Source organism: Cyanistes caeruleus, chromosome 2, assembly GCF_971803275.1.
Source record: "Cyanistes caeruleus chromosome 2, bCyaCae1.hap1.1, whole genome shotgun sequence".
Lineage (NCBI taxonomy): Eukaryota > Metazoa > Chordata > Aves > Passeriformes > Paridae > Cyanistes > Cyanistes caeruleus.
The window spans coordinates 108,622,489-108,693,997 of NC_141702.1; the positions used below are offsets into that span (position 1 = coordinate 108,622,489).

General features: G+C 43.9%; 1 protein-coding gene and 2 long non-coding RNA genes across 6 annotated transcripts; 1 reads left to right on the plus strand and 2 right to left on the minus strand.

Moving 5' to 3' along the window:
* Nucleotides 1-20,721: 20,721 nt before the first annotated feature.
* Nucleotides 20,722-22,219, minus strand: LOC147655106 (uncharacterized). Its single transcript, XR_015283804.1, has 2 exons — nt 22,087-22,219; nt 20,722-21,122 (listed from the first exon to the last, which is right to left on the minus strand). It is a non-coding gene; the product is annotated as an uncharacterized LOC147655106 (long non-coding RNA).
* Nucleotides 22,220-24,056: 1,837 nt separating this feature from the next.
* On the minus strand, nt 24,057-33,492 carry LOC111926602 (uncharacterized). Its single transcript, XR_015283803.1, has 4 exons — nt 33,274-33,492; nt 26,493-26,686; nt 25,713-25,802; nt 24,057-24,346 (listed from the first exon to the last, which is right to left on the minus strand). It is a non-coding gene; the product is annotated as an uncharacterized LOC111926602 (long non-coding RNA).
* Nucleotides 33,123-58,620, plus strand: KCNK12 (potassium two pore domain channel subfamily K member 12). 4 transcript variants are annotated; one of them, XM_086879024.1, is made up of 5 exons: nt 33,133-33,517; nt 50,701-51,592; nt 51,908-51,984; nt 55,417-55,534; nt 55,779-58,620. In XM_086879024.1, the coding sequence occupies exons 1-5, from the start codon at nt 33,166-33,168 to the stop codon at nt 55,792-55,794; spliced, it is 1,455 nt and encodes a 484-aa protein (XP_086735150.1). In that variant the 5' UTR covers nt 33,133-33,165; the 3' UTR covers nt 55,795-58,620. The 4 variants fall into 4 exon arrangements, with proteins under 4 accessions (XP_086735151.1, XP_086735152.1, XP_086735150.1 ...); XM_086879026.1 differs by lacking the exon at nt 51,908-51,984 and having other exon boundaries at nt 33,130-33,517; nt 55,779-58,569; XM_086879025.1 differs by lacking the exons at nt 51,908-51,984; nt 55,779-58,620 and having other exon boundaries at nt 33,123-33,517; nt 55,417-55,569.
* Nucleotides 58,621-71,509: the final 12,889 nt, after the last annotated feature.

Genomic DNA, 71,509 nt, shown 5'->3' on the forward strand with positions numbered 1-71,509 from the left:
AAGTAGATGCTTCTGGCAAATGCCAATGGCACACTAGGAAAGCAGACAATATGTACATCCGGTCCTGACAGATGAACAGCTTTTATTTGTTGCACCTATTTTGCTTCATTTGTGTTGGAAGTGCCTGTCACCACTGGACACGTTTTTTTAAGTGGCATAGTTTTTCCTTTTCCTGCTTCTTGAGCTATGGAGCAGCTCTTCCATCAGTTATCTACAGCTGCATGAGGTCCCTTCAGCTTCAGAATGGCTCAGGACATTGCATACCTGCAATTCAGAAGTGGCACACTGATGGCTAGCCCTTGGCACACAAGCTCATGGAAAACACCTTCATTCCAGGCTGGCTAACAGTGTGCCCCTGGGAGCTGGTCCCACAGCTCTGTAAGCATTAACCTCCAATGAGGCTTGTCATTTCCAAGATTATTTCCTGGTTTGGCTGATATCATTTTCTGCAGGGCTCACAATGCAATCTGAAAATGCTCCTGTCTTTTCTGTGTCATTTTCACAAGGATCCCAGGGGAAATGCCTTGTCACCTCCTCTCTGGATTTTGTGCTGCATCGTTTCCTGGTCACTGCACACCTGCTGAAGGCTTTGATGTCTGTTTCCCCAAAGGCTGACTGCAGCTATAAATCCTGCTGAGGTGAAGAGAAACAGACTCTTCTCTACAGCACTAAGAATTGGCAAACAATAATTATCAAAAATAGAAGCTCTTCTCACCCTTCACCTCATCTCACACATTGAACGAGAGCTTTTAGGCAAGATCATATTAGGTGATCAAAGAATCAATTAATTTATTTTAATAAAGAATACTTCTGTGCCTCACATTTAACTACTTTCTTTTATAAATAACCACCTGTTGTTTACCTTTCCTTGACTGTTTCTCTTATTTTTTGACACCTCACAGGAAGAGCCTCAAAGTATGTGAAAAAATAGCTTACTTCCACCCTTACTTTTTAAATAGACAACACTGCTGAAGCTCAGGCTCAGGAAACCAATATGTTATCCTTGTATGATCAGAGGCAGAGAAGCAGAGGGAACCTTCCTAGGACTGTGTCCCTGCTTTTCCACCCTTGCTTGAGGAGCACCCTGTGGGGTTCTGGCTGCAGCCGGGGCCATCCTCCAAGCCAGGCTCTCCCTGAGAAAGGATTACTGATGCAGACAAAGCCTGTAATTCTGCATGTCCTGCACCAAAGCAGCACAGGAGATTGGCGATTCATTTGAAGGACAGTCTGCTGAAGGCAGGTGGCTGAGCACAGGGTGTTTATCACCCTGGCAGGTGTGCTCTCCTGCCTGGCTCAGCACCGCAGCACCACAGGGACACTGAATTACAAGCAGAGGCTTCTGTGCCTCTTTCTGCACAGCTCCATGGTACTGAAAAGCAGCTCTGTGCCACACCCCCAGCCCTGTGAGCCCTCTCAGCCACCATGAACTAGTCTCACCTCTGACACAAATCCCACTCTCTCTCTTTTTAACAGGGTGTGGAACTAACAACCACCTGCCTTCTGTCCTTCTCATTCCCTTTGTGGCCCCTCCACTCCAGGCAGACATGCTCCCTGAGCTCATATCATGGCTGGCAGCTTCAAATTAGGAACTGCTTCAGCTGAATGGAACTTAGATGAGGGATTTTCTGCTGCTTCCACAGCCAGAGTGATGCACAGGCACATGGCCCAGCCCATCTCCTGGGAAAGCCCACTGCTAGTGGCACCATGATACCTCTGCAGCAAACACCAAGTGGTGCTGCAGTTTGTCCCCCAGCTTGAGATCAGACTGGCTTAACCCACAGCTCAGTTCTGCACTTATCTAGAAACAGAATTTAAAAGGCAGAAGTCAGACTTGGCCTCAATTAGACACTGGTTTGTGATTCAAAGCCAAATGAATGGAAAATTGAGAGAGACGGGTAACTGGTGTTACCAGTGTCTTGACACCTGGGTTTAGGCTTTGGCAGGAGACCTATCTGGAGCTGCACCATCTCCAGAATTTCCTCTGACAGCTCAGCTCACAGCTGGGCTGCCTGGCCCAGCAGCTCTGCTGCCTGTCTCAAGGGCTGGCTGTTCCAGCTTAAAATGTATGAACAGAAATATGAGTCACGGGGACAGCTAAAACAGGGCTCCTGGCTGTTGCTAAAGTATCAAATTAACTTTGCACACTACAACTGATCTGGGTAAAATGATCCCACAGCAGCCAGAAGACACAAAGCTGATGGGTACTGTCTGTAAGGGAATGGTAAATTTGTGTGTGAAGCCACAGAGGAGCTTAATTATAACCCCTTCATGCAAATATGGATTCTAAATCGTCGGTGGGTATGTGGGGGTTCAAAAGCATCACTCAGTGTGAGGCAGTACTTGGGAGAGGGAAATGGAAAGAATGGTAAATCTGACATGCTCTGACTTTGCACCAGGGATCTCTTTTCCCTGTTCTTCTGTCCCCTCAGTAATTAAAACAATTCTTAGTGCTAGAATGATGACTGGCTGACTGTCTTCCCTGGTGCCTTCCTCTGCCTCTCTTGCTTGTTGAGAAGGTTCAAAACACCTCAGGCTGCTCCTCTGTTTATCATAGACTCAAATGTTGGTTTTCATTAATCTGGGTGGGAGCCAGAGTGATTGCTCCTCTTCCAAGCTGCCTTCCTGCTCCACTGTTTGCTAGAAAAACTCTGGTCCCCTGAGTATGGTTTCACCACCCAGCTGCTCCTAAAAGTTTTTGTGCTCCAAACGATTTTGTAAATCGCACTGATTAGTTCAAATCCCACCATGGCCCCTTAATGGTGACTCTAATGGATGTTGGCAGATTCAGTGGGAAATCCAAACATATTCAGATTAAGAGCAGAGGGTGCTCAGGTTTGGTGAGAAATGTTTGTTCCCTTGCAGTTTCAGAAGGTTTGTGTGGTGAAGAAGAGCAAGCTTATGGCACACCAGAGCTAATGCAGTCCATAAGTGACAGCTCATCACATTGATTTTAATATCTTAATTGTTATGACTCTTTGAAAAATAAATAAATGAATCATCCTGCTGCCTTGAGCCTTATTCCAACCTTCAGAGGCTTCCCATCCTTATTTGGAGGTGCTGGCATTTCCCAGGAGTTAACCACACCCTGGGGTACAGAGCTGGGGAGAATCAGTGTGAATCTCCATTTGGTTTGGAATCTCAAAGCATTTTGCAGTCCACACAGCTCAGAGCAGAAATCCATAGTTAACAATAGAGCCTGTGCACATCACTGCAGAAAACAAGCCATGCAGGAGTGCAGAAAATATTTTGAGAGGATGTAAAGATCCACAGAGGACCAGGCATGTCTCTGCAGGCCCAAGGGATAACTGGCAACACTTCAAGGAGCCACACGTGCCAGAATTCTCCCTTCCACTGTGAGCCACAGCTCCGACTGCTTTGGGTTGCACTGCACTTCATTTTAGTGATCTGAATGTGGAACAGGTTTGAGGAAATAAGTAGCACTAATCGAAAGACAAGAGTGACCTTTTAAAATGAGCAACTAATTTTAACTGTTTGCATCTCAGTTGGTGGGATTAATAACATTTATTTCCACTGGAGCTGCACACAACAGAAACACCGAAAATAGGTGCACTATGTGAGTAAATGTATGAGAAATTCTGACCAGGGAAGAGCAATTTCACATCCCCCAAAAATACAACATCAATAAACTGCATATGAAACACTTACCCTGCTATGTTAAAATAAAAAACTGTAAAAAGCTATTCTGATGATTATTTTTAACACTGTAAAATTATAAATGATCATTATACATGACACATGAGGGACTGTGTTTTATCAAATACATAGTAAAATAATCCTTTAACCAACAGGCAGAACAATTACAGCCCTTTTTCCTCTCTCCTCATCACAGAGGACTAGTTAAAAGGTGCAGTATCAGAGATTATTACCATGTCCCCAAAAGGCATAATAATACATTGCAAATTTTCACATCAGTGATTTTTAGGTCTCCTCCTAGAATATGCAGGAGCATAAAGCCAAGGAGTTGGGCTGTTTTCACAGAGCATTTTTTGCACACCATTCTGTTAATGATGCAAAGCTAACAGCTGGCCCCATAGGGCTGTCCTATCTTTAAATGAACACAAGACTGTACCAGTCTCAGACACTTCAAACAGATAAATCTTAGCTGAAACAGCATAATCAATGCAGCCCAAATCCTATGCCATTCCTATGTGCTGAGGCTCTTTTTTTATATTGCTGGAACTGTTTTCCTGCTGAAGTAGGGAATATTTATGGTTCTTCCTCCAACTGCAAATCAAAAGCTATAAATAGCTGCTTGTCCCAATATATGTGGAAGGAGGGTTCATAGTTGCTGCTCCACATCATCTCTAAACCCCCAAGCAGTAAATGTAAATTAGAAATATTAACACAGAGAAACAAAAGGGTTGTGTTGACACAAGCAGAAATCCTCCTTCAACTTCTGTGTTTCAGATTCATTGATTTTTGAGGCCAGGAGGAAGGATGAGGCCAACTGGTTGAAAAATGCTGGTATTTTTCCTGAAAAAAGTGTGTAAAAATCAGATGCTGGGTCAGCAAGAGTTGGGCATCATTAGAAAACTTTTAACTTTTTCTGCAGAGGTAAAGAGCAGCTGCAGGTCATCCTGACTATGTCTAGTGCTGGTCTAGCTGCCAACTACACCCAGGACATGGAAAAAAACCACTGTACTTCAGCATCCCAGGATTTGCAAATCATATATAAATCATATAGCCAGGAGTCTGACACCTAAAAAAATGCAGTGGGGGCACCAAATTTATTTATTTATTATTTTTTTTTTAAACCCAAAGACTGCAGTATTCTCAAGGCAGCCCAAACACAAACCTCAAAACCTCAAAGCTACACAGACTCTCCAGCTGGTATTCTCCCTAGAGCATTATAAATGGGGTTTGCTTTTCCTGCACACAGGAGAGGTTTCAACAACAGGAAAGAAGTGCACCTTAACAGCAAGCTGAGGAGCCAGCTGTATCCCGATTCCCCAGCTCCCAGGCAGGAGCTCTCACCACTGCTCTGGTACCTGGGGGCACACACTGATGGTAGGTAATATACACCTAGGTAAGACTGCAGAAATGTTACCTTCTGGCATGATTTCTACCACCTAAAATACTGTGGAAAATCTAAGTAGTCTGGAAACAAATGGGCTGTGCAAAGCTGAAAAGGCTGAATTCACTGTCCTGAATTATGGATGGATAATCAGCCACAAAAGAGCATTGTCTGCAGCTGCACTGGAATTACACTGAGCACTCCCTTTCTTCCAAAATATAAAACTCAGATCCTGTTCAGATTAGAGGGGTCATTTATAAGTACTGAATTTATTTCTATTATCCTGCGTTAAAAGATAGTTGATTTTTTTTTCCCTCTGTGATTTGTAATTATTATAAAATCAATTTTCCTGTTCTAGCATCATACAGCTTACTTTGCACCAACTCTCTGAGGCACAACACCACTGCAAGACTGAGACCAGGGAAGCCCTTAGTCCCACTTTATGCTGATACATAGTCTTGGGAGGACTCATATGTAGCTCTCTTTTTATCCCACTATGTTCCCACATCCTTGCAACACCCAGCTCTACCCTGCACATGTAATGTAGAGCAGTTATTTGCACAGGGACTCGTAGTGCTTCATATCACCTTCCTGATTTGGGCTGAGGAATCCTTGCACTGTAATAGCAGCACTGGATCAGACCAGAGTTCCCCTGTTGGTGGCTGGTGGGATGTTTCAGGGGATGGAAGAAGAAGCAGGCGCATGTACAGCAGTACCTCCATGAAAGCCCCAGCTCTTTGGCTCCAGAACAGGGCTGTGCATGGACATCTCTGCTGTTAACAGGTCCTGGCAGACCTCTCTTCCCTGAATGAGATGATTTCTCCTGGGAGCCATTTGAATGACAGGCCTCCAGTGGCTGGTGGCAATGAGTTCTGCAATGAATTACGAACCACTTGGAGGAATAATTCATTATTTTAATTTTAAACCTGCCGCCCAGCAGCTTTGTGAGGTGCCTCATGATCTACAAGGATCAGCAAATGAACCTTCCCCATGAACTGACTTTACTGATGCTGAGAAGCCATGGACTGTTTAATTACTCCTGGCTGGGATGCCATTCATTAGGCTACCCTTCTCCAAGCCTTTCTAGTCTTATTTTACTTGTAGTAGAAGTTGGAAAACCACACTGCCCTTGGGAAGCAGCCTTTTCCCTTGAAAGGACATTTAAAGCCAAGTAACACCATCTGGAGTTAAACACCTTCTGCTTCTAATAACCTGTGCTAAATAAAAAAAAAATGCTTGAAAATGAATGGGTTGTGACAATCGAGGCCCAGGATCAGTGTCAGCTGTGTCTGATGTTTTGTACTTGGCTTCCCATATCCCCTTCACACTGGCAGAAGCCATGAGCTGCAATTCCTGCAGGCTCTCTCTCCACTCGAAATCCTGGTTAGCCATGTGCTCACCAAATCTCGCTCAATTTAGTCTAGCAGTGGCCTACAGATGGGCTTTACTAGTCTGGAAAACAAACTCACTAACTGGGACTGCAGCTACCATCTGGACAGAAATCTACTCAGAATGGGATTGCTTTCTTCCCCCTTCCCTCAGTGACACTGCTCCACCCAGCACAGCCTGAGGTACAACCAAGCTGGTTTGAGGTCCCACACCTCACTCCTGCTTTTATTCCTTTGCAGCAATGAGACAGGGGATGCAATAAACAGGAATCAGTTGCAATACCTATGAAGACTGGTACCAGATAAAACTCTTGATCTCTTATTCTCAAAGTCTTCATCAGAATCACAAGACTTTAGAGGCTTTTGAGGTGTTCAGTGCTTGAAGGACAATGAGGTTGTTGTTCCTGCTGCGGCACCAGGGCACTGCCACAGCTGAAAATGCTCCTGGCACAACATCAGGGCAAGACCATGCTGTGGTGTGGCTGCAGAGCAGATTTTTTTCTACCTAAAATGACATGTCAATTTTACTTATCAGTGCAAAGAAAATTGATGCTGCCACTTAAAAGTATATCCCTCTTTTCATTTCAGATCTCTGGGAACAGCAAAGAGAAAAGTTGGAGATGGAAGATAGCTACTGGTGGTCAAAGTGAAAATAAACAGTTGTGATGCATGACAGTATGAGAAGGACAGTCTATGTTCTACCAAGTATTTTGAAACCTGTGAGGCTTGGTGATTTACCCATTATAGAGAAGAACTGGCCACGGGGTTTTTTGGGTTAAGCAGCTGCTGTTGTGACCTGGTTCTCAACAATTCACACACCAAGGCGAGGTATTTCTAATATTTTTTTCTAATTTGTACAAAGCAGGGAGTTGGGTGGTAACCCATAAAAGACTGGCAACCTGACCATCCAGACTTCACACTAATTAAACATTTTAACAAAGGCATCAGCATCCACGGGTTACAGATTACATAACTTTTTTATTTATCAGAACTCAATGCCCTATTTGCCAGTTCCAGTCTCTCATTTCTCGTGCCAATTAGTCTGCATGCACAGTTCTTCCCTCCATTTGAGCCTGGGGTCTGTTTTGAGCAGGTGGGCAATGGCTTGGTGGTTGTGGTCTCTCACTGCCAGAGCTACCTTCCCTGCAGTTACTGCTCAGTTCTGCTGACTTCATTCCTGGTGGCTCTGGTCCAGACAACCCATTCATTTTGGGATTGTCTTCCCTTTCCCTTAACACATAAGATTAGCCAAGTGCACAAGGTTCACAATGCAGTTGCTTAATCATAACTGTCCAGCTACTGCTACTGATTAATAACTAAAAAAGAAAATAGTCAAGTTCGGTTCAGATCTTGAGGGGCTCAAATTTTGAGGGGCTCCATATCAGTGAGGCATGACAGATTTGACTGTAGGCAAAGGAAATAGTTATTTAATTATTTTTATTCACTCCTGGTAACTGGAACTGTGTTTAACTCTTCTATAGGCCAACCTCATGGTCACCACCACAGGGACTGGCTTGGTGAAGTGTGAAGACTGCAGAGACAGCAACACTCCTCTGCTTGTCAGCAGTACTTAGACCTCAGATGGGTCCTCCAGACTCCTCTGTGGATATGCAGTAATGGACAGAGCCACAGGGAGCTTTAATTAAAAAGGAAACAAAAACCAAACCCAAGCAAAACCAGCAACGTGAACTGCCCTGGCCCACTGCCAGCACCTCGACTTCTCCTTCCCAACCCTTCCACCCAAGGACCAGGAGTGAATATGATGTTTTACCCCTGTTTAATGCCAAATTAGACAAGAACAAATGCACCTCCATTAAGAAGTGCTAACTGCTGTTTGATTAAGCAGAGTACATTAGCACACACCAAATTAAAATGGGTCACTAAATTAAAATGGGTCCATTTCTCCACCAGAAAAAGCTTTGCTATTACTTTGCTCAAACTTTGGCCAGAAGAACAAAAGCTTAAGAACCCTACTAGAAGAGATCCACAGGTTGTGCAATACCATGGTTAAATAATGTTTGTAAAGCACTTTCTGGAGGAAAGAATTGCCAACTACAATCAATATTATCAACTGACTTTTCTTTCATCAAGTCCTTGCCAATAATCCTCTCAGTTTTGTTTTCAGAGTTAAATTAAGCACTTTTGTAGTTCTGTTGGAGACAGCCAAGCAATTATTGCTTTTCAGCTCAGTCCTTCCAGGTTTGGTCTGATTTTATCTGGGCTTTGTTTTATAGCTGGCTCCATTCTGTATTAAAAGAGTAGTTGAAGCTGATGACCTTTCCCAGGCTTATCCATATTTAAGATAGTGGGAAGAAGTGACTGAGAAAGGCATTTAATTAATAGGACTTTATGGAGGATTGAGAACAAAGCTGGAATGCAAGAGTAAGTGCAAACCCAGACACAAAGAAAGAAGGATGAAGTATAGAATAAAATTACTAAAGATAATCATGATCTCTTTTCTAGATAAGAGATTGATGTTTTTTTTTCCCAAACCACGATTCACAACACCTCATTTTTGTGTGCTTGATGAAGAGCTTCACGAAGAAATATTAGTTGAGGCAGAGAAAAAGAGGCTCAACATGAGAGAGGGGACCCACTTAAAGAGTAAATGTTAAAACACTGAGGTAAAGAGAGCCTTTTGGAATGAAGAAAGGATCTGCTGAAGTTTATTTTGTGGCTCAAGCTTAGAAATATTTATTTCATATCTTGTTTTTATGCAATACCTTCTCTCCAAAAAGAAGAAGAAAAACAAAGGAGCTGGTGAGGAAAGCTTGCTTCAGTTGCCGACAGGACTTGCTGACGAGAATATGCTACAGGAAGAAACAGATAAATTTGAGAAATACAGTCTAAGATATTAGTTTAATTGTAAAGCACAACACAAAGAGGAAGATAATACACTTAGGAACTGCTAACAGAATGTTCTCATTTAATTAAAGTTATCATCAGTGGGAACTCATGAGAAAGGGAAAGACATGAACATTATGAAAGAACCAACAAGCAAGCGTACGAAAACTTTGTGAAGTTTCTTTCAAGTACATTTCAAGCCTTCAAATTACTTAGAGGGTATGAAAATGCAGCTCTCCAGTGCTTATAAATCAGAATAACTTCTTTTTAATATCTCATTGTCTTTCTGGTGCTTCATTCACATGTCACAGCCTTTATATGTTGATTGTGTAGCTAATATATCCTTCTCTTTGTTAACTTCCGTTTGGAAATTGAGATAAATTTACTGTTAAGAAACTGAAGGGAGAGAATTAAGAACAATGGGAAAAGCTTGAAGGTAAAAAAAGAAGAAAATACAGCAGCTGGAAGGTCAGGTCTACATTTTCACTCAACCTGTGTGAATCACGTAAGAGTGATTCAAAAGAGTGAATGACTCAAAAAAGTGCAGGTGACCACATTGTTATTTGTCTTCCTGTGAGCTCTGGAGGTTAAATTGCTCCCCTGAGTTTTGAATTTTGCTTACAGAAGGGATTTAAGTGTATTTTTTACATTCCTCACCAACTACCTCGTTGTGAGTAAAAGAGCAGAACCTGTTCTGGTAAACAAAATACTCTAGAATTTAATTTCAAAGTTTCCCCCACAGCCAGTCAAGGGGCTGTCCAAGTCATAATAAAAATGAAGCAATAACATTGAAGTGCCTGGCTGTCATGGTTTAACTCCAGATGACAACTAAGTACCTTCCTGCTCACTCCATGCCCTCTGGCCTGGTGTGGTGGGGAGGAGAATCAGAAAAAGGTAAAACCTGTGGGTTGAGATTAAAACAGTTTAATAATTGAAATACAATATATTACAATAATAACACCATTAAAAATGATGACAAAAGGGAGATAACAAAAAGCAAGAGAGGAATAAACCCCAAGTAAACCAACTGATGCCAAATAAAATTGCTCACCACCTGCTGAACAGTGCCCAGCTGGTCCCTGAGCAGCAGTCGAGCAACAATTAAAACATCAGTGTGTTATCAACATTATTTTCATCCTAAATCCAAAACAGTAGTGAACCAGCTGCTAAGAATAATTAACTCTATCCCAGCTGAAGCCAGGCCACTGGAATTCCTCTGTTAGGTCAATTCTCCAGCTTGACACAGGTCCTTCACCTGTTTTTACTGGGTTTGGCGTTTGTGTGGAAGGCAAGCTGGATGCTCCTGGCAGGCTGGGGTCAGTGGTGGTGCTGGAGCAGCGCAGCCACAGGAGGCAGCAGCACCTTCCCCATGGCTGATGGATGATTATGTACCCGTGTGACTCAGGAGAGTGGGGCTGAGAGGCAGGAGAGGCACTTCTCAGGGCAGCGTTTCCTGACTCTGGGCTGGGGAAGCCAGAGCCAGCACAGGCACACCAAACATAACCCTCCTCCCGTGGGAAGCTGTGGTCAGACTGACAGTTCTTGCAAGTTTTTTCATCCTGCACTAACACAGGGTGCTGCAGAAGCAAATAAAAGCAGCCAGAAAGCTAATCAAGAGGAAGAAATTTTACCTGCATTTATTTTCAGAATTATTTGGGCTCCCATGGAGCACAAGGTTTCTCTACACCTCTGACAGATAGTTATCAAACTGTCTTATGCACAGTCAACACCATCACAGAAGCAAACAATTCAAGAGCTCTTTCTATTTGGCTCATAACTTTATTTTTGGAACAAAATTAGAACTTTGTCAGCCTGAAAACAGCACAATAAAACCAAGAGCATTACTCTTTCCCTGCTTGGTGAAAGCTTTATGGCTCACACAGCACGTCTAATCCTTTATGTCCTGTCGCTATGATGCATCTAATGAATAATCTCCCTTTCTCCTCTATAATTCACTTGACAGCCAAATAATGTATTTTTTAAATCACACAATCTCTTAAGCAGTGTTTTGTCTCCCTTATGCACATCATACATTTGCAGTTAAAATCTCTTCTCTGTTTCAGTACCTTCTTTCCCCACCCAAATACTCCCTGCCTCCCCAGCACTGCCAATCAGACACTTGTCTACCTCCAAAAAGCACTTTTGCTGGCAGCCCTGCTGCTTGCTCCAGCTTTTTCTCCTGGGGCAGGACATGCCTTCTCCAGAAACTCTGTCTGCAGACTGACACCTGCAGCCTAATGGCAATGAGGGGAAAAAAAACCCATACCAATTCTCTTTCTTGTGTAGCTCAGGTGTTCAGCAGAACTGAATACCTGCAGGGTACAGTGATCAGCAGTGAAGAGTAGTGCTAGAAGTTTAAAAGAAGAATATTTGAGTCTTCTCAGAGAACCAACAGCTTTTTTCTACTACAGGTACTGGAGTAACTAAGAAAAGAGGGATTGGTTTGGGATTTTGTGGGCCAGTTGCAGAGAGAACAATTCCTGTGAAGATTGCTTTTCATCAGTCACTTGGCAAAGTGTCCCAAGGATGAGAAAGATTTATTACCTTCACCCTGAGGCTGATATATAAATGGTCTTAGTAACCTACAGCAAAGAGATTTTTAACAGTGGGATTGAAAGGGTCATATGTCCCACTTCCCATCATCTCCACTAACAGCATAAAGTTGGGCAGGAAAATTCCAAAAATTAGTAAAGACTGAAATATGCTGGTGAAGCAGGGGTGCTGTAAATTCATTGAAACAGGAAGACATAAATTACAGAAAGCTGTACCAAAACCTGCTTTGAGTATAGGGGAGAAGCAACCCTGCCCACAAAATGTGGTCACAGGACCACACACACACCAGCTGGACAAGTGTATAGCAGTGTAAGAGTGTACCTGGTAACTACTCACAGATAATTCTAAATTGTCTTAGAAGTCCATTTTAAAAATGCACTGTTATCTGGGGTAGCTCTGGGTGAGAAAGGAAAGAAGGTAAAAACCAAAGAGAAATAAATCGAATTTAGGAAGGGAATTTTTGACTATTGAGATTTTTTGATACTGAAGTTTCGAGGTCTGAGGCTTTAGTCAGGTTCATATTTGTTGAAATGAGCAGATAAAGAGCATCCAACACATCTGCAGGTGGAGCAATATATCCACTGGGAGTAGAGCTGCAGAGAGTACTCCAGATGGAGCCTCACAGCTGACCCCTACTCTGTGTATGCACACCTTTAGTAGCACTAAATGGTACATTTTTACTGTCTGAAATTAACTTTTTGAATATTGGCTTCCTCTGTAGCTGGAGAGACAGTCTCTCACTACAAAAGACTCAAGCAATAACTTTCATACAGACCCCTGGCAGCACCGAGTCTTTTCTCAAGCACAGGAGGTTTCCAACACAAGCACAGGTTCAGCTCTCCACAGGTCCCTGGCAAGAGCCCATCCTCACCAGCACAGCTGCAAGAGACAGTGCTGCCTTGAAGGAAAACACACCTGAGAGACCAAACAGTCCTTCATCCCCTCTAAAAGCGATTCAGCAGCTCCACCTCAAAAGTATGTTAGAATGGAGATGAGGGGAAATAAGAGAAAGAAAGGAAAATTGGAAATTTACTGTAACATATCTACATTAATATTATTTGTAATATACATATGGGTAGCACTCCCTTTCATGCTCAGGGCCATTTAATAAAACTCTAGAAACTGTGATTTAGAATGGATGCTCAAAGAGAAAAAATAAATTTTCATCCCACTCTCTGCAATCCTGGCGTGCCACTGAGAGCCTGAGAAGCTTTTCCTCTTTTAGTACCACTTCTGACATACAATTCCATGTTTTGGGCTCCAAAGCACACACCTGGCCCTCCCAGCACATTTTAACCAAAGCTCTGCCTACCTTAACCATAGCCTTGTTGAACAGAAACAAGATTTTCACTTTTATTTGTGCTGCATGAAATGATGTAAGTTGGTTTTCACCATCAATTAATGGCAGGGAAAGCCACTTTTCCCTACCATGTCACCTTTCCCTCTTTCTGTCATTCATTGTGTGATGTTGGGAGAGGCTTGCAGTCAGTAACTTGAGGTGTCAGGAGCACTTCAGCAAATCCTGGAGTTCCACAGTTCTGCTGCACAGCCATGAGAGCCTGTGACCTGACATGTCCATTAGATGTAGGTGTATGTTGGCAGGCCAAGAATTCTGGCAGCAGGTTCAGAGCAAGTGTTACCAAAGGCTCCTTAGTCCTTTTTTGTTTCCCAGAAACATCTTTAGAGTCCAGATATCCAAGGCAGATAAAGGAAACCTTTTTATCCCTTTTAATGAAACTGGGGGGGCTGACATACATTTCCTGAATGTCTGAAGATGGCAAAGATTAATGAGAAAGGGAGGACAAATAAATCATAAGTCTTGTATTTTATAAATAAATTACAAAGTTTTGAGGAACTTTTCCATTCTTCATTTCAGTAACAAGATTAATTCCCAGCTCCTTCTGGAGGACTGTTCCCCTTGAGCTGAGTAGTGTTTTTTGTTCAGCAGGGAAGATGAAACAGAAGGAAGAAGGGGAAGAGAGGAGAAAAGAGGAGAGAGTGAAATAGATTCCAGGTTTAATTTCCAAAAATTTTTGTTGACCTTGACAAAAAAAGGATTGAGAAGGTGCTTTCAGTGAATTTCTTTTCTGTTCCCCTGCTTGAGACACTTCCCTGAAGCATTAAAAGCCCTGTGGACCACAATATGTCTGACAAGGAGGCCAAAGTAGCTCCTCCCAACATCTGTTTGGGGCTGTGGACAAGGGACATGTCCCACACCAGGAACTGCTCTGCAGAGGTGTCCCCAAAGCCATGACCCAACCTGCTTCACCCCCCTGCACAGAGCAGCCCTGCCAAGAGGCACAGGGGGAGGCCTGAGGGTCTGCAGCCACCCTGACCCAAAACAAGGCAGGGGGAGCAGCTCTGTGGAGCACAGCTCCAGGCACCAGCTTGGACATGGACAGCCCAGAGCTGTCCCTGTGCTGCCACACTGCTGAGCCCACCACCATCACCTTGGGCTGGCATTGCAGCAGAGAGCTGGGTGTAAGGTCTCACCCTGAGCACCTAAAGAAACCAGCCAGAGCAGCCTTACACCCCTCTATGTCACATCACTCTGGTATCTCTAAGAATAAAAGACTGGGAAAACCACTTTGTTTCAGTTTTTAAATTTCAGAGGCTTTCTTGTGAACAGCTCTTCTTTCTCCCACTCCAGGACTGTACAAGAGAAATATGGAAGGAGGGCACAGGATGGCACTGGTGAGAAAAGGCTCCTGCTGTGACCTTTGTGGAAACCAGACCAGGTTTAGATGGGTTATTAGCACCCAAAATAGTACAGCCAAAGTGTATTTCATCTGAAGGTCCCTTCAAGGTTCATGCAAACACCTTGGAGCTGCAATCAGGCACCGCTTAAACAGAGCTACAGCTGACCTTGGCAGAGAAAGTTTCCAAGGGCACAGAGTTTCTGCTGGCCTGTGACCATGGCCATGGGTGCAATTGGAAAAAGGTCATTCACAATCCCCTCCAGGGCAGCTCCACCTTTGCTGCTGCACTTCCCATCAGATGCTGCCCCCCTAACAATTTGCTTTTCCACTTCTGAATGGCTCCAGTCACCCATGTAAGCAGACACCAGTTTTCCAGTCTATGTCCTCAGGTTGTCTCTTGGCTTTCTCCCTCATTTTTCAGTGTCTTTTATTCCTTCTTGCAGTTCAAGTGTCCTATACGTAGCAATTTATATATTGGACAGTGAGGCATCTAACAGTTTCTCTTTTTCTCCACTGTTTTCTTATTTATACAATGGCCTTTTCTGTGGCTGCAATGTGATTTATATGTATACCTTTTTTTTAACTTCCAATATCTAACAGAGGCAGAATGTACTATTGTACCTGTCTTCCTTCTTAAACAAGATGCAAATTACTGGCAAACTGCAGTATTTTGATATATCAGATATCAAATACCAGATGCTGCAAATACTGAAATTCATAGAATCATAGAATATTCTGAGTTGGAAGGGATCCATGAGGATCATCAAGTCCAGCTCCTGGCCTTGCACAGAACACCCCAAGGGTCACACCACGTGCCTGAGATCATTGTCCAAATGTTTCTTGAGCTCTGTCAGCCTTGGTGCTGTGACACTGCCCTGGGGAGCCTGTTCCAGTGCCCAGCCACCCTCTGGGTGAAAAACCTTCTCCTGATATCCATCCTTAACCTCCCCTGACACAGCTTCAGGCCATTCCCTCAGGTAATTCCCCCTTCACTCCCTTTCTTGAAGAGGATGCAGGGGGGAGAAACACAGGAATAATTTTGCACCTGAAAAATGGGGTTGCCCAGAGGATTTTCTAAAGATTTTCCATCCCCATGACTCAGCTGCACTGTGGACAGCCTGACAAGTGTTTGGACACAACATCAGCCAGAAACAAGGATTTTGTGTTTCTGATATCTCTTCCTGTGCATCCCATTTCCTCTCTTTATTTTGCCTTGTTTTCTCCATTTCTTAGACACAGGTCTAGACTGAAATTGGGAAAAGCTCTACAAAAGTACAGTCACAATATGGAGGAATCCAGCATGAGATTTAGATCTAGGAAACTCTAAATATTCTGTCATATTCAAAAATAAAACCAAAAAGTGTCAGTACTATAAACACTTTCACAACTAACAAATAGGAAGCACTAAACAAGAACTCAAACAGTAAATATGAAAAAAGAACTAATGTCTGGAAACTAGAGCCAGGCAAATCCGAATTAGAAACTAGATGTACATTTTTAAACTTCAAGTGTGATCAATCATTGCAACTTACTGAAATACTTCCAAAAGACAGGCTTGAGTTAGACTCAATATCTTGAGCTCCCCAGAAAAATAATTTGATTAAATTCTACTTTCACCTGATGATCAGAATATCCCCTCTGGTTCTGAGTGACAATGCCTGCATTAGTTGAGTCAGCTAGAACAGAGCTTTCATCAAGACAACTTAAACATTTCATTGTTATATTAAACCATTGGGGTGTTTGCTTGCCTTTCCTGCCAGCTGCATGTTGACTTTTTTAGGAAATATGTTCCTATGGCAGGCAATACATCTTCTTTCACAGAGCTACCCAAATTGTGTAGCTGTCCTTGGGGCTATGAGTACTGCTCTAAGTGAGAGGAAAAAAGTTTTGATTAAGATTCAGAGCTTCCAGCCCTGTGGGATGAAAGAAAGCCATGTGACTTTTATATTGCACATTGGTCATTAGGAAAAGTGTTTCCAGTTCATTCTGCAAGCAATCTCCAGCAAAAATGAGTAGCTGCTCAAAACAATTTTGCAAAATCACTGACACAGACATTTCTTTATATTTCATGGCATTTTATTGTTCCTGTTATACTGGGACTTACTTCTCCCTACAGTGCCCAAGAGGCAGTTTTCAGTCAGTAATGGCTATTTTCTTGGTCTCCTCTATAACTACATCAAATAAAATTCCAGTTTTATTTCCCATGTTCTGTATAAGCTTGACAGTTTACAACTCAGTTGAAGCAAATCTAGTTGCTCAGTTCCACTTTCAATGTTTAGCAAGAAAATCGTTTCCCTAAAGCAGTCATTATTTATTAGGGACATGTTTATTCTGTTTTTGAGAGGTCAACACATGTCTTTTGTCCTTAAAATATTCTCCAGAGGAGGGGGGATTCTTAGATGACCAGATATCTCCCAGTGGGTAAGAAATTCTGTTACTGTTTCTGGAAAATAATACCAGCAATGAAAGGCTCCCTGTTGTGTTCTCAGGTACTGAGGTACCTTGGGTTTTCCATTGAGCTTAAAAACCTCAAAAACCTGACCATGTTTTAAGGCTTGATGCAAGAGTCATTAATCTTCTGTTAATTACCAGATTGTGAAGGAATTCAGATGTGCTCAGTAAAGATGGAGAAGTCTCTGATCCCTCCTACTGTCACATAATTTTGCTGATTTTGGTGGAGCTGCTTTTAATTAATTAAGTGAAAGGAGCCCCTTTAAGGTTCCCACCATAAAATCTCACTTGATTCCTCATAAATAATGTCTCTAGAGCTCATTCATAGTAATAAAAATATATAGTGTGCTGATTAAAACTGTTGTAATTTATAGTCATTAAAACCTCAATTTAAAGACGTATTAAGGGGCAAAATTCTTTGACGATGACACTCTAGTTTGCATCTCATTACAAACTAAAGATTCAGGAGCTGAGATTGCCATGTACTGGCAAGGAACAATAAAACTCAATGATATGATTTTCCTATCCTTCTATGCTGGGAGCAAACCTTTCCCTGAAAAGAAAAAAAAAATGCAGTATGACTATTTTCCATAGAATTGCAAAGAGGTTGTCAAGGCAAGGTTCAGGAGAGCAAATAATCCACCTCAGTGTCCATGATGATGATGATTCAGATGGCCACCAGAGTTATTTTTAAAACAAAGGTTCACTTTTCTGGCTCGGGAAAAAAGTGGAAGGGAAGGAAATTGCAAACTCCACACCCAGCCCCATGCCTGGTCCTACATCCCATGAAGCTCTTCCTGTCCTAATGATAATGAGCACGGAGATGGCCAACACTTCATGAGAGGGTACCTGGTGTCTTAGAACCTTAGAACCTTACAACCCTTTTGCAATGTGTCTTTCAAAGCAATCATTTTGCTTAGTCTGAAGGAGCATTTCACATGTTTTTGCCTGTTCTGACAGCTCATGAGAAACCCACAGCATGCAGGAGCAAAAACCCTGCATTAAAAATACTGGAGCCAAAGCTGGTATTTCACGTATCATGGACAGATGTGGCCAACTGTCTGAATGGCAAAAGCAGCACAAAATTCCATGGAAGGTTCTGTGCCTGCTTTCCCCTTGGCATAATTCAGTTTATTATACTAGTTTATTTAGCTGACAGGCCTTGACCTGTGTCTTTCATGCTTTCCATACAATCAGGTTAAGGATACCTTTTCAGTCTGAATGATCCTGGGTTGGAACAAGCAATGCTGAGAAAGAACAGAAGCAGGATTTCAGAGCAGGAATTTGGACAAACACAGGACTCCTGTGCTGCTGCCTGTAGCAGAGCAAAATTACTTTTTTTCCATACACAAGCAGAAACCTCAAAGGCACAAAGCTGCCTAGGACAGAAAACCATTTTTAATGTGTTCAGTAGCTGTAAACAGTATTATCTGCTAAGTTTAATGATCAACTATTTCTTTCCCATTTGTTCAAAGGAAGAGAATTGCAGAAACTGGAAGTGCAGCGAGACTGTTCCATCAGAGTGCAGCTCATGCAGCCAGAGCTGTAAATGCATTCCACATCAGCTGAGAGCTCATCTCGAGAAGGCTGCTAAAAGCAGCAGTCAGCTCTCACACAACAAAACACAACAAAACAGAGCAAAAGGCCCCACCATAATTTACATTATTACAGAGCATTCCTGGTGAGCCACACTCTGAGCTCCTGAACATGAAGGCTTCTGCTGCACAAGGCGATTTCCACCCTACAGCCAGAGGATTGGAGTATTGCAGTCCTACAGCCAGAGGACACCTTGTGCACAGCAGCTCATTCCCTGGACTCAAATAAAGCCATCCACCTACCCAAGCACTGCCTGTCACTTCTTCATTTCCTGTGAACAAGGTGGTTTCACCTTGAGCTGCCTTCAAATCATGTGAGTCAGAGCCCTCTTCATGTTTGTGAGGCTTGGATGAGTGTGCTTGGTGTGAGTTTCACTACCCACAAAGTTATTTGCTTCATGTTTTATAGTGAGATTGAAATTAAACTTTTTCCACGCCAGTAACAGTTCCTGTCAACACAAGGCCATACTATCCATTTCTCTCCTGTGCACCTGCCCTCGTAAACTCTCTACAGAGCAATTCATGGCCATGATATACCAGGCTTTCTTCCCAAACAAGCACAGAACTGAAAGAAATTATTGCATGGTCAATGTAGTGGAGAGGGGAGGTTTGTAAAATCGAATTATAATTACAGACAGAAACATTTCTGTTCAAGATTTTTACTCCTGATGTCAGTCAAGAGTGATGAGATTTGAATAAAGAAGGCTCCTTCAGATTAAAATCATTCAGTGCAGTGAAGTGATGTCTGTGCCAGGTTTTAGGCTGTAGCAGAAGATCTTCCTTCATCAGCACCCATTTACATCTCTGAGGGCTGAGCAAGGATGTGCCATTCCATCTTCTGCAGCATTTCCCTCACTGGGCAGAGGTCTGCAGGGGAACTGACACCCCTGAAACCAGACAGAAATCTCCAAAGGCTGCAGAAGCCCTGACATTGTGACATTGGCCTGAACATACTCCCAGACCAAGATAATCTCCCAGCCAAGCCAGTCTTTGGGATGAAGTGGAATTTAAATTTTAAGGTATGAAGACAAGCCTCCTGTCCTTCCCAAATGCTCACTACAGTTGTTCCCCTCTCCCCTGCCCCTCTCTCTTCTGTGGGACACCAGGCAGCAGCTCCTCAGCTACCTTCTGCTGGTGAACATTTTCCTGCAGTGCTGTGCTCTGAACATACAAACAAAACCCTCTGATCCAGGGCATTGGGTGTGCTTAACCCAAGCTGTTGAAGATGACTTACTCTGCAGATGTCACTGGGAACTATTCATGTGTTTTGGAATTAAGCTTGTGATGAAAAGCTTTGCTGGATAAGGGACCAAGCTCCTGGTGTTTTCAGGATGAAGCCTGAAATTTGGCAGATTTTTACTGTTGCAAATAAACAATGCCAACAGCAAGAGGAGGTTTTCAAACTCTTTTACTGGGAATTGACTTAAAATAGATCTATTCAGCAGGATTGAGAAAGCACTGCATCACTAGCTATTTGGGGCAGTACTTCTTCACAAACACATATGGGATGATACCGAAATTCCAGTTATTCAATCCTGAAATTTTAGTCCAAAAAGCCAGTACCATTTTGGGCTCAGCTAGAATTTTCTTTATTAGTTTTTAATGTCAGACTTAACTGTCATCATAAAGCAGGAACACAATTTTCCCATAAATTTCCCTGGGGATCCTTGCCTTTAGCCAGCTATGCTCAAAAAGAAGAGGGTACAGGAGTTTTCATTACATGTGTGGAAATGGGCGGGAAGTAGAATTACAGATGACACCTGGGCAATCCTTAGCCCCAGGTCTCCCACAGGATGCATCAAAAAATGCTGTGAAAGCAACCCACTTGCCTTTGAGAAACTGCTGAACTGTTAGAGCACTGTAGATGCAAGCAGGCAGAATTTCTTATGACCTATGGCCCCATTTATATCCCTTTCTCTTTCACCAGTGTCTTTATTTATTTTTTGCAGTTATCTGCTTTCTTTGAGGGTGAAGGGGCAACAATCCTTGCTTGCTGTCTTTTACATTTGAGATGTTTTCATGGATCCAGGATAATTGCCTCCTTTCAGAGTGCTAAGGTAAAAACTGTGTAACAATTAATGTAAAAGGTGAGATTTGATTGAGTTTCCAGTGTCACAATATTGTTCTCAATAATATTGACAACGCTGAAGGCCATAATCCATTAATACCAGGGAATTTAATATCAGAGTCAAGGAGCTAGCTTATAGCTCCCTCACCTCTGCTGGGAAATGATGCTGAAAGGTGCTTTATTGCAGAGGATTTGAGACTTACAGAGGCAGTGGAAGAGGCAAATGCAGCTCCTAGCAAAGCTTTGCTGCTGCACAGAAGACAAGTTTGTGCATGTGTACCAGATAGGAGCCATGGGGATATGGATGTAGTTTCAAGTTACCAGGCAGGAAGCATGGCAGTAAACAATAAATCACTTTTCCATGTCTCAGTCTCCTAGTAGCAGCAATTGAGGAGGCAGTTGATAAAGGTTCAAGTTTCTTCCTAGTAAAAATTAATCTTCTAATTCTTCTGAGTTGTCTTCTCATCAAGAAAATACTGATTAAAGAGGCTGGGGAAAGAGCACAAAAGAGGAGATCAATCTGCAGTGATAAGAAACTAAAGGTCAATATGACAAATGTGCCTCTCCTAAAAATGACAATATGATTGTTCAGCCAACATCATTCCCCCGTTTCTGGTCTCTCTCATTGTGTTTTGCTGAGCTAGCACCATAGACTGAATTTGACAGCTTCCCTACTCAAGAATATTTGCACCTACTTTCCAGAGTTCTAAGCACAGAGGTGCCTATTTTTTAATTTTTTTTTTTACTCTATTTGTTTAGGAAGGGGCTAGAGTGTGGCATTTAACAAAAACCTATCTAATATCCTTTTTTTCCTCCTTTGTGATATTTTTATGCTTCTTTATCAAGCAAGAAAAAAACCAAAACAACATACTTCCAGTGGATCTGAAAGACAAATCATTACTTTAAATGTACAGAGCAGGGTCTGCCTTGAAATGAACATCCAAGGCAATTGCTGTATTTTAAAAGCTCCCCAAGATGCAGGCTTAATATGAAGCAGCTCTCAGCAGAATGTCTTTTACTGCCTTTCCAAATAACAGCCTAACCGTAAGTATAGATCTTCTGGATATTCTCAGTGTAAAAGATCAATTGTAGAACAGGCAGCTTGATGTTTGCAATCTGTCTTTTAGTAAACATTTCTCTTTCTCCTCCTCAGTTGGAAAATTCCTGCTGGGTTCTGAACAGCAGAGACCTTGAGAAGCTTCCATGTTGGTAAATTATAACAGATGTAACTTTTTTCTTTTTTTTTTTTTTCCCCACTGATAAGGATGTTCTAGCAAAATCATCCCTAGCCTTTCTTCCTAAATGCATTCCTCAGCCAGCTTACAAAAGTTACTTGAGTTCCAAAAGTCAATATTGCTATAAAAAGAGCATGGAAATGTAACACCTCTTTTAGTGGTGATGGCAAAGAAATACTGTGTGTGACTGAGGTGTGTATGTTATCCAGTTAAAATACCTGATGATATTTTGGAGGACTTTAGCCATTAAATTCAGTTTCCTGGCAGTGCAGAAATCACTTTATATAACACACTTCAGACTCCACCTTACAGGCAGTCCAGCTTCTTGCCCCCATTCTTCCTATTGGAAGACTGATTAGAAAATTAGAAATTTGATTATTTTAAACAGCTAGGAACATTCTCAAATATTCTCTCAGGACATTCATAGGCAATACCTATTCATTTGCTTTTGGTCCAATGTTATTCTTTTGCATAAACACATCTTTTCTTACCCTGAACTTCATCCCTCTGATTCATGTATTCACCAGTCCCAAAAAATCCAGTGTTACTTAAATATGATGTAGCCTAGAAGAAGAATCCTAAAGTCAGGCAGTCCCTGGGATTCATAACTCCTACAACTGTTAAATAATGAACTTCTGGGCTACATCTCTATCAGCTATACCCTTCCAGGGTGTGTGTGTGTGTGAGAGAGCTGGGCATATAGACTGGGAGCTCATAATTATTCAACACTCAGTTGATAAAATCCAGGCACTCGTCTCCTCGACCATTTCCAGCTGATTTATTTTGTTGTTAGGCTGAATCTCATGACACAGGTTACCACAGGCTGCAGTTAAGGTGATGATTTATATTCTCTTGTATTGCAACAGCCCCTTTAAACTCCAGCACCTGATCAGCACCTGCTTCATAGGATTAATACACAACAGTACCACTGACTAGTGTAGTGCACAGTGTTCTTCAGGACCAGAACTGCACAGCTCCAGAGACACTCCATACTTGACAAATGTACTCACTCAGTCCAGAGCAAAAGGAATGTTCTGCAAACCCAAAGCAGGGAAAGTTGTGACTGGGCCACCATGAGTTCCCCCTTGTGAAGTGCCATCAGAATAATCAGATTTTTTTTTATCTGAATCATGAGTTAAATCGAGAAAGCCGAACTTTAGGCTTTTTAGGAAGACTAAACCCTGACAAATGTAATGTTTCCTTACTTGAGGGTAAGCATGATACAGGTGTGACCCCACAGGTACACCCTGCAAAGTCCAGCCAGCTGGTTCATCCCACAGCACAGACCTTATTTCCTGCAAGAGTTCTCACTCAAACAGGACATCTCAGTGTGTCCAAGACCCACCACAAGTCCTCAGGCTATGCAGAGAGGTCCTTCCTTCTGCTGGAAAATACTCAAAGTCATCTAGGATCATCCCCAGATTGTTCAATTTTTCTAGATGAACAACTGCCTAAAATATGACAATTGTCTTTTAGTACAGAGAGACAAATTTAGTGGTCAGGATAAAAGTCAGAAACATGCTTTGCAAGGACAAAGCAGAAATAAAATTAACATATTTTCCATGGAAAACATGTCTTTTTTCCTCCCTATTTCCATTCCCAACAGTATTTGGACTGTTTTCACTCATGAGGAAGGATGCAGACACAGGAAATTTCCTCCAGAAAAGTGAACATTCCTTTTCTAATACTTCATACTGGAGAAGGATCTCCCTCACTTAGTGCATACCAGCTCTCTAAAGCAAAAAAAACTCTGAAAGCAGCATACTGAAATCATGTAAAATAAATAATAATCTGCGATTTCTTGCCTGAGATTGTTCTGCTGCTTTCCCCAGCCCAGCCCACAAAAAAGGAGCTATTTGATTTCTGTGTTATACACTGCCTGTTGTTTGTCAGCAGGAAAAATTCAGAGTGCTAAAAATGCTTACTGCTTTGAGAGCAATAATAAAATGTGTGCTTGCCTTCAGATTAGCTATCACTGTTTTTCCCTGCAGAGAATGAGAGAAATATAGAGGTGAAATTCCATGTTGTTATGTATATAATAGTCTTTAAAGAAGCGCCTGGGGTGTTATGTTGTATTGATATTAATGTGTCTTATGCAGCTAAATCCCTGCTCACTACTTATAGAACATAAAAGATATGAAATCTAGAATCTTGATCATAAAACACAAATTAAATCAACACAGTCAACTTCAGAGAGCATGAATATATTTCACTTCATTAGAAAATAATATGCCACACTGGCATTTGGACAGAAATGAAGCCTGCTTGCTAGAACACATTTTTTTCCACAGAATTTCCCCCTTATATCATTATCAGCACACCAAGGCCTGCCCAGTACCATGGTTCTCTCCCCAGCAGGATTCTCTTTTATTTCCTTCATGGATGGTGGGAAGCTTGCCATGATTTCTTCACATCTCCAATGGAGCCATGATAACACGTCAAAACAAAAGCCATTCTGTTCTGGAATATTTCTCAAACCTAGGGAGAGAAACAGGACCAAGGTCAGAAGGGTAAGTGTGGCAACTGGAAGAGAAATTATTAGATCAAGGTGATGCAACATATCAGTTTACAACTGGTGAGAAATCCACGTTTTCTAAGCCTGACTCAGATGGCCTGGATGTCAGGCCAGGAGTCAGGAGCTGTGGATGGCACATGGGCTGGACCTGACACAGAGTCCCTGTGAAATGGGAAATGCTCCATCCTGAGACACAGCCAAGAGTCCCAGGGAAGCCAGCAGCCCCTGCAGGCCAGCAGGACACAGCACTCAGCCGCCCAGAAGCAGCTCGTTTCCATGCGGGACAAATCCCGTACCTCCCAAACCTCTGTTAGCCCACTGAACTTCTGACTAACAACATTAAAATACACTTTGGCAAGTGCTGCTTGAAAACTTTCCAACCTCTGCACTAAATCGTGCTTAACTCCAAGTCAACACACCTGAAGGGCCAGCAAAGGGGCTGTGCAGCCTAAAGGAAATCTTTGGAGAGGACTCTCAGCCTGAGCTTCCAGACAGCTTTTAAAGACTCCTTTCTATTCTCCATCCCTACCTCCTGCACTTCTCCCAGATGCAGAGTTACAGAGGTGATCTCTCAGGCACAGAGTGCCCCCAGAGGAACCACTATTTACTCCACTTCTGAAGTGTCCACCCTCACCACCTGTCCATCCCACTGTTCCTTTGTGTTCACCTCACCCAAGCAATTTCTGACCTGAAGCACGCCATGTAGTTTGGTTTCAATATCATATGTTCTTCATTGTGCATTTTTATTTTTTATGTTTCTACTGATGCATTTGCACTAGGAAAGTACTTGTTAAATGCTAAATCAATACCCCAGTGCTCTAAAGCCAAAGTGAGAGCACTGGCCACACTACACCTACAATACTGTAACAAGTTTAATCACTTTGCATCACTTTGAGTGCTCCTTCGTGAAATGACTGCAAAATGCTGCCAAACAGCTTCATTTCATTTTCCTCTAGTGACCAGGTGAATATGGGCAGCAGCCATCTCTAAAAATAGGAAAATGGGAGGCTGAAGTTCATTTCCAGGCTAAGAAGACCAGAGATGAAAATTCCTCTGGTCCTGAATGTTTTTCCTGGCACATTTTTGCATGCTCAGTGGCACAGCAATTGTCCTTCTTTCATAAGATGCACAAATAATGTTTTGGTATTACATATGAAACATTGCTTATGTGGCCATAAATAACAGAAAATCTTATTCTGAAAAGGTCCTTTAAAACCCTCTGCATAGCAAATTGGAATTTTACTTTTTTTTTAAAGCTTGATACATTTCCCCATTTGCCTACTGCACTTGAAGCAAGAATGGACAGCTGTAAAAGGGAGCCCTCCTCACCATGACGTTCTCTTCACCTTCTGCTCCCTAGCATGAGCTCAGAATTTGTTCTAAAGATGATATGTTGCTTTCCTTGCCTGTGCCTGATACCTGCAGAGGAACCAAAGCAAAGTCTTCATCCATACACTTCCACTCCACACATCCTTGAGAACAAACCAAGTCGTGTGAAGTTGCTTAGACACAATTGGAACCTGCTTATGAAAAGCTTACCAGGGTAAATGACCTTAGAGGAACATCAGCCAGCACCTACCTGAGAGAAACAAGAGGGACAGATCGGGGGCAGAAAGGACATTTTAACCTGTTTGGTAGTAACTGACAGGTGTAATCAGCACATAATTGCTCTCTGAAACTTCTCACCCCGACAGGTGAAAATCTAACAGCTCAAAAGGTTTGCCAATGTTTTCTTCAGTGCTGTGATCAAACACTGCCTTGTCCTGAGCTCCTGTAAAGCCTCAGCCTGATGGAGTGAGTGTCAGCTTAGCTGGTTTCATTTCGGTGCCACTGGCTGGAGAGATTCGCATGAGCTGCAGCCACAAGTTCTGTCAAATACATTCAATATGCCTTCAAATGGCATGAAAATTTCACAACTTTGATTCATAAATTCCTCATGCTGTCCTTGGCTTTTATGTCAACATGATAAAGTCAGCTTTCCTGTCTTGAAACTTCGTGTGCCCAACCCATTTCCAGACCCACAATTCTGTGTTTTCCTTTGAGCATGGAGGGAAGGTGGGCAGAGAGACCTTTGCCATGTTCACCAGCCTAGCTGGGTTAAACACTCACCTGTCAAATGCAGGAAGGGATGAGAAATGTAAGGAGGCCCCATGCCCATGAATTGTTTCCTCAGTGGCATCACGAGATTCAGGGCTGCCGGCTCCCAGACAGACATTCCTCCTCCACTTTTCACCACGCACTGCTGCAGCAAGGCAAGTGCTTCTGGGAACAGGCTGGAGACTGGATCCCAGCTGAAAGTAGCCCTTCAAAAATAGCAATTTTTAAACTGAATCATTTTCCAAATCACACTCTAAAATTACTTCCCTTCCTGGCAAGCTCCCTGCAGCTCATCGGTACACAGGAAAGCATGGACTTGGAGGATGCAGATTTCTCAGGAGCTGCACCAATCCCATTCTGCAGGTTTCTGCACCCATCCATCCATGCATCTGTCTGTCTATCCCTCCCCTCTGCACCAGGAAGTTCAACTGCAGAATACAGGGACCACGTCTCTAACCTTAACAGAGAGATTTACAACGAACTCTTCTCCTTCCCTCCAAATTCTTGTCAAGAGAAATGGCAGTCTACAGAACTGTCCAACTGGCCTTTCAGTCCTTTCAAAAACTGAGCTGTTCACTTGGAGAGCTGAAGGATGCTGGCCTCTCCTGAAAGACCAGGTACTGGTTAGGCTGAGGTTCAAAAAAAATGGGTGAGATTCAAAAAAATCTGGTAACTGGTTTGTTGCCTAATGGTCTACAAGAATTCAACAATGGGTTGTGCATTCAGAAATTATCCTTTGCAGGGCCTCAGAAATATTACTGTATCTTCCTGAGTAGTAGAATAGTAGCTTTCCATTATTAAAATGTATTAAAAATCCCTTGCATGCTAAGCCACTGACTGAAATTTCCCAGTGCAAAGCAATAATAGAAAACAAATTAGCAAAACTAATGCAGGAAGAGCATAAGCCATCAGAGTGGAAGGTTCTCCCACAAAATGTGAAATTTCATACCAAAAATTATGAGGAAAGTAAGTCATGTGAACACAGAACTACCCTCACAAGAGCAGGGTGCCTGTGGCTTCCATCAGCAGCACAGGCAAGTGAGAACACATTAACGTGCTCAGGATGCTCGGAGCACTAGGCAGAATCAGGCCTTCTGAAATCGGCTATTCATCAGATTTAAATTGAATGTAATTGGCAGCACTAATTAGATCATTCTCTCTCTCAGTGAGAGCAGTGAAAGTGAGAAAGTGGTAGTTAGATCACTGAGCCTCAGGAAAAATAGAAACAAAAGGCCATTGCGTATTCATAAATTAGCAGGAAGAATGAAGGAATCTCTGATTTAAACAGCGATTGTTTCCTGTTTCTCTCAAACCTGTGGAAATATTCTCCTTGTCAAACCATGTTTCTGGTTAACAATAGTGTTTCTCTACAGCTCAGTATCCCCCAGCAGTTTGACCTAGCAACCCAAAACCTGCACTGGCTGACTCCTACATCCCACCCTGACTTGATTTTGAGTTTGGAAGCACAAGAAATGGTTCCCAGAGGATTCTCAAGTTCATCTCATCAGCTTCTTCAGCTCTGCTCCCATGAAAGCCAGAGTGCTACTGGCAGAGCACTGGGGGCTTACAGAGCCCAGCTACCTGGAAACAGTTTCATGCCAAGACTCTACATGGACCACCTCCAAAATCAACATGCAAGATGTCTCAGTTGTCAACCAAATTGTCTGCAACAGGCAACTCATGGCTTCAAGTAAGCCTGCCTGTTTTCTCTCTCCCCTCCCCAAAAGTTCACCCTGATACAGAGAGAAGACAAGAGAACACAAAAGGTGATTTGGGTCACGGGACTGGTTTTCTGCTTCAAAACCTAAAAAGGGCCTGGGGAGGATGAGGAGACACTGGTAACATCTGAGGTTCCATGGAAACACACACTCATCCCCAAATACTTTGTAGTTAGTATACTTTTCACTGCCTCAATCTGTCATCACACGAAGTCAGGTACTGCGAAGAGCCCTCTATCCTGAAGTATCCAGATTTCTAACTCAAAAATTGGGCATATTCCTTTCTGTTATGCATTGTGACTGAAACCCTTGCTCACAATGCTACCAAGGCACTGATTGCATAGACTACCAATTACCTCATCCATTTCTTTTCATTACAAGGTAATAATAAAGAGACTGTCCCCTGAAGTCCAGTAGGAGGTACAAGTGAAGAACAGCACCATCTCACTGCCTGTGCAGCTTGTCAAGCTCCATAAGGCCACTCACTGGAAAATAATTTCCTTGGTACATGTTACAGATAAAAACTAATTTATACAGCCCATCTTGGGCTGTATGGAGAGCAACACAAAACCACCTGCAAATTAAGTCCAGCTGCAGGAGCAGTTACAAATCTATTTGCCTTTGGTTACTGTTGAGGTAGAAAATATGTCCAGCTATTGCAAACAAGCTGTACATTTCAGGTCAGGGACTGTATGGCATGTTTACCTTCACATTGCTTGAGATGCTTCCAAATAACTGCTTGAGACATTTCCATGCCAATGTAGTGGTAAAAAGGTCCTGAATTATGTACTTGATATTTTTTCTTGGCAAATATTTGCTACAGAGTCAGTGGGGATGTGTATGAGTGAAGCTTGTACTGGAACCAAGAGTACAAATATGGAGGTCTTGGTATCCCTGAAGTAGAAAAAAGTGGTCTTGCCAATTTGCTTGTGAGTCACACTGTCAAACCATGGCTGAGAATTCAGAAGACTTTACCCATAGGAAAACAAAAACAACAAAAACCCAACTGTTCCCTTAAAAGGAATAACAGTAACTGGTCTTTTTCATGTTTAAAGTACCATTTTAAACTTTATTCTTTAATAAAGAGATGCGATGTTTAGCAGTACAACCTATTTGCAGACAATGGTTTAATTAAACATTTAATGAGCCCATCTCATTTCTTTGCACGAGCTTCACTTTAAACAGACACTCTAGTAATACAAACACCACACTTTTGTTATTGAAATAATTGCTTTCACAAACACTGACCTCCTGACAAACCAAATGGCTGGTGCTATGCCTACAGTACTCCCACAGCTCAGGGATCTAATTTTAGCATCAAGCCTGATTTACAGTTGACCATCAGCTTTTAAAAAAATTCTAGAAAAACAGTTTTAAAGACAGTGATTTTTTTTTCACCAAATCCCTCAAGATTTCATTCAATTATTCAAGAAAGTTTAGAAAAGCATCCTTCATTTAACCATATAACAGCCTTTAGGAGTGTTACCCAAGCAGGGGGCAGCAGCAGCTTGAGGATGTTTCCTCAGACTCTCATATCTGGATCAGAGCAACCAAAACCATCACCTTCCTTTAAGCCACAGCTTTGGAGGATTTTTTATCTAGCTAATGGAGTTTTTCCAGTGACTTTGGAAAGGACCAAACATTTTCAGTGGGACTTTAATGAAAAAACCCCAACTTTTTCCCCCTAGCTTTATAACCAAAAAAACCTGAAGTATTTCTGCAAAACTATGACAAATTTTCAAGACTCCATGCAAAAAAATCTTAGTGAAATGAGTTGTCAAAACATTTTGAAAATCTGTCAACAGCTCGAATTCTTAGAAACCATGATTCGGTGATGCTGGAAATACAATCTTGTCCATGCTGAAGCAGCTAAACCACGTCCCTTGCTGCTTCAGCTGAGCTTTTTTTTTCATGGAAAGTTACTGGTAGGCTTTCATATCCATGATGTGATTCCTCCAGCTAATCAGCATCCCACCAGCATCATCCTTTCCCAGGCAGGACATCTCCAGAGAGGCCACGGCAGGCTCCAGAGCCAGCCAGCTTCTACTGCTTGGAAAGAAAGGAAATGGCCAACTTTTCACTCCCCATCTAGGAGCCAGCCATCCCCCAAGACAGGAAAATGCGTGGCATGGTGAGGTATGACTTACACAAACCTTGCTAACCTACCAAGAACATGAGGGGCCTCTCACAGTCAGTGAAATTGCTGAGAACTCCAGAGAGCCAAACCCTCATTTTTTAATGTTCCCAATAGGAAAGTAAAAAAACAGCAACAAAAACAACCAAACAACAACAACAAAAAAAATCCCCAGTCTTACTTCCTCTGCAAACACAACAGCACCAGGAATCTAAACCGTGATACCCATCTGCAGCAACAAAATTCCTGCAAACTCAGGTAAATTAGCTCAGTTTTACATCAAATGACACAGTGGATTGCATGTAATCATCCCTGGATTACCACAGTGGAAATATAGAAATATAGTAGAAATATAGTTATTTCTAACTATAGTCATTGGCACTAAATGGCCCATTTCTGATCTGTTAAGCCCTTGACCATCCATGGGAGGCTTTCCACTGATTTCAATGGTCTTTTGATTTGGTCTGATATACTTTCCCTATGTTTTTCTGCTTCTTGTGTCCTTGAGATCTGCTATTGTTTTCCACAGCTATTGGGTTTGTGATTTATTTGTTTCATTTTTTTTTATTATTTTTATTCAGTTTTAGTATTTATAATGCGACACATTATAAATTTATAATGGGACACTTTGAAATAGGAGACACTTTTTTTCTTAAGGGTTGCAAGTGGTACTGGTCTCCTTGAGCACAACAGGAGATTAGAAATCTTCTTTGATACTTCTTGACACTTTCCTTTCACCTCTGCTGAACAAAATGCTTTGGCTCAAAAGCAATAACAGCAAAACCCCAAAGTTGAGGCATGTTAGTGGCTATCAAAACATGATCCTTTGATTAGAGTACTTTGTAAACTAATTAATTGCATTTTATGTGTGGCCTGTTGCTAGGAAGCATAGGTGTAAACCCAAGCCATTTTCTTCACCTGACAAGTATGAACAGCCTGTTAGAAAGGAAGTTCTTCTGCTATGGATGTGGCCAAGAGATAACTGCCAATGATGTGAATTCTCATGGCAAAGCAAAATTTCTCAGATCCAAAATAAGAAAGAAATGTGTGAAGCTATGGAGAAGTTCTAGTGATGGCAAATAGCCCTTTGCTAAAAGACATCATGTAGCTACCAAGAGGCAGGAAATATTTTCCTGTAGACCAAAAAAAAAAAAAAAAAAAAAAAAAAAAGAAAAAAAAAGAAAAAAAGAGAAAAAAAGAGAAAAAATAGAAGCTAGGCTAAAAACACCCATAAACCAGGGCACAAGCTCCCATCCCAGTGAGACTGACACTGGCAACTGTAAATTGTGGGGAGCATTTCCTCCTCCAAGCCCAGATCTTTCCTACACGTGTTATCAACCCCTACACATATGTTTGCAGGACTGGCATCACTCCCATCCTCTCCGCAATACTTTATCAGTGAGAATTCTCATTTTATTTAAAAAATACGAATGTAATTATTTACTTCAAGTCTCCCAGGAAAGGACTGCAGTTCTTACTGCAGCATAACAGATAAGGCTACAGTGTTTGTTCCAAGGAAAACAGCGAAGACAGAATCCAACATCTTAGGGGGGGAAGAAAAATCACCTTTCAGGCACTGGCTAAGATTAAATGGGCATTTGGCACCGAACCCAAAATGTATCATTTTCTTGGGTCTACCTCTGTGGAATCAGATCAGAAACAACCATTCATGCATCCAGAAATGGCTGAAATTAAGTAATTAGCGCTCCACCGACCACCACCAACTCCCTCAAAAACACCCTGTTGGCACCGGGCGTAGAGGAGAGGTTCGGAAGCCGAAGCAGCCCGGCAGGGGCCAAGGCGCATCCCACACGTGGCGAGGGAGCAGCGCGTTCTCCGCGTTCCCCCCGCCCGGCCGGTGCGGCGCTGGGAGCGGCGGGCAGGGCCGGGCCGGGCAGGGCCGGGCCGGGCAGGGCCGGGCAGGGCAGGGCAGGGCCAGGCCGGGCAAGGCAGGACCGGGCAGGGCAAGGCAGGACCGGGCAGGGCAGGGCAGGGCCGGGCAGGGCAGGACCGGGCAGGGCCGGGCAGGGCAGGGCCGGGCAGGGCAGGGCAGGGCAGGGCAGGGCCGGGCAGGGCAGAACCGGGCAGGGCCGGGCAGGGCAGGGCAGGGCAGGGCAGGACCGGGCAGGGCAGGGCAGGGCCGGGCAGGGCAGGGCCGGGCAGGGCAGGGCAGGGCAGGGCAGGGCAGGGCAGGGCAGGGCAGGGCAGGGCCGGGCCGGGCCGGGGAGGGCCGGGCCGGGGAGGGCCGGGCCGGGCAGGGCAGGGCCGGGCCGGACCGGGCCGGGCGGCTCCGTCCCGCCCCATCCCTCCCCCGGGCCGGGCGCGGCGGTCCCCGGGGGCGCGGCAGCGGCGGCTCCAGCGGCCCGGGCCGGGCGGGAGGCGGCAGCGGGGCTGCGGGAGCCTCCCCGCCGGGGATGCGGCTCCCCGGGGGACGCGCCGCACGCTCCCGCCCTCCGCCCGCCGTCGACCGGGCGCCGCGCGGAGCCTCCGCCTCCGCCTCCCCGCGGCGTCTCCCCCGCGGCGGGGCCGCCGCCGCCGCCGCCCCGCATGGCCAGAGCGAGCCGGGCGGTGCGCGCCGCCGAGCCCGCGCCGCAGCAGCCCGCGGCCCCGGGGGCTCGGGGCGTCGGGCCGAGGGCGGGCGGGCGAGGCCAACGGCCCCGGGGCGCCGCCGCCGCCGGCAGCCGGGCGGGCGGCCCCGCCGGGGGATGACTCAGAGCCGCGGCCCCTGCAGCGAAGCCGCCGCCGCGCCGGGCTCCGCGCAGCGCCGCCCCATGCCCGCGCCCCCCGCCGGGGGCCGCCCGCCGCCCGCCGCGCCCGCCGCGCCGCGCACCGGATGATGCCCCCGCGGGGGGCGGTGGGCTCCTGCCGCCGGCGGCGCCTGGCGCCCCTCAACGAGGACAACGGGCGGTTCCTGCTGCTGGCCGCCCTCATCGCGGCGTACCTGAGCGCCGGCGCCACCGTCTTCTCGGTCCTCGAGAGCCCGTCGGAGGCGGCGGCGCAGCTCCGCTGGAACCGGACCCTCCACAACTTCAGCCGCATCTTCAACATCAGCCTGCCGGAGCTGCGCGCCTTCCTGCGGAGCTACGAGGCGGCCATGGCCGCGGGCATCCGCGTCGACGCCCTGCGGCCCCGCTGGGACTTCCCCGGCGCCTTCTACTTCGTGGGCACCGTCGTCTCCACCATAGGTGAGCGCCGCCCCGACGGCCCCGCGGAGCAGACCCGCCCGTCCGGGGGATGCCGCTGCTCCGGCCCCGTCGTTATAGCGACCAAAGTTTGGGGAGAGAGGCGCCGCCGCGTTGCTGTGGCAACCGGGGCTTCGCGGCGCGTCCGGGTCCCTCTGTCCCCGCTGACCTCCCGTCCCCAGGGTCGCGGTCCCATCGCCCCCACCCCGCTGCTCGGAGCCGGGGACCGGCGCCGCTCCCGCCCCGCAGCGCTCCGGCTCCCGCGCGTTCGCAGGAGCGCCGGCCGTCGTGGCTGCGGGAGCCCCGTCCCTCCCCAGCAAACTTCTGCTGCCGGCGGCTGGGCTTCTCGGTTCTGCCGGCCCGCAGGAGCGAGCGGGGCTGGCCGCTGCCCGCCTAGCGCTGCCTGCCCCGGGACGCGCCCGCCGGGCGAGCGGCTCGAATGTACCGGGAGAGGCGGCGCGGGGGCCGGCAGCAGCGGGCTGATGGGGATGCTGAGCGAGAGGCAGGCTTTCGCCGAGCCTGGCCGCTCAACTTGGTACCGGCTTTAAGCGCTGGCAAAGTTAGGATGTGTGCGTGTTTAAAGACGCGAGGCACACGATGTCGTGTCTTCCAGCTGTTAGCACGATACAATGTTCTCAGTGTATCGCTGCAGTTCTTCGTGTCCCATAGGTGTTTAGGAAGAGCGGCACTTTGTAAAGCAAATGATGAGTTTTGGTGGGAGGATTTTTTCCTTTTAACTCTGTGGCTATCTACTACTCTTGGACTATTGCCTGAGAAACTCTGTCCCTGAGCACGAGATCTTAGCGGTCTTAACTCTGCCAGTTCTTAAGTTTTGTTGGAAGCCAGGTGTCTTCTGAGCAAAAATGTCGTGTTTTCCCTTTGTTGTAAAAGAAGAAACTCGCAGCTCATTGTTGCATTTACATTCATTAGGTATGGAAAATGTTTTATCAATAATGACTAATCCGTATAATGGAGTCGTGATGTGAGTACAGCAGTGTTGTCAGGTATTGTTACTTTTTGCATTGAAAAATCCAGTTAACTTCTGCTTTGCAATTACATTTGGTAGCCCGGTCATTAAAACACTGTTTTAATGAAGGATTAAGATTTCTTCATCACAGGAACATTTATTTAAAAGAGATCTTTTTGACTGATCAGAATGAATTAACAAAAAAAGCCAATGTTTTAACAAACCCATCCTTTCATTACACCTGCCGTGGGAAACAGAAATCTTCGGGTGATGTGTAAACACGCTGCTTCCCTGCCAGCTCTGGCTTCTCTGAGGTTATTGAAATGCAAAATGTTTCCTCTTACTTTGCATTTGTTTCCATCTCCACCTCATTGCCCCATCTGTAGTCTGCCATAGCTGGGCAGAGGGAGTGCAGGACTCAGCAGGGAGTTCTGCCTGGTCCTGACAGGTGTAAATGGCAGAACCAAGAGTTGTGTTTCTCATGTTCCTGTAGCACCAACCGAGGGCGGTGCTCTCTCCTTAGAGTAAGTCATGTCACATCTCACATGCGAGGTGGAGGCTGAAGACTGTTTTTTTTTCATGTGCAGCAAAGGCTGGATTCTGACAAGTGTTCCCCAAGTCGTACCTTCTCTTGGAATGCTACCTGCCAGTGCTTACTCCTGGATTTCTTACAGCACTGGGTGTGAGTTCAGAGAGCCACAGAGCAAAGATTTGCTCTGAGTGAGGAGATGCAGCAGAAGGTGGCTGGAAGTGAGGTTGAGACGTGCCTGTGGGCACAGTGAAGGCCGTGGCAGAGCTGCTGTGCTGGGGGTGCCCATCTGCACAGCCTTGCAGGAGTGCCAGCATCCCGAGGCTGCTGCGCTCCATCGGGCATGGCTTTCACCAGCTACACGTACAGCTCCTGCACATGAAGAGGAGCTGCTGCCCCCACCTCAGCGCTTCTCTTCGTGTGCCTCCTCAGGCTGCTGCAGCTCGTAGAGGCAAAGCCCGTGGTGAGCTCAGCTGCAGCAGGGTTTCTTCCACCACGCAGTTGTATTCGGTTATTTTTGGCAGTTCCTCCTCAGCAAAAGCAAAAAAATCCAATGAATTCACTAGTTGTCCCACTAAAATATGATGCTGTGCTCTTAGTCAAAGGTGCACAAAGCTGTCTGGCTCGTGGTCCCAGCACAGGAAAAACCAAATGGCAGGGCAGCAAGACGTCACCTGGGTGAGCAGTTCCAAAGCCATTCTTTCAAGGTCCATTTTTGACCCTTCCAGCCAGCTTGTGTGTGCACCTACCCACCTGGACTACCTTGATTCCACCAGCAGCTCACACACCACGTTATCCTGGCTCTGGGCAATTTGATTTACTTTTGTGTCATGCTTAATTGACAAGAATGCTGTTTTTACCCAACCTTGCCAAGAACTACCAGACATGCAGAGTCAAAACAGCTTGCCTTCCTCAACAGCTTCATCAGTTAGGTGTGTCAAAGCAACTTTGTTACTCCAGCTAAACACACAACTACCCTAGAGAGATGGTGGAAAGCTTCCTTACTCACTGCCTAACAAGCAGCAAGTATACTCAATGTCTCTCAAGGGTAAATCACCCACAGGTTACTCAGCTTCTCATCTGTAGAGGACTCCAACTCACTGGAATCTTGCTATGTCTTTTCAAGCCCTCGCTCTGTTCTCGACAGTTTTAATAAAACTACTAAATCTTTCACATGTAGGCATTGAAATACAGTCATCCAGGGACAGGGCTGCAAGTTCTCCTGGAGCTTGTGTAAGCTGAGCTGAGAAAGACTCCAGTTCTTCATCCTTCTGTGAGCCACAAGTGTTAGGAATGGCTGGACTGGGAGAGACCTGTTCTGTCCACACTCCTTGAGCTGGCTTTTTGCAGAGTCAAGCAGCTCCCCTCCTTCAGGTGCCTCCTTGGCTGCAGTTCTGCACTTTCCTAATTCCTGAGAGACAATAAAACTCTCTGTGTGAGAAACATGTTAACGGGGTCTTTAAGAAGTGAGAGTTGAATTTCTAATTTTAAAGCATTTTCCTGAATAGCCCACAAAGTGGGTGGCTTATAGTCCATAAAACACCCTCTTGATAGCACTCTGGGCATTCAGTTTTTTATTACTGTATTGTTTGTGCTTGAATAATGAAATGTTGAGTCTGTTTTCCTTAGACACATCTGGATTTTCAGAGCTATGTAAGAAGATCCTTCCGTCTAATTTCTGATTGCTTGCTGTCAGGCTACACCATCTATTCAGTCATTATTTTTCACTCCAAAAGGTACTAGGTTTCTAGGCTACTATTATTATTATTATTATTATTGTTATTGTTATTGTTATTGTTATTATTAATATTATTTCTTTAAGGAGCAGCTAGGTAGAATTTATTCTTGATTGTTTGGTCTGACTGTAGACTTTGGTTTTCAGTTGGGTTTTTTCCTCCCTGCCCCCCTCCCCAAATGCGAACCACCTACTGTACTTTGTTAAAGTCTGAAAGCAAAAATATAACTCAGACCAGGTTTCTTCCTGGCAAAATGTTACAGATGCAGCCATAATCAGTCCTACCTTTCCCCATATTCTGGTAGCAGAGACTTACTCTGCCTAGCATACCAGGCAACTCTGGAATGCCAGAAGATCTGGATTTCTGACTCAGTCCCTGAGTCTGGACTTTGCACCCAGATTTTTTTCTTCTCTTAAGTGTTAGAATAAACCATAGGTGTCTGTATAGTAAAACATTTTGAAACATAGACACATTAAAATTGGATTCTAAGCTTCTTGTGTGTAAGTACATGTTCCAAAAATCCAGTGATAGAATTGATTTATAGAAATTCATACCAAACATTAGAAAAAGAGGTCAAGTGAAGTACTCTGATATATAAAAGTGATTTTTTGATATAATATTTTTTTGTAGCACCTTTACTGTGGGCAGATGGTTTTGGGATGGAACATGTCTAGGTTATGTATGCTTGAGAAGTGCCCCTGGGAAGAAAAGATGCAGGGATCTTCTCTCTGTACAGCTGTGCAGAGGTTACAGGTGTTGGGGGCACAGTGTGTGGGAGAGAGCAGGACTGTTCATACTTGCCTTATCCCTGAGGTATCCTGTTAAATGACTCAATATTCCTGTGGGCTGACAACTCCATCCAAAAGGATGGGGCATGCTCTGCTCTTAAGAGACACAGCATTCTGTGTTTTCTGCCATCTCACTGGTTTGGCAGCTGTTCTCCTCTCCTTGCTTAGGATGTCAGCTGGGTTAGACCTTCTCTCTGGGTCCTCTGCAGGGACTGGCACAGACAGTCTGGCATTTCTGCTTGTGCTCCACAACCTAAGCACCGTAACAACTCACTTCTAAAATATCCTCTGGCTCAAGATCATAGTCTTGTGAGAATATCTGTCAGTCCAGATGTTCTGCAGGTGTTAATTTAATGGAAGTGATGTGCAAAGCACATTTGGACAGCTCAGCAAGCACGGGTCAGGTGTTGGACTGCGCTGCCAGGAGCCAGGGGGTGAGCCTGTGAGAGCAGGCACTACAGAGGATAATTTGGCAAGAGATCCCACAAATAACCAAGATGGTCTGAAGGGTTAAGGGGTAAATATATTTGTCCCATCTTCTTCACTGTTGTATTCCAGAATCGGAGCTGCAGCCACAGGAGGTTCTGGCTCTCTGCTGTCCCTGAATGCAGCCTCACTGTCTGTAGGGCCAGCCCAACCAAAAGCCAAACCAGAATGTGCACCTGATAAGCAGCAGGGTTACCTCCTCGGGGCTCTGCAGGTCTCTGGGGCTTGTACAGGCAGCTTTTGCAGAGGTTTCAGATTAAGGGGGAGTTGCCTCCAGAGCTGACCTTCTTAAAGTTAAGAAATAATCAAACAAAACCGAATGAGAAAGCAGCTGGAAGAGCCAGCAGTGTTATTAAGCTGCAGTGTCAGGTTATTTGTCTTTGCCATCTGATACACAGTCTGCAGGCAGAATGAGAGTGTGTTTCAGGCAGATCTGATCCCTTTGGTGCGTGTCATGTTTTGATCAATGCCGGTGGATTTCTGACTTCTGACTGAGTTACTTTCTCACTCCTGTAATCTCAATAAAGAACAGAGAGCAAGAGGCTCAGAGGGCAGCAGGTCAATGGTCAGCATATTTCTGTGGAGAGTTGTGATCCTACACTGATTTTCCTCAGGTGAAGAATTGCCACCATAGCAATGTTTTCTGCTTGCCATTGCTGCATGGGAATATTAACTTCTTTGGGTGCCACTTCTGGGAATTTCCTTAAGTGTGTGGGCACAGGTTGGGAGCTCAGAGCAGAAAAGTAATCTAAATCACAGCTTGTTTTCTTGTAGTTGAGACCAGCAACGCAAAGCTTTACTTGGAATACATCCACATAATTACACAGGTGGTTTGAGGAGTCCCCACTGAAGGGTCACAATTAAGTCATTTTGATCCTAAATTTGTTGGGATTTTATTCTAGAAGGAAGGAGGGAGGAACCCAAATACTTGAAATAAAACCCTTCCTAAAACTAAAAAAAAAAAATTGTGAAAAATATTATTGTAATCTCAGTGCTTCTTGGAGTTTGCCTGCCACTGTAGGGTTATGCCAGCCAGAAAATTAAGCTTTCACTGTGGTTTGGTCATCCAAACTGAATGATCTCTACAGAACAGTTCAGATTAGTTAATCTAAGCATTTCAGATGTTTCTTTAATATTAAACCCTAGCTAAATGTTAGCACTAAATGTTAAAGCATTAGCATCAGTAACTGATGGAGAAGTCAAGGACAAACAAATTGAACTTCTTTTTGCCCTGGCTGTGGAGTTTGAGGTGCTCAGCTGGAGCACTGAAGTGTGGGGTCTCCAAATGCAATGTCAAGCACCACAGCTTCGTAGAGCAGTCATCCAAAAACCAAGTTTTGCCCAGCCTTACATGAGATACGGTCCAGCATCTCAGCAGTTAGGGGAGATTTTATACTGACTTACGAGGTGCTGGTTCAGGTTCAAAACACAGATCAGCTGGAGTTTGCAATTATGGGTTCTCCATTTTTGCAGCCTTCAGGGTGCCTCTAGCTCGGGTCATTGAAAGATCAGTGTCTGCTTACTGAGCATGTGCTTCCTGCTCAGCAGAACATTCCATTTGGTCTTCAGTGGTAGTCCTGGAAATACCTCTATTTTAGCTCCCTATGCATTTACAAGAGCTTGTAGATGTCATTGCAAACCAGACACTGGTATGCCAAAGCACCCCTTTGACAGCTCTCCATCCACATGTGGCTCCAGCCAGTCCCTCTCTATTACCAGGCAACCTCCCTGAAAACCAGTTATCGTGCCTGTGATAGCTGTGAGGAACCATAATTACCGAGTTTATCAGCTGCCCTGTTTGCTGCAGGCTCATAAAGCCAAATCCTGCTTGAAACTCTATGGCCTGTGCTCCCAGTGAGCCCTGCCAGTCCCTGGAGTCTTCCCCCCACTTTGTTCTCCTGGGAATGTGCCCCCTTTCCTTCTCATAGGGCTTACCTACTGCTGCTGCTCATCTTTCCCAGCCTGAACTTCTACAGCTGCTTCTGCCTTCCTCCGATTAGTGTGTCCTTCTCCACTGGAGATTTGTTTGCTTGATTAACTCTCAAATATTTGTTTGATGTCTTTGCAGTCTTTCATGTTAAGAACTACCAAAGAGGTCAGAAGTAAAGCTTTACAGTTTCTCTCTGTTCCTCATCACACTCATCCCCCTTCCATAGTGTTAATCCTGCTATTGACCCTCGTTTCTTTCTCAGGTTTTCATCCTTCTCTGATTGTCTTCAGTTTAACACAGATCATGTGCACACCATCATTTTTTCTCACTTGTACCACGGGGTCATCTTTGCCAGCACATGGTCTTGTTTTTATGCAAGCTTTAATTGCTCTTCATTGTGGAGAGGAGAGGAAAACAATTACAGGGCTGTTCTGTTGGCAATTAACTTCATGTAACATTACCTACTGCTGGCGGTGTGCTGGAAAACACAATGTCATTTCTTTATTTTAATGAATGCAGGAATACATTATCTTGGAAGCTGTTAAGTCAAAGAGAATTTTGCCTCTTGCCATAGTAGTATCAGGGTTAGAGCAATAGAAAAACAGCTTGGAAGATTTCATATGCAATTTTTAGACTGAAACAGCTTGATATTATTGAAAACATAACCTTTGGCCATGATCTGAATAAGCCTTGCTTACCTATATCAAAAGAGCTAGTTTTTGTAGTGTGTCAGCACCAAGGGCATTTTGGGAAAAGACATTTAAGGACAAAAATTAGGGTTCATGCTGGTGAACATTTGAAATGTGAAAGTCCTCCTGAGCACAATAAATGTTTGAAGTGATGATAATAAAAACCTTTGGTGAATAGAAACATTCTAGCAACAAACAGAATTATAATCCAAGGGGCAATTGCATAGCAATCCAGACAAATAAAATACCTCCTCAATAGCCTGCTTCTGCTGAAGTCAATAAGAGACCAGTCTGCAGAGCTTTAGGAAATCCTACCTTAAGTACTTTATTGGCACACCAGGTTTATAAAACAAATGCACTTTTTATTACTGTGTAAAATACATCCCCCTCAGCTCAGTGGGTCTGTTGATGGCACTGGCTGGTACACCTAGACATGGGAGGGTTTCAGTGCAATCTTTCTTGAATCAAATAAGTGGAATGAAAATTAAATCTAATTGCGTTAGACAAGGCAAAGCATTAGCAGCCTTTACAAGTAATTAAAGCTTTGGAGTGGAATAAGATAAGAAATTGAATGGTTTGGTGTTAACATACGGGATTACTTCTTGTGGGTGAGGCACTGCTATTGCTCGTGTTTAAAAATCCACAGTAAGTGCATGGAAGGAGCAGTAATACCTTGATAACAGCTGTAGCCCTGCAGCAAGTCCTCACTGGATTTTACCCTTTCTGAGCTTGTCCCACTGCAGCTTCTTCCCCTTTAGAAATTATTGGCCAAATGTTTCCCAATCTTTCTCAAGTCTTACACAGGCAAATTTAATCATGACAGAAACTGCAGCTAGAAGAAATTTGCCTGTGTGAGAGCTGAGTGAGAAACTAATTCAGTAAATTTCAGTTAAAGCCAGATAAAATGCCTTTGGTTATTCATCATTAGATATTCTGTCATCTTGTTGCTCAGCCTGAGCATTGTGCAAGCAATATATTTCTCTCCTGAGGTCAAACAAAAAACACAGTGTCACTCATGCTCAGTGTGCATGCAGTCAGGTCTGCTTTAAGCCCAATGGGAATAGGAGGGAGTGACAGCAGTGTAAAGGTCTTAAATGCAAGTTGTGATTTTCATGAGAGAGGCAGAAACAAGCTGTTTGATATTTTGATTTGTTCATTTACAAAACCTGCTTCTGGCAGAGCTACGAGGACCAGGAAAATCTCAGATAAAATCAGAAGCTCAAAACTGTCTTGGTAATGTGGTGGAGTTGTTCAGCATCATTAAATTTAAAAATAGTCAAGGGAAATGCATACTAAGGAAGGGTTAAATGAAGAAGTAGAAAATGGGAAATAACTGGTTAGTCAGCAGTCCTGCCACCCTCTATTTCTCTTACAGTAACTTAAAATCAGGTCTTTTTGCCTTCATGAATGAATTGGAAGAGCTGCCTGAGCAAAAAGGTACTTGAGAATTTGCTTCTTTGCTTTCAGCTGAAACTTCTTAAAATAAGGGCTCCATGAAGGTGTATTTAAACCCCCGGGAGGTTTATCAGGGGTTTTTTTTTTCATTAAATTGTAATTGTAGAAGTTTGTACAAAGATTTGAAATAAAAAAAAATATAAATAAGCCTAATAGTGGAAAGGATGATTTCACATCTAGGGTCTTTTTATCCCTTGGATACATCTTTATAGGCAAACTCTTTGGAAAGCAGAATAGCTGAGGCAACTCTCAAGAAACAGATGTTCTCTGAACACCTACCTACACAAACACCAGTGGCAGAAGAAAAATATGCCACAAGTCTGTTGTTTAATCCAGTCAAAAGAGAAGCCAACAGCATACCCATTGAACAGCCTTCCCCATCTGTAAGGCTCAGAAAGCCCACAAGTGACATCTTCTTTTATCAGACTTCTTATGCAGGGCAGTATGACATAGACCCAAGATCACTTGTGAAATTTAGATAATGCTGTTTCTTAGCCTGAGAGGAGAGATACTGTGAAATGTACTGGCACTGAAGTGACAGTAGATGTGCAAGTATTCTTTAGAAGCCAACAATAGCTCAAGAATATAGCAAAATTTGGATGCCATTTTTCACTTGGAGATCAGAAAAAAAAAATGGCTCAACCTTGGATGTACACAGACATCTGAAATACAACTGCAAGTTTCAATAAACATCAAAAGCATGTGTGAATGCTAATGTTTGAAATGACAGGGCATAAGCTTTTTTCTGTTAGGGTGTTGCTTAGATACACTATTATCTACACAAAAAAAAAACATTCTCATAAAAACATAGGGAAATAAAACGGAAACAGCTTTAAAGGATAAAAAATTACGATTGCAACAGAAATCTGCTTTGGAAACAATGTTCACCTAGAATCATCAGCTGCATGAAGGCTGTAGGAAGGTCAGAGGAGGTGGCAGTGTATGACTTCAGATACTGGACACATCTTAGGAACAAGAAGGAACTGGCGATTTTTGGGGTCCATGAGCTCCACCATCATGTATATCCATGGTTACTGTGACACACTTCATATATTTCTTGGTTATCATGCTCTTGTTTTCTGTGTATTTTTTCAAACAGTTACTCAAGTGCAGGGGTGTTTCCTCTGTCTGATGGTGTTTCAGAAAGCCCTGTGTTTTAGGTGATATTGGGCAGTGCAGTAAGCCAAGGCAGATGCTTCTGCACACAATCTGGATTATGAGCAGGGGTTTGATACCCCCCTGTCAGCTGTTAATGTGAGACTGTGGAGACCCTAAGCCTGTAGTGCAAAGAGGAGGTTTTTTTTCCACGGTAATACAACTTTGCCAAACAGCTGTGGAGCATGTGGGATATATTTTTCCATTATTAACACCACCACCATTTCAGAGAAGATTATAGCAAAATGGTTTTCCCCAGCTGTTAGGAGAAGAAAAGAAAACAAGCCAGAGGCAGTGTGGCTAGAGGACACAAAATGATTCACACTACTACCTTCGGTGCTAAAACAAAACCCCATGGCTTTATTTCTTAACTCCAGTATTTATAGATCCTTGACAATGACCAGGGATTGGATAATTAAGTTACCACCTTCCCAAGCACACTGCTCATGAGAAATGTCCATCAAAAGATGTTTCTTAGAAGGAATGCATAAACATCTATGTTTACAGTTACTTTCCTGAGAAAGCAGCTACAGTTATGAAAACAAGATCAGAAGGTTTAATTTCAGGGTGACAAGGCAGAACCCTGCAATCACCAGGTGTGGAGGCAGTCACAAGAAGCAGCTCTGGGCTAGTTCAGATCAATGTACAAGGAGACAGGCTGCCACCAAAAGAAAGAACATCCTGCTCTCATCTCCTTTTTCTGGAAGTCCTCCTTTGTGAGGTGGTTTAGGACTAATTTAGGCAGCACTAACCCATATTCTTTCTGTTTTAACAAGCCATCAGAGCGCTTCGGCTGTGCCAAGGGGCAGAATAACTGACAAAACAGGAGGGCATTTAGTAGCATCTTGCTGAAGATTTGTCCAAGAAAGGCAGCATAAAATGAAGAAAATAATTTTAGTCTTGATTTTTATGACTGTAAACCATAGACTGGCCCCAAGAGTTTAGCAGACAAGAAGATTTTTTTTTTATTTATTTATTTATAAGAACAATATTTTATTTATTTATTTATTTATTTATAAGAACAATAAAACCTTAAATATTGAAAGAAAGTTTGTGAACAATACGTTAATAGAGAGGGGAGATTCTCACACCTCAGGACATGTCCACCCCTTTACAGTCAATTCATCAAAAATAGTTCTAGTTTGTAGGTCCTGACTTTTTTTACTCTGTGTAGTTTGAATTCCTATTCCTGATTTTCATCCTTCTCTGAGCTTTATTCTCCACCATCTCCTTTTAGGAGAGGCTCCCTCTCCCTCATTTGAAACCATCTTCTCTTGCAGCAGGATTAGCCAGAAAACCGAACATAAGCTTGCCAAAGATTTTGAGCCTCAAGCCTGTGACTCTCCCCACGTATTCCCTCTTCAGAGGGGACTGCTTAGCAAGACCTTGGGCCAGAGCTGCTGCTCAGCTGGCAACACTGATGGCTTGGCACAAGTCAGTCCCCATTTGCTTGTACAAGGTGTATAAAGAGCAGCTGGCCTCAGCCAGGGAACCATAAAACTGATTTAGAGACACTTCTGCTTCTTCCTTGGCTTGGTTCCGTGCCAAAGCAATTTCAGCAGACCTCCTTCTGTATTTATTGGGGTTTGTCTTTAGGATAATGGCATGTGGTAGTGAGCAAGGGTGGACTTGTTTAGCTGGTCTTTGGTGTGCACTTCCTTTGCAGGCTGTACACAGAAAGGGCAACATGCAGTACAGCTGAGAAAAAAAGCTTGCCTACTTCTGCTGAGTGAAAAGAGCAAGAATACTGCTGCTGCTGGTGGAGCTGAAGCTCCAGTGTTTATCTTTTTAAGAGCCATGTATCACTCAAACATACAAAAGTTAGGCCACTTGAGCTAATAAATGTGCCTGCTGAGTACCCACTAGATTCTGAAGATCTTTTTTGGAAAGCTCAACAAGAAGGTGTCAGCTTAGAAAAACACACTTGGGAAACCTGCTGCGAGGAGGAGAAGTTAAACATTCACCAGCAGCCAGGTTTTGAGGAGGTTGTTCCTCCCTCCTTCCCTGAGGTTTCTTTGGGGTCACCCCTAGTGCCATCAAGGTGGTAACAGTTGAGGTTTCTGAGATGAAACCTCCCCCTTACTCCTCTCAGTCCAGTGTATCTGTCACCCTAAATACATTGCTGTGGATGTGTCACACATGATAACCTCTCCTTAGGTTGTGGGGTCCCCTTCTCACCCCCCTGACGTTGTCCCCACACGGCAGCACCTCTGCATGCAAGTACTCTGCGTCTGGGGTCATTCTTCGCTTTCCCATCTTCGGGGAATTTCATGAGACAGGTTTTCCTGCAGCTTCTTATCCCTCAGCTGGCTGCCTAGTCCTCTTTACAGCAAAAGAGGTCCTCCATCACCACCTCCCGTACAAAATTTCCTCTCCATAGCACGTGAGTACTCTGTTCAATGCCAACATCACAGCCACCAGCACCTCTGGACTATTTCTTAATTCACCTTTTGATTATTTAATGTAATTGGTACAAATTGATTTTATTTTCTTTTTTTATTTTCCTAAGGGAAGCTTGTCTTATTTTAAGCTTACAATTCTATTAACTCTTTTTAAACCCAACATACATTAAAGAGGAATAAATGACCATGACCTTTTAGCCTGTGGTTTAAAGCATGGCCAGCAGAGAAATGCCAAGGGTGATTGATTCAGGTGTTCACTTATGTCAGGCACTTTGGATAACCAATAACCTGATCACTGTTGTGTGTAAATAGAAAAAACCTGGTCCTGTAGAAAGCCTGTAATAATCACCTGCAGCTCTTTGAAACTCCTTAAAGTTCAATTAATCATCTGGCTCTGTTCTGCCAGCGTGGCTTCTTTTGAGTAGCAGTTGTCTCAAACACCCAACTAATGTTTCACAGGTGGAAATGAACAAAGAGTACCAGGAGAGACATGGGTGGTTTTTAACTTCTTTCATTTCATTTATGATGGTGCTCTTGGATGAATGGATAGATTGTGGCAATCAGTCCTTATTTGCATGGTCACTCAGTATTTTCTCTGTGGGATATCTGCCCCAGTATATGGGTCACCAAAGACTGCAAGCTGGTTGGTGTGTGATACAGGTTAGGCCAGCCCTAAAACTGCAGTTGTATCTCATTTATTCAGAAATAGCATGGGTCCAACTTAAGGGGTCTTAATTCACACAGTGCTGGACAGACTGCTGCTGTTCAGGAGGTGTTTGCAGAGAGTAATCTAAGATCAAATGGGATTTTACAAAAACTTTTATATTAAAGGCTTTGCAATAGAAAAGCTCTAAAAAAATTTACTGTTTGAGCCTGAAGGGAGGTATTTTACTAAAGCAGGTTGAGAAAGATGTTAAAGTAAGTCTTTCATTTGTAGCCTGAAAATACAGAGCCTGTTGGAAGAACTGACTCGTAGAATTCCCACTCCTTGGGTAAAAGCTCTGGATGCAGCAGGTTTGTCAGCTCCGAGCTGTGACCCTGTATCCAAGGCAACTGTTTCTGGATGTTAGGTGGTAAGAAACTAGGGAATAAATGGGAGGCAGTTGTAAAATACACAGGTATGGCTTTCAGGGGAAATAATGATGAAATGCTAACAGGTGGGAAAGGGTGGAAGGAAGCCCCAGAACCCAAGCATGGGATTCAGACTAGGATGTATGGTTTACGTGTTAGTCAGTGAAGACCAACCACGCCTATTGGAGAGCTATGAAGTAAAGCAAGTGCAGAAAAGACAGGGAGGAGGAAAACATGAAAACTGGTAGCTCTTTGTTTCTGTCTCTGTTTCTTTGTAACCCCCATCTCTTAGCCTGTATGATGCAAGAACTTCTTTCCCTCTGGAAGCAGCATTCTGGTTATAGTTGTTTCTGTCATTTATCTCCAAGGAACCATTTGTTTAAAAAGTTACTTTCAACCATTTTAGCTTATTTTGATTTCCTTAAATACATGATGGTTACACAGTGGTATAGAGGTGATGCTACTTAGATGATCTAAGTGCTGTTTCAACTCTGGGATTTCAAATGATTGCTCCAGTGTGCTGACCTGCTGTGTGAGTGAAGTCCTGTGGCAGGACACCTGCGTAAGAAGAGCTGGGGTGGCTGAAAGAGACAGGGACACATGATGCCCTTTCTTGTGTTTTTTTTTTGTGACTTTCTTGTGTTCAGTTTTTGAGGTGACCAAGACTATTGTATCTCTGGGTAAATACATATTTTCTGCAAAACTGTCACCCCCTTTAATCTCAAAATATAGTAAAAGAAGGTAATTGCCAAAGTGATTTGACTGAGAGAAGAGCTCACAAGTACTAAAGCTGCTATTCCTTTCTGTCTTCTGGCATCAACCACCTCTTACTCATAAGAAAGTGGGTAAAAGAAAAGAAAGCAAGAGCAACAGGAAGCATATGTCACAAGTTTGTCCATCTGTTCTACCTCTCGAATCCATCCCTAGCTTAAGTAATTTAAAACTCCAGATGAGCAGAATTGTAACCACAAACCTTTTATGCAAGTCAGGATGAGGGTCTCACTAAATGCCGGCACTTAACCATGAGGGGCTGCTGAAGAGAGTTTTTATCAGCTCATCTCTACTAATTCTCTTTGGGGAGGAGAAATATCAACCAGCTGAAATTAATGCTGCCATAGAGCTTGTATCTGAAGTGGTGGGGCAGAATTTGCGTGAGGGAGGTTCAGGTATTGCATCTGAGCCACACAAAGTCAACCCCAAGGCACCTGTAAAATATGTCTCAGGGCCATGAAAAACACAAAGCCCTGTTGTGCTTTTCCCTCGTGCTGTGTTGGAAGCATAGGCAGTTCTGGATGAGTTTGTTTCATCCAGGCATCACGGTGTTCTCAGCCTGGGGCGGGGGCTGAGCTCAGAGGTGAGGTACAGAACGTACCAGGACCAACTCCTCGTGGTTGGGGTGACACCAAGGGACAGACACAGCTGGCAGAGGAAGACCCTGCACAGGATATGTTTCAGTGGCTTGGCAGTGCTGGGGTAACAGTTGGACTCAATGGTCTTAAAGGTCTTTTCCAACCTAAGTGGCCTGGATCCATTTGCCGCCTGTTTTATTTATTTCTTAGCATTCTCATTGCTGTGATGGGCCCTTTCACCTTGCCTAGCTACATACTGAATTTTGGTAGCGTTTTGCTTCAGAAAAATCTTGATCAAACAAACAGCATCAAAAATATAAAACTTCACCACCTCTCTTGAATGATCACCAGAAAATACTAAAAGGCTTCAGCGCATTTACAGCTTGATCCAAACTGTCGCTATCTCTTTCTTTCTTAACTAATTAATAAATGTGTCTAGCTGTATGTGTGACAAAAACGAGTTATTTTGATGGTGATGTTCACATGCTTGCTGTGAAGCACATGTTTTAAGTGTTTTGCTGACAAGGCACAGGCAAACAGATGCCTTCTCCATAACAAGTTGGCTGTGTATCCCTAGCTGGCAACCACAACAGGCTCCTTCTGGGGACCAGGCACTTTTGGATATTCATCATGATGAATGGGAAGACTCCTGCTAGCAGCCAGCCCAACCCAGAGAACAGGTCCACCCCACAGAGAAGATGGAACTGAGAAATTCCCAGAGCCCGTGGCAGGCTCCGTGAGGTCTGCTTAAAGGTGGTCTTGTTAACACTGCAGAATGGACAGATGGTGGGTCCAGAAAGCAAAATGTAATGATCTCTTAGGTAATATTTTCTGGTAATACTGTGCAAGTTTTTCACTGACTTTTACGGAAAACACTCTTTTTATAATGATGCTTATGATCATAAAATCATTGAATGGTTTGAGTTGGAAGAGACTTGAAAGGTCATCTGTTCACCTGGAGAGGGACACCTCTCACTAGAGCAGGTTACTCAGGTTATGAGGTATAGACTGACTTGCTGGCACACAGCTGTTTCTGAGCCTGCCAAGTCTGTTGTGAAAGTAGGACCACCTCTTCTCTCATGCATCTTCATGTCACTGAAAAGATACGTCTGAGTTTACTTGTCATGAGCATTTACATTCTTCTATCAAGCAATGGGAAATTGTTTATCAACAAAGTAAGAAGGGAGCACAAATAAACTACCCAGAAAAATTCAGCCATTGCAAAAATAGATCAGTACATTTCAAGCAGTAATCTCAACTCATTATATATAGGCAATATTATCCTATTGCTGTTTATAAAGGTGTGTCATGGTAATTAAACTGGATTTAATTATTTCATTATGCCCTGTAATGAGTTCATTATCCTCTATGCTTTTTTTTTCTCAAACTTCTGTTTATATAGTCTGGTGTCGATATTTACCTCCTTGAATAAGTTGCTTGCTCGGTATTTTGGTGGAACAATACAGCAATGAAATTTCAGAATGTGGATTTTTCACAAAACTTTAATTTAGATTAGATGTGGTTATTTATTCATGGGACATAAACAGTCACCTCAATCCTGTCAATATGTTTTTTGCCTGAGTCACCAAGTGTTTCTACAGGGAAGAATAGCAGAACAAAGCAAATACCTTCAGAAGTGAGTTTCAGAAGAATCTTCTTGGAATAGGATATGAAATATATGTGTTTTTCATATGATAACTGGTATCAGCAAATCACATGGAGTAAACGTACTGTATTTATTTTCATGCTAATTTAAGTTCAATTTTGCTGTTATTTAACCATCTGTTAGCTACAAGGCATTACTGCTTACTTATAAAACTTTGTGTATGAGTAATGTTATAATAATAAGGAATATTACAATAAGTAATTCATATAAAGAAGAGTTGAATTAATATTGTTGCTGAATCTTCCCAGCGTTTGTATACTCTGATTTTTCTATTCAACTGTGCAGCAGTGTTTCTCCCTGCTGTAATGATCCATCTGCAAGTTCCCAATGCCCCCAGTCTGCCAGGCAGCTCTGCAGCGTGATGGCTTTTCCTTCCCTCTGTGATGATACCAGGTGGGCTGGTCACAGCTGGGATTTGGAAAAGACTTAAAAGTGCTGTTATTTTTAAAACAACATTCAGTAGTTGGGAGGAGGATTTTTTTTCCTGCTATACAAACTGAAAACTTCCATCTTCTCACTGGGAATGGTATAATCAGACCCCTATAACAAGAATGTTACACTGGGTTACAGTTTGTGAACAGAGAACTTAAATTTTGCATCAGATCATGATTGATGACACCTATGGGAGCAGGGAAATGGCCTCTTCGCCTCATCCCACCTCGAAAAGGTTTGGGCTCAGTGAGTCTTCCACCTGCATTTTGAGTGGTGTTGCTCTGTCAATACAGATAATAATCCTCTCATGTTGCAAGGATTTTTTGCTTACTTTTGAGGTTTAGTCATCCCATTGAACTTTTGTTGCCTTCTTCCTTCTTTACAAAATTCGGTTTCGTGTTGGCCTAAGCTGCCTTAGAGATAGCAATCTCTTTGTCCAGCGAGATGGGAGCCTTGTTAAGGTACATATATCCTGAGCTTACTCACAAAAACCTGTGTTACTAACGTTGCCCATTTATCTCCACACCGTAGGTTTTGGAATGACCACACCAGCAACCGTGGCTGGAAAAGTATTCCTCATCATTTATGGCCTTTTTGGGTGTGCCGGGACTATCCTCTTCTTCAACCTCTTCTTGGAGCGCATCATCTCCCTCCTGGCATTTATCATGAAGGCGTGCTACGAGAGACAGCTGCGAAGAAGTGGGCTCCTACCTGCCAACTTCCGAAGGGGGCCAGCGGTGTCCGGGGTGGGCAGCCTCGTGGGCTGGAAGCCGTCCGTTTACCACGTGATGCTGATCCTGGGAATTTTTGCTATTGCCCTTTCCTGCTGCGCCTCCGCCATGTACACGGCAGTGGAAGGGTGGAACTACATTGACTCCTTGTATTATTGCTTTGTCACCTTCAGCACCATTGGCTTTGGAGATTTGGTAAGCAGCCAAAAGGCTGTGTACCAACATCAGGGATTATACAGATTCGGGAACTTCATGTTTATATTAATGGGGGTATGTTGCATATACTCCCTTTTTAACGTCATCTCAATTGTAATCAAACAAATTTTGAACTGGGTGTTGAAAAAATTCGAATGCAGATGTTGCCCAAAGTGCCATAAATCCAGTACCCGCCTCAGCCGTCGCAACGCCATCACCCCAGGAGCCCGCCTGCGCCGCCACAACGTCGCCGTGGACACTGACGGACAGTACGACAGTGACACCGAGGGCAGGAGGCTCTCTGGAGAGATGATCTCCATGAGGGAGCTCACAGCCTCCAGTAAAGTCTCCCTGGCCATTTTGCAGAAGCAGTTGTCCGAGACAGCCAATGGCTACCCGAGGAATGTCTGTATCAATACGAGACAGAACGGTTTCTCCGCGGGGGTGGGGGCTCTGGCCATCATGAACAACCGCTTGGCAGAAACAAGTGATTCTAGGTAGAGTTTTTGGAATTCCTTTTGTTTCTTAAATAAAAATAAAATGGTGGTTAGGGTGGAATTACCACGTAAGCTACTGGAAGGTTTTACATGTCAGAGACAGCCTTGGTATTGATTGGGTGTTCAGCATTTTACTTCCTGGGGGTTTTATAAGTTTTCTCTAATATGCAGTGAGATCTTTACCATTATGTTACAATTTTCCCCTGAGGGGGTTTTAAATGATACTTGGATGTCTTTGATGCAGAATCTGGTGCAATTACAGAAGGATGGTGTGTATGGTTAGGATGGTGTCAAAACCAACATGTTCTTCTTCAGAACGGAGCCTGAACCCAAACTCTGTGTTAAAAGGCATGAAGCGGGCAAGCTGGGCTCTGGATTCAAACATGGGCTTGGTAAGTTTTGGCTAACGAGTATCTCACAGTTTGCTGAGGTCTGGGTGTGGTCCTGAGCCTGGTACTCAGTGCTCTTCAGCAATCCCTCGTAGCAGGCCTCTGTATGACATGCCCGTAGGTGACTGTCGTCACACCAGCTTTAGGGTGACTGTGCTTCACTTCAGTAACCCCAGTGACTTCAGTGGCAGAGGATGGAATGGGCTGAACTCCCCTCCTACAAATGGTGGAGGTCAGCCAGGCTTGTCTGAAAGACCACCTGCCACCTAACTCTTAAAAGTCAGGGGATTATCAAGGACCACGTTGAAGCGTACAAAACTTTTCCTACCTACTGAATAACAGAAAACAGGCAATTGTCATCTTCAGAACTGGCTTCGTTTAATGCAAGAGAAGCTGGTATGCACCTCTGGTGCCAAATGTTTGCATCACCACAAAAATGCTTACTTCATTACTTTCTCATTGAAATAAGTCACTAAAATGAATGTAGGCTCTCTGTTGTCCTAAATTTGCATCTCTTACTCCTGCAGTATTGTTGCAGAGATTCGTGCAAATAATTTCCTTGCAGTTCTTTGAGGGCTCCAACCCTGTATTTGTTTCCCACAATTTTGACTGTGCAGGTTGTACAGAAGGGCATTGCTTTGGACATCCCCCAGAAGCTGGCTTCCCCCAAAATGTTGATACCAAGTCATAAATTGGCCTTTGGCTGTTGCTGCTACCATCTTAAGCCATATTTAACCTGTGCTAGCCCAAACCACTGAAGAGCCAAAAGCAAATCTGGTCTAGAGTGTGTAGTTTAGCATGACAAGTGGATGCAGGGGATTTGCTGCAAACCTCATTCAAAAATTCACGCACAGCTCTGGATCATTTCTCTAAATTCTCTCAGCTACATTGTGAAGATGATAAAACGGCTTCTGCTGATTCCAAGCAAGAAACAAACCCTTAAGCTTATATTCTGAGAAGCCTTCTCTTGAAAACTTACTAGAAAATTGTAGGCAAGACCATGAGTGTCGCTAGAGGACATAAAATGATTCACACAAACATCTCTCAGTGTCAGAACAAAAAACTGTCCCTTTATTCTCTGACTCCAGTATTTATAGATTCTCAACAATGACCAGGGATTGGATAATTAAGTTACCACCTTCCCAATCACACTGGTCATGAGAAACGTCCATCAAAAGATGGTTCTTAGAAGGAATGTGATAAACAACTTAGGTTTATGTTACTTTCATGTGAATGTAACTAAAACTATGAAAACAGTATCAGAAGGCTTCAGTTTCCAGGGTGACATTTCACCCTTTCTCCTTTAAAAAAGAAAAAGAAAAAAGAAAAGTGAACAATATTCTAAACAATCAGAAGGCTCTAGTTTCAGGGTGATACAAGAGTAGTAGGTTGGTCACTGAATAAATTGAACAAGCTGATGAACACAAATTAGGAATATTAGAAATGTTTGAAAATATTTCCATGAAATTTTATATAGATATTTTACTCTATTTACTTTGTTTTGCATGGGGTTGGAGTAGCCATCATTTTTGCTTTCTTTTAAATCTGTAGAAGTGTAAAATGTTTTGGAATTTACCCTTGGAAAACCAACTTTAAATTGGAGGTTTTGCACACCTGAGCCTGCCAGCTGAATTATGGTGTTGAATGTATCTTTTTCCTAACCAAAAGGAATCAGAGCTGGAGATAAATCATCACACATGGGTCTGTATCGCACTGTAAATGTCACAGCTTTTATCAAGATGTGTTTGGCCAGAAACAAGCAGTGATGATTGTAACGTGTTTCCAGCTGGCACAGACTCACACTTAAAATGCTGTGATATGGTAGGGGCTGCATTCAAGAGGCAGGAGTTCTCTTGGTGGTAGAGAGACTCCTCAAGGTCCATCTGTCAGAGTGCCTGACTGTCTGTGCACTCATCCTCTTTAAGGAGGCAGGAGGAGGTGTTCGGGGCTCCTTTTGAAGCCCACTGAAAGATAAATTTAGGCAGGATGTACAGGGACAGGTCATGGTCTGGAGAAGACTCTGACTGCTGGAGGACCCAGTTCAGGCAGGTGCCTTCCAGAGATGCAAGGGAAACAGCACAGGCAGAGAGCCAAAAGAATGAAAGAATTTGTTATTGCCCCTTGGGATTACCCCCACAGGTAAATCTCTTACAATGATGATTTATGTGTTTGTTTATCAAAAGAGTGAATAGTACCCTGCTTTTTTTTTGCAGCCCGACCTCTTAGGGTTGTATCTTGGTGCATTTGTCATCATGAGGACTATTACTCATTAGAACTATTACATAAATCAGGACAGACAGGCTGTCCCAGAGGGCTTAGGAGTTTGAACAGCTAGGGCCCCAAGCCACAGCAAGAATTACCTGTTTATTATTTCGCTCATAAAAACTTGCTCAAATGTATCAACATTTTGTGAGCTCAAGAACTCTTATTTTTTATGGTAACAAATTTGCAAATTAAGGAGGCTTTTTATTTTCAGTGAGTTGTTTTAAAGGATAAATATTACAGCTATGATTAGGATCCTGTTTAAACTGTAAATCTGTGAATTGTTTTCAAACTACTTATTCCAGCCTGGCAACTACAGTGAAGTAATATGAAATTGTACATTCCTCCTCTGTACTTTTTCTGAGTCCAGGCAAAGGCAGACACACAGTCTGCTGTAACATGATTGAAATGTTTCCAAGTCTCTCTGGTGCCATCAGTCACAGGGGTGCCTTTGCAGGACCCTTTGCAGTTCCTATTAACTCCAGAGGAAGTTGGACCAACTCTTAGATCTGGGCATCTCAAGGGATTTGGGCATCAGATTGCTGCTCTCTCCACTTAGATCTAATGTTTACTTACACCCAAGGACCTTGATAATCTCCACTGTGCTTCTCCTTAGCCTCAGAGGCATAGAAAGTGCATGCCCAGTTATTTACCTGTGCAGGTCACATATCCCCAGAAGTTGATATAAGTCAACCACAGGGAGCACCAGGCCATATCTAAGTCCTGTAAAAACCCCAAACACATCTGGCTCAGCAAAGCTCAGTTTATGAGAGAGTCAGAGCACAGTGACCTGGGTCTCACTGGGAAGCATCTGCTGAAGGGTGGCCTTACAGTTCCTTCATATTCAGTAGCAGAAGTATTTTTCAAGGATGCATGGAAACAAAGCTCCAAATCTCTACTTGGCAGGCTGCCAGCCCTACCTGGGCGCCCATCACCCCTGTGCATGACAACACGAGCCAAGAGGACATAGGAGGTTTGAGATGAGTCTTTCCTAGTCCCTTGTGCTCTTCCTTTAGCTTTTCTTTTTTTTTTTAATGCCAACTCCTCTTCAAACTTTTATTGTGTGTAGTCCAACTCAGATTCCCCAGGGCAGCCTGCTCCATTTGTGAATTAACCCCTAAACATGCACCAGTTGCACCAAGTGCAGTTCCTCCTGGTGTTTCATTTTCACAGACAAAGCAGATACCAGCAATACCTGGACACAGACCGAAGCACAAGAAATCAGATGGAAATGGGAGGAACAGACTGGGAAAGTGAAAGCACACTGCACTAGATTGCACTTTCTTTTCAGGTAACTTGGGAGTTGTATTACATCCTTCAAATGTTTTTTGTTTTTTCAGAATTAATTATGGATAGCCTTGAAAGAATACGGTTGACTTAGGTTTTAAAAGTTCATCTTCCCTGGTACAACCCCCTCTGCACCACCCTGTAGAGCAGCAGCTGTAACTCTTTGCTTACACAGACCAAGACATCCCAGCTGCCTGCTGAGCCTACAGGCAGCACAGACCTGAGCTCAGATCCTGTCTCCCATATAGGTCTTTTGCTGCCTGAGCCCAGGGAAGAGCAATCAGGAGCAGCAGAAAGCTGCAGGAATTAGGACTTCTCTGTGAGCTGGCCCCTAGTGAGAACAGCAGTGGCATGGGTGTGAGCTGCTTGGACAAAGGAGATACCACATGCACCTGGCACCTGCACTAATACTTTGCAGATGAAAATTAAAACTTAGGTGAGAATTTATGAGCAACAATGACCAAGTTCAAGTGACATCTTCTCTTAGCCCTGGAGGTCATTCACAAAGATTAATTTCTTGTGAAACCTGTAGCATTTGGCAAGTTACTACATTGAACTCTCGGGGTCTGTTTTCCCCATGTGTGTCTTGGACAAAGTTTGGAGTGACAGCAAGATGTCATCTGGTTCTCATTGTTTTCTTCCCATCTGCAAACACAGTTCTCACTTTGAAAAAATTCAAGTGTCTCTTTATTTCCTTGCAGTGTGAAGGACATCCTTCAGACCATGTAGATGTTCAGAGCTGTCTCAGTGAGCTCAGCCACAGACAGCAGTGTCTGAGGGACAAGGCTGCGCTTGCCTCCCTGCAGAAGGGAGGTTCTTTAGGCAGTTACCAACTCTGATTGCAACCAGAATTACTGGTGGAAGGCAGGAATCCCACTAGATCTCTCTGGGGCTGCCCTGTGCCGTGCTCAGGTTACCCAGAAGTGCCCCCATTGATGTAGTGCTGCTGTCCCAGCATGGCTTCAGCCCTGGCCTCCAGTCTTTTCTCCTCCCCAGCTTTCTGTGGGTGAAAATTTGAGTATACCATGACCATTTACTCATATTTCAGTCATGCTTTGCTGCTGAAAGACTTTAGCAGCAGTGGAGGTCATATAGCCAAGCATGTGGGCTCAGTATAAACCTGATTGCCTGCGTGGGATGAATTTATGACTATATGGAAATCAGCTGTAGCAATGAGACCATTCTCACATTTTAGTATTTTTCTAGCCTTTAACTTGAAAAATATTCAGTGGCAGATCATTTCAGTGAATGTTCAGAGCTAATCTCAACAAAGCCATACTTTGCTGATTGCTAGCCTAGCAAATCTGTGGGTATGGCTGCTGCTCTAATTGGATTACTAATGTGCCTTTCCAAAACCAACACACATCTGCAGTGTTACATTTAAATAATACAGTAAATGCTGTGTTACATAATAAATTCAATTAGGAAAAATTACTACTTGACTCACACAAAATAAGTAATGAAGGGTGCATTGTACAACCAATATGCAATTTATTTTTTTTCCTTTATTTTTTTTTTGTGAATACGTCCATGTTTGAGCTCAAATTATGCTTTCATGAATGCTAGGGAAAGAGAAGCACTACATTGTGGAAAATAAGGGAAAGTATGCATTGTGTAGCAATGGCACTTTGGAAGGACTGCTTTAGTTTACATGGCCACAGCCTGAGTGCAGCTACCAATGAAGACACACATCTTTTTTTCTTTCTCTCTCTGTTTTCTAAATGGGTAACATCCACCCTTTAATTACAATATCTCTTTAAACCCCTCAAAAAGAAAATGCAATTGCCCTACATTTTGCATTGGCAAGAAGAGGTCTAAGGTCAAATCCAAACTTTATCCAAAATCTAAAGCCCAAATCTTCTCTTAGCCAATCCAAATCCAAACTCTAAGGATCCAGAGTGGGAGTGCAGATGTGCAGCCTTCAAATGTGTTGTGCTTCGTCCTTCCCTGGAAAAAAAGAGGGAGTAAATACAGATACAGTTTACTGCAAATTACCCAAAAAAGTCTGGCAATTTAGCATGGAGGGAAAAAACTACAGCAAGTGTGCTGTTATTGAGAAATGAAAAGCATGGGGAAAGGGAGAGGCTTAGAAGTGTTCCCCAGCAAATCCAGCAGAAAACCAAAGACTTACTTTGCGTTTACTCCTGCATTTATTCCTCGTCACACAACGTTGTGACACCGTCACCCCCCTCAAGGAGCTCCCTCGTGGGCTCAGCTACCTCCTCTGGAACATGGAGAGAGGTATTTTGTGAGACACAGGGGAGAAGGGACCACACCATCTTCATTCAGCACTGATTCTAGGAAGTTAATTGCCCAGCTTTTACTGGAGAGCAGCCATGCTGGTCCCTTACAGCGATGATCCATATTTTGGGTGTATCAGAGGTACAGATTTCCATATCTCCAAGTCCTCCTAGTCCCAGGGTCATGTCATGCCCAGGAATGTCCCAGCCAGCTCCCAAGCCCAGACTTGGCATGAGGATGTAGCTGGGTTTGAAAGTGTGTAACATCCCAACATCCCAAGTGTTGTCAGGATCAGACCTTCAGCAGGTGATGCTTTTCCAAACCTAAGGAATACAAAGATGTCCCCATATTCCTTTTGTACTTTGCAGACTCTAGGAATACTTTTTAAAGCCAGTGAGCCAATGCAAAATTAATGCATTTATAATAACATACATAAACAACGTGAAAAAATTCCCAGTATTTCTGACAATGTGCAAATCAAACACAAGGTTTTCTCAACAGATATAATTTCCTATTACATGCAAGTAAAATTAAGTCCAGGAAATTTTTGCTCCTAGTAACATCCATGGGCTGCACAGGCAGTGCAAGAATTCAGTTCCAGTTTTATTGTAAAACCTCAGTATCTGAAAGCACATCTGAAAAAATGATGGGGAGGTTGTTTGTGTGGGGGGTTTTGTGTGTGTAAACATTGTTTATTTACAAAAATAAAAATGCTGTAATTCTACATATACAAACCCATTTTTAGGTCACTAGAATACTACTTTGTTGGATACTCTCAGTAAAAATGTTCATTCTAAATGTCCAGCCAATTTAAATTACTCTAGTTTCAAGATAACCTGTTGAAAAGTATTCCTGTTTCTTTTGTTTCTTTTTGAAAAGGCACAGATCAATAGATCTCTTTAGCTGAGCTGAGTAGCTCCTACTACAAACCTCAAAATTTTACTTCTGGAGATAATTCCCCTGTTTGGTTTTTTTTTTCCTCATTTCTGCATTGAATTCTAGAAGGAATGACCAGTTTTGTGCTGTTTTCTGGTTGGTATCACTTTCCCTTTTGCATTGGTTGCAAATAGCTGAAATATTAACACCAGCAAATGTTCCCAGACACACCAAAATTAGTCTCTTTCTGAACGTTTTTCTTTTTTAAAATTGTTTTGTAAAATCTAAAGTCTGATTGTAAAATACACCATGGTTGAAATTAGAAAACTGAATATTTTTCCTACCAACAGAATTGCTTGACATGAATTCTGTGAAGGATGGTAATGATTCAGTTTTTGTGTAAAAAGGCCTGCCTATTTCATTTTCCCATTTTATCTGTTTCAAATTCTGAAAGTCAGAAGTATGTAAGTCCCATTTGAAAAATGCCCTATGCTGCACATTTGCTCCTGTGAATGGAGCTTTTAGAGGGACTGAAACCAAGCCTGCCTGATTGCTGCAAACGGAATTGCATGTATAAACCTTCAAAACCTGAATATTTGTACCTCTTTGGCCATTGCAAACCAAGGGCATGCTAATGCAATTTCAACTCAAGCAAAGGAACATAAATCACAGGGCTCAACTGGCTGCTAATCACTTTTATCAAAAAAGGCCACTGCAGGGCCAAGGATGGACTCTTGATACACAGCCATGTTATTCTGGAGGTTGGTTTGCTGGCTGGGAGTTGGCACTGGGGTGGTTAAAGCAGCTTGGCTGGGTAGATCCAGGCAGTTCCCTTTGCTGAGCCTCAGGAGACGTTTGGCAGTACTAAAAAAGTAAAAAAAAAAGATAATGGACATAGCATTGAGCCTCCCTTGAGAAGCACAGCAAAGTGCTGTAGCCTGTGCTAGGCTGTTTCTGGCCACCTCTGAGCCCTCAGTCCTTCCTGAAACTGGAGAGTTTGGGACACAGGTGCAGCTGTCGACTCAGTCTGCTCTCTGCAGTGCCTCTGCACTGGCAAAGCAGCAATCCCACTGTGATCCTTCTCACAAAACTGATAGATTTGTTTAGACTTTCCATATGATGACAGCATATATAAATAATGTAAGATGAATCAATTACCGAGTCTGGCTATATTTGCTAAGAGATCTTTATCGGTAAAACCAAGAAAAATTGTCTTACCAGTACAGTGAATCAACAAAAGAAAGTGGTGTTCTGAACAGAAAGTAAGGTGCTAAAATAAACAATTGGACCCCAGTGCTCAGGCATGTGTCACAAAATTATCATTCTTTTCCAATGCTCAATGCACTTGCATCTTTTGGGAAAAAGCCTTGGTTTCTGCCAGCACCAGGGCATGCAAGGCTTCTATTTTCTTTAAGAAAGCAAAATGCATCTGAGGACATGCCGTGGTCTGCACAGTGCTCAGGGATGGGCTTGCCTCCATCCCCACATTTAAGCCTGCCTGTGGACCATGAATACTGGTCCAGTCCCCAGCAGAAAATGGACAGAATGGCCCTGCCTTGGGGACTCTGTGGTTTTTGGAGAGCAGTTGAATGTCATGGCAAACCACAGCTGCCTCCTCCAGCCAAGCCCCTGCCAGGGTGGGATCCATCCCACTGCCAGCCCCTGGTCTGAAGCCAGGGATCGTACTGCCAGGAGAGTGGTGCAAATCATCAACGATGTGCTCTTATCCCTGCCTTCTTAATGGGCTAAAAACAGTGGAAAACAGAGAGATCATTTTCTATTTTAATGATCAAAAGGGTGTTGCCCATTATTCACAGCCTACACACAAGATGTTATGGTTTTCAATTTTTCTGCACTGATCATTCAGTCCATTTGGCAGCTGACCTTCAAGTGGTCATGGTTTTTCAAAAAAAGGAGTAAAAAAACCCAAACAGAAAACACAAACACCCATTATCAGCATTTCAGACAAGCAAAATAATCACAAATGAGTAAGGATCTCACATGCAAAAGCTGTGAGCATTGCTGCCTCTGTTTGCAGCAGCTAGATGTTTTCACGGCAGGGGGAAAAGTTTGGGTTCAGCAGAGCATCAGCTGGATGTTTGGGGTGCTGGACATTGCCCTGCAGACAGCTGCAGCACCAAAATGGCACTTTTTGAACAAATCTCTGCATCTGTTTCTACACTGTTAGGGACATTTCACGTGCCTGGTACTGAAATCAGAGGATGTTGGCCAGTGTTACACAAGCAATTTACTGTCACTGGTGCTTATGGGTTATTAGCCAGGGACATTTTTAACAACTAAGAGAAATTTCAGCTGAGTGTTGGTCAGAGAAAAAGGATATTTTGCCATCCTGCTGCAGCAGGGCCCAGTGCCTGACATCACTCAACATACTCCCAAAGAGTCAAATCACACAGAGATTACCTAAATAGGCCAAAAGAGATGGTGGGGTCTAAGAAGCCAGTGTTCCTGTGGCTTGAATCTGAACTTGGTTGAATTGCAGGTAGTAAATAGCCTAATTAAATAGATGGAATGACTTAAATGCCTGCAGAAGTCAAAAGGAGATGCATGTATTTTTCCATCACAATTTTGGCTGTGTTTACCAAGTTAATAGGTGAAATGAAGAAACACAAGTTCCTCTATTAATTGTTGATTTGATTGTTGATTGTTGACAAATTGTTGATTGGAAAACATAGATTTTTACTCTCTTTCAGATAATGCTTCCTTGCAAAACATTAAACTGGAATAAATTTCAAGATTGAAATCTATTTAAACAAGTGGCAGTTTTAAAAATGCTTTAATCCTGGGTTGACAGGAACTTAGCCTCCAATTTATACCATAATTGTGAGGGCTCTTAACAAATCAGTCCCATTGTTGATGTCAGCTCAGGATTTTTCCACTGTAAGATCTCTGAATGAAGAGGACTAAAAGCCATATACAAAGCCAATCAAACACGGATCACATTTCTACTGGTTTGTTATATGCAGTTTGCAAACAAAAATGGGTATTTTGGGCTTGGCACCCCTTCATTCACAGAAACATGGCTATGGACCCAGGAGGCAGAGACAGCTGAGGTGCAGCTGCTTTTCAGAGCGGTGCAGAGGCATTGGCAGAGGATGTGTAGAGCTGGTGCTTAAGGAGACTGCAGAAGAACCCACTGCTGGTGTCCAGGGAACATTCCTGTGTGGTTTTTAATGCCGTGAAACATGATGGAGTATGGATTCTCTACACCTGGGAGGATGTCATATTCCAGGTGACGTTTGGAATGTTACAATTAAGCTACTACAAAGGCTTTTGAAATAAACAGGAGAAAAAAATGTTGCCTGGGACGTGTATGCGAGTACTCTTGTCTTTTCTTCTGAGCATGGAGAGTGGGAGGCGAGGCAGAAGCACCTCCTGGGTGAGAGACCCCCTTGGAAACGTGTGGAGACCTCAGAGCCAGATGTGGAGATCCCACAGCTGCCCAGATGCTGGGTAAACTGTGTGTGGTGGAGCAGAGGCAGGTGGGGTAACAACTGGTGGGACGTGCTTCCAATGTACCCAGTGGTCATCTGTTAAATTCTGCAGCTGTGTGATCCTTGGCTTTCACAATAAAATAGAGAGCAGGTGGAAACTGTTTGCTCTGTAAACAGTTACCAGGAACTCCCAATATATATCCCCTCTCCACAACTTCCATTCAAATCAATAGAAGCCATCTGTCCAAAGTATTAAGATAAATCTTGGGAATTTTGATATTGACTAGAAAGGCACTTTAAAGATCGATCACACAGCGAACAGAGAAATGTCACTGCACCAAACGTGGAGGCTTGCTAATCTTGCCAGATAACATGGACCCAGAGGGCAAACCTTTCTGGTTTATAAACCCAGGCAAAGCCCTATTGCTCTCCCCATCTCCTCAGCTAAATAAAACAAGCTCCAGCAAGAGCTGGTGCTGGGCACAGGCTGTGGATGGCACCTGCTGCTGCAGTGTCCAGCCAGACACAAAACCTGCGAGGGCTGGTGTGACAGCCCTGCCAAAACACACACACAGCTTATTTTACCGGCAGAAAGGATAAGGGTGGAAGAGTTGTGGCCACCAAAAGTTATGCTGGGCCCAGCAGTGAAGGGAAGAGGGAAATTTTTGGCCACTTAGCAACAACTTTTTCATTGATGTTGGGTGTCCCCAGAATTGCTATGCTGGGAGTCCAATTCCCCTGGGATTTATTCAGGGTCTCAGATGCTTCAAAGAAGTTAGGATTTTCAGACTGTTTCAAATCCTTCACAATTCCAGCCAAAAAGTCCTCCATCATAGAGTGTGGTGGGAAAATCCAACTAACCTGGTAAATATTCATAATTACAGAAAATACATTATTTTGTTTTTAACAATTACCCTTTTTACATCATTATTTTTTGATGTTACTGCTCGAGTGCCTTCCTGATTTACAGATATATCCCTGAGGAGCCACCATCTTCCTCAGCTCATTTCCTAATGGGAAAATAAAAAAAAATTCACTGAGCTCTGCTCTCCAAGAAGGCAACAAAGCAAATGAGTGGAAGAGAAACCTCACCTGGATGAGCAGCACCAGCAGCTCCCACATCTGCTCCTGAGGTCTCTCAAGGGGCTTGTCCTGGTGTAGGCAGAGGGCTGCTGTGAAAGCATCGAGTCTTGGTACATATCAGGAGGTGGAAGAAGGCAGCAAGTTCAATGGGAGATGATTTCCCTTGTTTCTGCTGCTGGTGGGAAGCTCATCCATGCTGCCCCCAGGTAAGCCTGGGTTGGCTCACTCAGATGCTTGGTGACCCCTCTAGAAGTGGGTACAGGGCTGCCAGTACCCAGCCATGACATGCATCTGCCTCCAGGACCCCCAAAGCCCCTCCAGAGGCAGGAATGTAAAAATAGCCCTTAATCCAATTTATTACAGCAGGATCCAGCCCTCACATAAGGCCTGCATTGATATTTACATTACTGGGATGATGGGGCTGACTCGAGTTCCCAAATGTGTCGCTGGGATTTTATCCCATGCTCACACCAGCACTGGCTCGGTGTCCAGGCTGCCTGCTGGCATGTCACTGCTGTGCCACTCTGGCTTCCCTCCTTTCCAGCATCCCCCACAGGGGGCACATGGGCATTTCTGACACTCCCACCCTGTTCCCAGCTCACTGAGACAGGGCAGAAGACACGGCCTTAATTTTGAGAGAAGCGAATGTGCCCGACAGAGCCCTGCACAGGACTGGTGTTTAAGGGATGGGACAATTACAGGTGATTCATTAGACCTTGTGCCCTGAGATTCGGGGGTTTCTCGTGTGTTGGGGTTTTCAGTGGTTCCAGACACCGAGCTGCAAATTTCATTGGGTTGAGATGACTGCTGCTGGTTTTCCCTGGGACTGGGTTTCATTGTCCTTCCATCTCCAGTGGGCACCTGATCACACACCCAGAAACACACTGACACCTTCAAGGGGCAGGAGTGAATCCAGAGAATGAAGCTGGGTCTAGAGGGTAAATCCCATGAGGAGTGACTGGGGGAGCTGGGGGTGTTTAGCCTGGAGAAGAGGAAGCTCAGGGGTGATCTTATCACTCTCTAATACTCCCTGAAAGGAGGTTGTGGCCAGGTGTGGGTTGGTCTCTTCTCCCAGGCAACCAGTGACAGGAGTAGAGGACACAGCCAGGGGAGGTTCATCTTGGACAGTGGGAAGAATTTCTTCATGGAAGGGGCTGTCAGGCACTGGAATGGGCTGGCCAGGGAAGTGGTGGAGTCACCATCCAGTTGTGTCCAAGAAACAACTGGATGTGGCACTCAGTGCCATGGCCAAGCTGTTCTGGTGGTGTTTGGTCAAAAGTTGGATGGGTGATCTCAGAGGCCTTCACCAACCTAACTGATTCTGTGATTCTCTCTACACCCCATCCAAAGAGAACATTTTATGCAACTGTTGCATTTATACAGGAAGATTATGTAAAGGTTAAAATCCACCTCACCCTAGTCATGTAACCAGTTATTTTGGGGGAAATGACGCTATTTCAATGAGTGTTCCAAAAAAGGTTTCACCTGAAATACCCTTGAAATGTGCTGTACAAGTCGTTAAAGCCCTCACCATGCCCACTGTCTTTCTCTTTGCTTTTATCCACTTTAATTGGTCTCTTGCCCCATTTATTCCTCTGCCTGCTTCCAAGTTCTCTGTTTCCTTCCCACTGCTTTATTCTTCCAAACTAATACAAGAGCTGTGTGTGACCCTGTGACCTGCTGAAATTGGTGCCAAAACCTCCATGGCTGAGCTGATCACCACACCAGCTCTAAAAATGAATCACACCCTCGCATTTGCACTGAATGTCCTTGTTCCCCTTCACGCCCCGAGTGATTCCTTCAAAATTTTGTCACTGGGGGTAATTAAAAACAGTTCATATCCTTCTAGGATTACAGGTTTGAAAATCTGAGTGCCAGGGAATCAAGGCGTTTGCTGTTTTTGGAGGAAACTAACTCCCACAAGAAACATATAACTTAATTTTGCTGTCAGATGTTCCCACAGACTCCTCTTGAAAGTCAACCGAAGCTGTATATATGTGCCTGAAGTCAGCTTTAAAAAAGACATTACATTTATATTTAGATTGTCACCTTCCAGTCATTCAAAATGGTTCATGTGGGAAGTTTATAATGCTATGATCAAACCCTTTATTTTGGAATTTATTGATGTTTGAGTGTCAGAGATATTCTGCATGAAAATTTCTGATTGCCTTTAACACACACATCATGTTGACACCAAGGGAGATGCTCCTGAGTGATCCAGCCCTGGAGCAGTGGCAAACAACTGGGGACACCTTCCCTTTGGGCATATTGGCAGAATTAGGAGAAGGAGCCCCCTGCCCTCACTCCAACAGCTGCAGGTGGATGCCTGTTGGGAAAAGTTTTCTGTCCATATGTCCATCACCACCTAAATGTCAATCAGTTGGCAAAATACTGCATGTTTGGCTCCCTTGGCCAAGGAATCTATTCTGACCTTCTCATGCTCCTGCTGAATCAGAGAAAGGAGTAACAAAACCCTTGGTGGGGAGGATCCAGTGCAGCCAGAACTGGTGTGCCTGGGTTTGCTGTGCTAAGAGAAGCCATCTGATGGCACCTCTCTGCTTTCAGAACAGCTTGGTCTCCTGCCATGCATTACACCAAGGGCAGGCCTGTGCACTGGAGGCACGTGGATACTGACAGATGAGTTCTGTGCTGTTCCTCAGATCTGTCCCCCAAAAGAGATAAATCCTCCATCCTTGCTGAGCTGTGGACCAGTGGCCATCCTTACCCCTTCCTGGGGAATTTGTATGGGACAAGTGACCCCAAGTCTCTGCTCTTTTAGTTGGAAATGTGGGAACTCGAGAGTGTCTTTCAAATAAAGGATTTCTGCTAACCTGTGATATCCAGTGATTCAGCCTGACACACTACTGCAGCTTAATGACATGGAAAAACAAATGATGAAACCAAAGGAGGGACCAAACCAGAAGGACTCTTCTGGGGTAAGATGAAGGGGTACCTTTGCTTTATCCATGTGCTTCAGGCTCTCTCTCCCCAGCTCACTCCTGTCTGGTCAGAAAGAGTCAGAATTCTCCTCCTGCACTCCTGGCCAGAGCCATGTGCATGCCAGGAGCTGCACCAGCCCATGTCTCATTACATCAATTGCATTTGCAATGCAAAATCAAACCAATTCATCTGAATTGTGCAGGGAGAGAAACACTCATCCCTGAAATCTCTGCAAATTGGGTAAAAACCATCAGCAATGGGAAAGGAGAAAGCCAATATGGACAAGATTATTCATACCCATATAATCATGTTGATTTGTACCAATATTTATTTTTATCTCTCATCTTCAAAAATGTAGGTATAATTAAGCAACCTCTCATGAGAATCATCTGTGTTAGTACTGAAGAAGTGAAATATTCCCATGCAGATCTAATAGTTGATGGTAAATGTTAGCATATCTTAAGATCTGCGAGATCATTAAAGCAGAAATTACCTCACATTAAAAATGGCTATAGGCAGTTACAGGCTGTATCCACAGCCCTTTTGAGTAAAAAAATGAACCATCAAGGATAATTTTTTAGTCATTGTTTCCATCTGAAGTGCAATTACCTTTTTTCTAGCCCCTCAGAGCATTTTCAATAATGAGAAGCCTGTGGATGAATCAGATACTCCATCTTGGCTCCCTTCTGTCGCTGGTGATTTCCAAGCATCTCGTGACCAGCTGTAAGCTTCTCCACAAGCCTCTGAATGAGACATTTTTGGCATCCTCATTTCATATACATTATTTAATTGTCTCGTGAGTCTTTTCCAACCTGAACGATTCTGTGAGTCTGTATATAAAAAGATACCAGAGAGTTAAGGACTTGTCCACCGCAACATGGGAGACCTGTGCAGGAACAAATATCAAATCCTTGAGCCCCAGACCAATGTTACAGGCAGCACATTTTTCTCCTGAAGATGATCAGAGTCCTGACCCTACAAATCTTGAGCACTCCAACAGAAATACAGAGCATTCAGCAGTTTCTGAATTTTTCACCAGACCAACTCCCTCGGGCACACAAAGTTGGTAAAAGTGGACGCCAGGCCAGTGAGATTATTATTATAGAAGGCAATTGAAAGAGCTGAAAGCAGATGTTTGCCACTTAAAAAGCTGGTGGGGACAAATCCTCCCATCGTGCAGGTATCAGAATTAGGAAGCAGGAATTGGAAAGCAGCTCAGCTCAGTGGGATTGTAACAAAACATTTATCAAAGCAGTCTAAAAAAAGCATAGCTCTAGGTTTTGAAACTGCCAGTGAAAAGACAGCTGCATCTCTCAGCAATTTTTAAAACTGTCCTAAAAATTACTTTATTTTTGCTTTGTACCTAGGCACTGAAAAGTCAAGGAACTAACTTTTTAGAAGTTTTTTTATGGTATCACATCCCAGCCTAAATGCATTTTGATCTACACTGCAATGCTGTAAAAAAATCACATCAAAAGTGCACGTGAAAACAATTTGTGAGGGCTTTTTCACTCTTTTTGATTGGTTTCACCAACAAAAAGCAGAGACTACAGAGAAACCTGGAGCCACAGAGAGGCTCTGCTGGAAAGTCCCCAAAAATATCACAGCACTTTCTCGCTAGAGCACATAGTTTTATTTTCCAAAGCAAATGGAAACATAACCAGCACAAAATCCTGCCTCGTGTCACAGGTGCTCTTGCTTGCCTTTCCACAGAGGTGGGGAGGGTGGGTGCAGCCAGCACATACCATCAGAGAGGGCTCAAACACCCTCTGAGCATCTCCACAGCAGAAAATACAACTTAACCCAGGCAGAGGCAGCAGCCAGTGCAGGCAGGGATAACTCCCTGTGCACTGCCCTGCTCGGGGTGCCCAAAGCCCTAAAGCCAAATGTGGGGAGACCTGGGTGGCTCTGGGGGAATCTGGGCTGCATTTGGGGGCTGTCCAGCATCCATCGCAGCAGAACCTTCTCCCAGGGTTATTCCAGCACAACTGAGAGGGATGGGGACACCGTGGGGGGCTCAGCACATCAGCTGGGGTGTTTTAGCCATTTCTCGCCTTCCTGCCTCTCACTTTGGTCAGAGCTGCAGGACACCTCAGGATCAAGCTCTGAGCAGGGTGCCACTGTAGGGCTCAGGTCTCCCTGGCAAGGTGGCTCTTGGGCACCTGCATCAGCTGCAGTGCCCCAGGGCCCCAGGCAGACACTGTGACACTCAGCTCCCTTGTCAGCCTGGGGCAGCATCCAGAGCACAGCCAGCATCCATCCCAATTTGCAAGCAGAAATGTTTGGCACCGGTGCCCAAACCCAAAGAAGTGCTCCTGGATGCCCTTCAAGCAGATAAATACATAACAACTCCAGCAGAGGAGATTCAAAAGCCATTTTTTTAAGGATATAATTTTATTAAAGGATTTTAAAGAAATTGTCTTTGCCCAACAGAAGGAGAGGAAGGCTGGTGGGTTGGCAGGAGCCTGGTGTTCAGGGTGATGCTGCTGCTCACAGGAGGTCTTTCAGAGAAGCAGAGAATAACAGAATCATTAAGGCTGGGAAAGACCTGTAAGATCACTGAGTCCAGTCATTAACCCAGCACTGCCAAGCCCACAACTAAAGCATGTCTCTGAGTGCCACACCTATATCACTTTTAAATACTTCCAGGGATGGTGACTCCACCACTTTCCCTGGGCTGCCTGTTCCAATAGCTGACAACCTTTTCCATGAAAAAACATTTCCTAACATCCAATCTAACCATTTCCTCTCATCCTGCTTATCTGGCACATTTCCTCTCTGCCCATCAGCCCTTTGGCTCAGCAGCAGCACCATTCCCACATCTCCCACATTTCTGAGGAAAATGTGGTGCTGACATGGAGGATCTGCACAACCTGCCAGGAGAGAAACAAGCCTCATGGAGAAAATCATTCCAAGACACTGCTGGTACCCACAGATGCCCAGGACTGGGGGGAAGGATTCTCAGGGCAAGAGATGATTTTGATGTGCTCAAGTCAGTGCCAGCAGCACCCCATACAGTCAGGAGGGGATGCATTCACTGCATCATTCAGCACTGTCAGTCATCTTTGCTCTAAAATATTTTAAAACTCCAGAAACTGCAGCTGGGTGTTACTAGCATCAGTCCTACAGCCTCCAGTATTTTTCTAGCACCCCATTAGTGTTTAATACACCATGCTGGCAGCTCTGGGAGTCTGGGAGCATCATCTTCCAGAGAGCTTGTTCCTGCCTGGATCAGTGCTTTCTTGTGCAGGCAGGAAATTTGTTGTGGGCGGTATTAAAGCACCTGCAAGGTGGATGTTGAGACCATGAGGAGAGCTCTGAGTAGGCAGTATTTGCCTTCTATCTGGTGTGATGTTCAGTTCAAACTGCAAAGGTTTCCTCTGCTCTGATTAAATGCCACAGCCTGTGGAGACAATCCAGGGAGAGAGAAATGACAGGTCCCCACATGGATTTTCCTCCCCAGCTGCTGAACAAATTTAGTCATTCAAATCCCAGTATATTATCAATGGACATTTCTATCTGGACAGGCTAGAGAGTTGCAAGCCACTAAAAATATGGGTTAGAATAAATGCTGCTCTCCCCAGAGAGGGGCTGAGTGGGGAGGTGAGGGTGGCACCCAAGTGGCTTTACTTAAGGTCCTGCTTCAGGGGGGGAACAAAGAGCCTGTCTCCTTTCAGGACATCAGTGAGGATGTCTGTCCATGTGCTTTTCTGCTCTGAACTGGATAAAGACCAACATCTTCTCTATGCAGTTTTTCCAGCAATCATTTCTGGCCACTCAGTCCATTTTAAGACAGGAACTGCTGACTTTCAGGGTACATTGAAGCTGAGAACTTCTTTCTCTTAGGCTGGTTTCTAGCTGGTGTCTCTGAAACTGCTACAAGCAGAGCCCAGCCAGGGCTTTTCCACAGCTCATGCTCTGACATGGAGACTCACATCCTACCCATCACAGCTTGTCCACTCTCATGGATGTTTTTAACATGACCTGACAGAGGGTGCAGAACAGTGGGAAAAAGCATTTCTAGAAAGGTGAATTTTCAGCAGGCACAAGACAACCTGATGGCATCAAGCTTTCTGCCATCCATGTCCTGCAGCTGTTCTGCCTGCACACGTTCAGGAGCATCAACCTTTGCAGCCACTTTCCACCTCAGCTGGAATTGAGAGACTTTGCTAGTGTACACTTTTTTTTTAGAAGAAATAGGACTATTTTCTGAGTGCAAACAGCTTTTGTTGGTTTGTTTGTCTGTGTGGCTTTTTTAGAGCAGCATGTGAAGGGCACCCAAAAATTGCAGCCTCTCCCACCTGCTCCTCACTTCAGCCTTCAGGTTCAGGACCCTACTCAGTTTCAAAGGGCTCAGGGCTTGTTTTCACCACCCAAGGAAGTGAGAATTGAAACATCACACACAGACTCATGGTGATCTTGTCCTGCTCTATTCAAATTGGTGCAAATTTTGTCACTAAAATAACAGGAAAATCAAGCAGCCTGTGGTACATGAAGTGAAAACCCTGCTGTTCTCCCTTTGTTCCACTTCAGTTTAAGCACATGCTCCTCATGGATGGGCTCCTCCTCTGCTCCCTGTTTGTCTGTCCAATTCCACAGCACTAAAACCAGAGGAATTTACATTGAACATTTGCACTGTGCTGGCTACAGTGCAAAGCAGGACTGTGTTTGGGGATACACTAAACTGCAGCAGAGGCAGAGAAGAGCATCCTTCCTTCAGCAGCCAAAGGGGTCCTACACCATCCTAAAGCTATACAAGGCACTTGACCACTACAGCCATGGGAAGATTTTCCAAAACCTTCCTGACTGATGGTTATGGAGACTTCTTTGAGCTCTCTGTGAAATTCCTAATTGGCTGCCTGCTCTCTATAGACCAGATGCATTGCAATCTATTTTCTAGATTAAATTTCCCCATTTGGATAAAGATCCTGCTTGGGCAGGCCTCATAAAGGGACTGGCCCAAAGCAGGCCCAGCAGCTCAGGATTTCATACCAGGCATCCCTCCTACCCTACTGTGTCCTCCTGGAAGGGCCAAAGAGCAAGTTTTCAGGCATTATCTGCAAATGTTAGATTACTGCACTGGTTACCATATTCCCCAAAAATACTCCTTCTTCACATTAAACCCCTTCAAGCAGCCTGATGCCTTGCATGATATCCTTTGATAAGTGTAATAAGAAAAGAAAAATCCTAAATGCATGCCTCAGGATGTGTGGGAAGTGCAGCAAAGCCTTGGACGGTTTGATTTCCTCTCATGTGCACAGGATAAATAAGCATCTAGTCACTGATGGAGATCAGCTCTCATTCTTAAAAACAACAGTAAAACAGAACTTTGTAATACTAATGGGTAAGATACTCATCAGGTTTCAAAGTTTTCCAGTAAGAAAATT

Excerpts from the sequence above, each read along its gene's own strand:
- KCNK12 (XM_086879024.1), top strand. The coding sequence starts at position 33,166 with ATGATGCCCCCGCGGGGGGCGGTGGGCTCCTGCCGCCGGCGGCGCCTG. Across the intron at positions 33,518-50,700 it reads CACCGTCGTCTCCACCATAG|GTTTTGGAATGACCACACCA; the intron begins GTGAGCGCCGCC and ends TCCACACCGTAG. Across the intron at positions 51,985-55,416 it reads TGGATTCAAACATGGGCTTG|ACAAAGCAGATACCAGCAAT; the intron begins GTAAGTTTTGGC and ends TCATTTTCACAG.